This window comes from Ixodes scapularis, unplaced genomic scaffold (genome assembly GCF_016920785.2).
Source record: "Ixodes scapularis isolate PalLabHiFi unplaced genomic scaffold, ASM1692078v2 PGA_scaffold6__148_contigs__length_123643588, whole genome shotgun sequence".
Taxonomy (NCBI): domain Eukaryota; kingdom Metazoa; phylum Arthropoda; class Arachnida; order Ixodida; family Ixodidae; genus Ixodes; species Ixodes scapularis.
In genome coordinates, this window is record NW_024609881.1 from 106,576,765 (window position 1) to 106,645,878 (window position 69,114).

Here is a 69,114-nt window from a genome sequence, read left to right on the forward strand (position 1 = left end):
GCTGTGAGACTAGCTTTGCGGGCACAAATCTGAATGTTGCGTTGATACACATAGCTGATGAACATCACACCATAAAAGCGATACTTTGATGGCGAAGTGACTCCCAAACTTGGAGGAAGAAGGCAGCTTGTTTGAATCAGTTCAAAATGTGTATTGATTTTCGGATGTAATAAAACTGTTATGGCGTCTCAAATAAAGAGATGGGGTCACAACAACGTTTTTATTATATTTATTCTGGACTATAGACCAGCGACATTTATTGTCCTAGAACCGCGCCTAGAGATTGGTTGGAAACATTAAAGGTGAGTTTTCGTTTTACTGCTTTCGACACCATGACGAACGCACACACACACACACATATGTATGTATGTATGTATATAAATATATACAGTATATATATAGTTTTTCTTTATTCCACGCGCGACTTTTGAGGTTATTTTTATGTCGAAAATTTTCACATTTTTGGTCCGCACAAGGTGAAAATGCCCATCAGCACTCCAAGGACGATGGAAAAGCACTGAAATAAAAACAAAAAAAGATCCATAGATGAAACAAGCACTTATGTAGTTACAAGCGCAAAGCTATTATGAGCATAGTCATGACCTCGTTTGTATGCAATCACCGCATATCTGCTATGACGGTAAGGACACTACCCGAAAACTGAATTTTGTGCAATGTCGCATTTTTAACGTGTAGTTTTATCAGTTTTCAGATATCCTCATGGACGCTGTCGGAAAGTTTCACTTCTGCCACTAAAGTATTTTCTCCGTAATAAATTATTTCTAACATGCCGGCACCATATTAAGTGCAACTTTGTAAATTTTCAAACGCTTTTAACTCAGTTTTTTTTTTTGCATCAAACCTTGGTTTAGGGAAACTATAGTTTAATAATGAATATGAGATGCGTGGGCCCCTTTCTGACCTTTCTGTATTCAAATGTTGCAAGGAACGCGGCTGTGAGCTTGCTTTCTGCATGTTCATGGCCGTATGTTATGAAAATGTGCAGTATTTTCAACCTAAGACACGCAATAAAATACAAAGATTTTTTTTTCATTTTTATTTTATTTTAAAAATGGTATATCTTCCGTAATCAATTTTTTTTCCTGACACGGGTGTTATACTGTACGTTTTGCCAAAAGAACTGGCCGTTATCTTCACCATTTCTTAACGATAGCTTTCCTAAGAAGGCACTTCTTATCTTATGTGCTTTCACCGGACTGTTTTAAGGATAAGCTTAAAATATTGGATGTCATCCTCTCATACATATGAATATTTCCTGCAAAGTTCGTAGAAATAAAACAACTGTTAGGAAGTTCGTCTGCCCGAGTAGTGTCCTCTGATACTGATCCGAAATTTCGAGCTCGCAAAACAAAACTGGACGGATATGAGGGACGCTGCAAAACCCAAAAAACATCACTCATACAGCGATATCTCTAACGGATCGCCGTATTTCGGGAAAAGAAGTGAGCAATTGAACACGGCCGACCAGGCCCACGAGACAAGGCACGTCACGACTCTCATTCCCTCTCCTCCTCGCTTCGTCCCGTCGAGCCAACACCTCCTCGAAGAGAAGGCCTTAACGCTCTTCTCGTGACGTCGCAAAGAAAGGCCATCGGGGGCGCGCGTCGAAGCGAAGGCTACGCGCGTGGATCGACCGTCGTAACGCGCTTTTCGTCACATGCGCGTGTCTTATTAGCTAAAATGTAAGCTGCACATTGCAACGGGTCTGGAAAACACTTTATTACACGGGCAAAACATTACACCGCTAAATAATCACTACGAAATGGCAGGACATATGCGTTTAGAAGTCTTTAGAAAAATTTGATTGCTTTAGGTCGAAAACATTGAGCCACGCAATTATTGCTGTAGGAATGCATATTTCACACAGAAATACTTTGGCAAAACGGCGAGACATGCAGTGATTGGACACCGCGAAACAGATCACAGTTAAAAGTCAGGTAGACGTAGTCAACGCGGACACGGCTAGACAATTAAGTGTCACTTGCGATCATGTAAGCCATGTTATCGCGTGCAGTCACCAAACTTTTGCATTATACCCCCGCCACATGGCAAAAGTAATGTAATTTCGATCGAATGCCATTATGGGGTCGACAAATCAGCCTGCGACGCTCGTCGCAAGGTGGTGTTGGTCGAACCAGGCCGCTTCCCCTCATTCTCAAATTCTCCCGGGGGACAATGACGTAAAAGGCCTCGCTTGATCGCGCCCTCCTCTTCTAAAAATAAGGTCGCCCGTTTAAGATGCCGATGCATGAGTGATGGTTTGGAGTTTGTAGCGTCCCGTTCAACGCTTCTGCGGCCTTATTTTTGCGAAATCCAAATATCGGTTTAGTATTCCTTTAAAGGTGAAACGAAGGATAGAGATTGCTCGTCGACCGCTCTGGCCGGCTGATATCCGGCGCCGACATTGTCTAAATTTCCAGACGAATGTCGGCGATGTCGGGGAAACTAAAAGTCGCGAAAACACCTAAAAAAATAATAGTAGGATGGCTGTTAGTGTAAAGACAGAACCGGAGTCTTGTGCTCCCGGTGCAATCGTTCGATTATCATGTCTGCCACATGCCTCCGTGCCGTGGCTGCAGAGCACTTGCGCCACTCGCGTCAAAGGCCTTCATCGCCTCTATCCAGCGTGCGTGCGTCGAGCTTCACTGCTATGCACCGGAGTGCTAGGAGCAGCGGCTCATCTGGGGCGGTGGGGGGGGGGGGGGGGGGGGGGGGGGAGCGCTTTTGTTAGCTGGACAGGCACGCAAATTATGCTCACGATTGCTACAGGTCGGCATTCTATGTCTAGATTGTAAGCTGCTCTCTAATTTAAAAGAAACACTCAAGGAAGAGAGAGAGAGAGAAAAAAGAACAACAATAACACGGGTTTTTTTCAATAAATACGGTAGTCACGGTAGTTCCCGTGCAGCTGTTTATGGAAACCGCTAAAGAGCAGTGTCAATTTTAAAGAACAAATCTTTCGTAATATTTCGGGGTGGTTGTTTTTGCAGGCTATGTCATATGATATTAGAGCCTTGAGCTTGGTAGCTTAATCAAACGTGGGAGACCTCTTTTTATTAATGCGAAAGCATTAACTCTCCCATGCAGCGAAGCTGGCGGTATCTGATGTCTCTAGCAGCGAAAAACGGCACCTAAATACCAGTGTGTGGAACCGAAAAAAATACGGGTTCGGTTACGGTTCAGGTTCAGGTAAATTTATTTTGTTCCGGTTCAGTTCCGGTTCGATTAATTCGATCCGCGAACCGGTTCGCGAACCGGTTCGGGGCACTGAACCGGTTCGGAAATTATATATGACAAATTGCAACATCAAAATACCAAAATCAAAATAACATCAAAATAAAAAAAAAATAAAGAAAATATTGCAACATCACGTTCTAGAAACGTGTTATGAAATGAGCACACAGCAGCATTTAGGATTTACGAGATTGTAGAAAAATGAAATCCCGTGACGCGATTTTTTTTTTTTTTTTGCACAGCCTTCTAATTTTTTTTCTTCCGTGCAAGCCGCGACCAGCGCAATACTGGTTCCTATGTCAAGATTCATGGATGCAGGGTTTGTCAAGATTCATGGATGCAGCGTTTATATTCCTAAGACTGGGTGGAGAAGAAAAATATGTAAGCGAGGTGTGTGTCAGTTGACAGCACTTAAAAAACAAATGGCATTGATAGCACATTCATTGTCAACAGCGCGTGGCCGAACCGTTTTGACATGAGCCGGTAACCGTTATTTTTTTTCCGGCTCAGTTCCGGTTCGGGTTCATCGCGATAACAATATAACGGTTCGGGTTCGGGTTCAGTTCCGGAAAAAATACTGGTTCGGTTCCGGTTTTCGGTTCGGTTCGGTTCCGGTTCGACACCCTGCTAAATACCCATTGGCTGAGCGAAATGGCTCCTGAATTCCCATTGGCTGAGCGAAACGGCACATAACTTTCCCTTGACTGCAAAGCGAACGCGCCTCAAAAAAAAAAAAAAAAAAAAAAAAAAACAGAAAAGCATTGCAACGCGGATGCCTCGTCACGGAGGCCGGCGGGGCGCTCAAGGTCAAAGCGGACGCGCCACAGAAATAAAACACAAAGAAAAGCACAGCAACGCAGATGCACCGTCACGGAAGCCGTGGAGCCGGCTGGGGTGCCGCGCCTGCGCAGTGGGGGAACGTGGTGTCACCGCAAAAGAGCCGTGTATAAAAGGAAGACGTGGCGCCCAGCTTGTAGGAATGCGCTGCGTGTAGGGTTGCTTTCGCATTCCTACGCTTAAGCAGTCTTAAAGGGCTTCTGGGAAGGAAGAAATATTTTTTTAAACAGTCTGAGGGGGACACGTGTGTAAAAAAAAAAAGAATTTTACGCGAAAAAAATTATAGCATTATTTACGGCGCGAGACGCGAATTAGTCGGTAGTCAGCTCCTTTCCACCTGTTTTTTCTCTCGGAATTTCGGGCGCGTGGAGGAGAGGTGGATCGACTTCGCCTTCACGTTGAGGTGGAAAGAGCGAATGACCATCTCATTGACGTGGAAGGAGCGAATGACCATTCCGTGACGTCATGGACTTTGTGCGCAGAATTTCAAATAAATCTCTCGCCGCCAATATTGTTTGCAAAATTGTTTTCGCATAAAATTTTCTTCTGGGCACGCGTGTCCCAGCAGACTTTTTAAAGAAGCATTTTTTTTTCTTTTCAGGGGCCCTAAGTGTCTTTGTTTAATTTTGATAGACGGATATGCTGGTTTTTGCTGGCATTTTACAGAAATTACATTGACAGGCTAAATTACTACCAACTTTAATATGGGCAGGGAAGAGAGGCTTTATCTCAACTGAAATGTGTGCGCTATGGTTCATTTTCAACCATTTTTAATACCCATTGTAATTAACTAACCAGAGCCTTATTTCTAAAATAAGGCGTGTTCCTTTTGCACCCTATCTATTCATACCACGATAGGTAATACGTCATATGCTCCAGTATCAAAATGGAACCCTCAAGCATTATCACAGAGATGCAATTGTCCTTTGCTCATTTTCAAGTGATGGGCTAACAGACGCTGCCATCTGCTTCAAAAGCGTCAGCCTGCTACAAACGTTTAAATGCCACTTCCATCACTGATACTGACGCCATCTGCCAGGGAGCCTTGGAGCACTTCCGATCTGCGTAAATATTTTATCATTTTTACGTGTCATAATAATTCTGACAATGCTATGCATATTTATCATAGATAGTGGCGTAGATCCCATCACTCAGATACTGCAAAAAATACCTTCAGTCTAGTTATACGCAGGGTTGGAGGTTTTCCAAGGCCACTTGATGGATGGCGCCATTGTGACGCTGCGTTCTCTCGCCGTAAGCAATCACTAGGTTACACTCAAACGAAAATGTGCATTTAGTGTTCCAACGGTTTGGATTAACGACTTGGGAACAGTGACGCTTGCCTTCATTTCCGCGATTGTTTTTTCACACACACGGATGGATGGATGGATGCTAATGGCTCTACCCTTTATAACGGGCGGTAGATTGCGCCACCTAGCCTAGAAACGAAAAGTATGATTTTTATTCCCCGCCGTTTCCTCCCTGCCCATTTTCTCCTACCCCTCCTGTCTTTTTGTAACTATCACCAGACGATGTAGGACAGTGCCAGGATGACCTTTGAGGTTGCCAGCTACACACTGTTGCCAGTCATATATTGGTAATTCGCCATGTACAGAACGCTGCAACTGAATACTCAACACAAGCAAGCTGTGTTGTTTGATTCCAGAGTACCCTGAAACCTTCTAACAAGGGATTGAACGTGCAACTAAGTTATTATACACTAAGAAATTTGAAAATATATTGCGCCACGAATCGGCCGGGACACTTTGAATTTGTGCAACCTGCTTAAGTTTTTGATGAAAAAAAGGAACGTCGACTTACAGCGGTAATTATTTCCAAGAAGGCCGTGTAGCCGTAACTGAAGGCCAAGAGTCCTGAGACGAAAAATAGAAAGCAGCCTCCCCCGTAGTAGGCCATAGACTGCCAATGAAGAAAAATAAACATTACAGCTCAATTTTAAGTTATTTAGTCTTGTTTTCAACAACTCCATATATTGATTGAAATTCGCGCAAGTTGAAACACGGATGAAAGTTGTATTATATTTTTGTCGCAGTTGGTGGGAAAATTGCCACAATGTGTAAAGATTTTGTTCATTTTGATAGACCACAATCGTCGCGGGCAGTGTTGATGTTTTTGTTTCAAACCGAGCCGGAACAAGGAGGTGACGCCATCTATCAATACGTGCGCCAAACATGCTCAGCCTGTCGACTGATCGGTCGTCTGCGTCGCCGACCGCCGTTGACCCTGGCAAGTTTTTTGGCCCTATTTTTTTACAGAAAGGGAGCTACGCCTTGTAATTTTACAAGGTAAAACCCACCCGTGAAAAACTCCTTTGATGAAAGGTTTAGATTTCTACGTGCATGCGCCGATTTTTATGGCCCATTTTAGATGGAGCCTCGGCATTTTAGACACCCTAGTATATATAGTCACAGAAAGACAGGGCATGTCTTATTATGTTAACTCCTTTTTGTGATATGTTTTTCGCGTTCTTATCAGTTAATGCTGCAATCTCATTGGCTGCGGAATAATAATGAGATGCTCAAGACTAGCCACGCCCCGCGTTTCTTAAACTGTCGGTTACTATAGCAACGCAAACAGTGGCGCACCAACGGGCCGACGGGCCAGCTCTTTCTTTTTTTACTTGACGTTAGAAGTTGGTAGGGTGAGAGCGAAAAAAAAAATTTCTGCCTGCCGAGTTGGAATACCTTTCCGAAATTCAGTCTGTACACCTCACTCGCTATCATCGTCGGAATGGTGGAGAGGAGAGAAGGAAACTTCCTCCTCTCTCCAGCGTTTCGTCTGCTTCCAGCTTCTCAGCCTTCCTTTCCTTCAAAAACTTTTCTTGACCAAGTCATGTTTAGAAACAAACCGGAGCGCCCCTAGCGGACGCCACTGGCACCGCGCATGCGCGATAGAGTGTGGGCAGTGAGCTCGCCGTCGCCCATAAACAAACCATTGGAAGGCGATGTTGTCGGCGTCGGTGTGAGTCCCACTGCTCTTTTTCGCGTTCGAATCGTTGATTCTACGTCTTCCTGGGCAATGTCTGATTACTTTAGCGGCCTCAGCGAAATTACCGAGGCTCATTACACCGCAAAACTTCGTGCGAATAATGTGACATGCGGCGATCCATTCCGCGTAGACGCCGCAGAATGGGCGCTAAAGCCTGATTCGCATGACGAGATTCTGCTCGCTATTCTCAGTCGTGACGTTGCTCGTGCAGCAAAAGCGTTGACCGTAGCTGAGATGGTCGACGTCGATACTGAAAATCGCAAGCAGAATCGGACCAAGTGAATCAGGCATAACAAGTCGGTGATGGCCACTAGTAACAATGATCAAGATATCCTTGTGTCTACTGTTTACACCGAGCCTACTTACTAGAGCACTGCACGGGCCGGAATTTCTAGGCCCGGCCCGACCCGGCCCGGTAGAGACACGGCCCGGGCCCGGCCCGAGCCCGACAACATTTTTAATTTCTAGGCCCGGCCCGACCCGGCCCGGAAGAGACACGGCCCGGGCCCGGCCCGAGCCCGACAGAATTTTTTATTTCTAGGCCCCGCCCGACCCGGCCCGATGGCTGTAGCCCGAAACAACCCATTCCCGTTTGAACCGGTCCCGTTTCGACCCGTTCCCGAAACGAGCTCCCCATTTGAACCCGTCCTGTTTCGACCCATTCTTTAAACGCCCTTCCCATATGAACCCGTCCCGTTTCGACCAATTCCCTCAACGCTCTTCTCGTTTGAATTTGTCCTGCTCCGAACCATTCCATAAACGCTCTTCTTATTTGAAGCAGTTTCTGAAACACCCTTTGCGTTTGAACGCGTCACGTTTCAACCTACTTTTATAAGGCCCTGCACATCGCAACCTCTTCGCAAAAAGTCTCCATCGTTCTAAGCCTGGTCTGCGCATCTTTTCTGTTTAAGAATATGTTCTGAAGTAGCTTTACATGTCAACGCGTTCTTAAAATATACAACCCTTTCAGGCAAGCTTAAGTTTAATATATTCCTACTTAACACCTTAAAACGTTTCTTTTTCAAGATGGTTCCCAAAACGTGCAAGCGCGAAACGGACTATGTACACTGCGCGACACTGATACCGCGAACACGACGTTGGCTCTTTTTTCGAATTTTACTTCGAAATGGTGTTAGTAGGCACCAAAGTATACCGCTTAGGTCTGTGGCCCAGATGAGCACTTCTAAACACACTAATAGTTTTGAAAACAGCCGTTTGATTCTATGAGATAAATATAAAAACACGACGATCGCTTGTTCGCGCTAATATAGTGTCGCGCTCTGTGCAATAAGGGAGTCTTAGAATAACGTACTCGAGCACTTTGGGCAAGCTAAAATTAGCATCGCCATAGGTTTTACATCGCAACGCTATTTTTACGGTACCCAAAGCGCTTGCGTACGTTTTTCTAAATCTTCCTAATAGTGAACTAGATATTTTTGAGAGCGATAAATCAGACAGGTTGACAAGGATATGACTGGGACTTTATTTTGTTTACAATTTATAACACTGAACCCTCGCTCACACGGAAAAAGCTTGAAGGCTTTCTAGCTTCAAGACGTCTTTTAGTTATTATTTTTAACGACGCTGTAGTGAATTTGCACTTCGCTTTTCTTTATATTCAATGAACCTAAAAGATTAATGAGCGAAATTCTTGCTATCATCAACAATTTATGATTTACGGCACAAGATTGCCCAGGCACGGCCCGGGCCGGCCCGGGCCGGCGCGGCCCGAGAACTTTTTTGTTCAAGCCCGAGCCCGGCCCGGACCCGAGAAAATACGTGCTACCCGGCCCGAGCCCGGCCCGCGGGCCGGGCCGGGCTCGGGCTTTCGGGCTGGCCCGGACCCGTGCAGTGCTCTACTACTTACCCCAACCCACCTTCAAACTTAAGCCTTTTGAGGCCTGCACTTCTTATCGCAATGGCCGGGTCATCGTTTGGTCTACGGTCGTTGTCGTTTGAACGAGCAGACGACAAAAGCAGACACGTTTGAAAGAGCAGACGACATTTCGAACCGGCAGGCAGCCGTTCGAACTTTGACGCTTAGATAGAACAGCGCGGATGAACAGTCACACTCACATGCACACAAGAAGGAAAACAGACTCGCAGCGCTGACTTACAACTCAGTCCTATATTTCTTCTTCCTCAAATCTTCAACTTCTTCACCTTTGCCATTGCCTTTGCCTTCACCTTTGCCTTCCTCCGAGGACGTTAGATTGTACCAAAAAGCACCACTCCCGTTTTGTTCCATGCTCTGAAGGGGTGGTTTACGCCATTCCTCCCTCATGCGGAAAACAGTATGTCGGGCAGACCGGGAGGTAGGTGTCTCAATGACCGGTTACGAAAGCATCATTATAGCATACACAGAGTAATATCAGGAAATCTAGGTATCCATTGCCGGGATTGCGGGTGTTCAGCGGACCTGAGTAACTGCACTTTCATTGCCAGAAGTGGTAATCACCTGACACGGGAGATCATCGAAACTGAAAAAAATGGCCAGGTTGGACAAACAATGTGTTAGTGTATCATCTTTAGTTTAATCAAAGAAAAAATTGGATTATCTAGAGATATCATCAAAACACATGAGAAAATTTTTAATTTAATTTTTTAAATTTAATTTTTAATTTAATTTTTTAATATTTTTTCTTTAGTTGCCTTTTATATATTTAATTATTAGTTATTTATTAATGTTTATTGGCTATTTGGTTTCTGGTGTGAAAACATTTAAATTGTTCTCATTAATGGCAAAGGTGAAGGAGTTGAAGATTTGAGGAAGAAGAAATATAGGAGACTGAGTTGTAAGTCAGCGCTGCGAGTCTGTTTTCCTTCTTGTGTGCATGTGAGTGGGACTGTTCATCTGCGCTGTTCCATCCAAGCATGAATTATCAACTTGTCCAAGCATCCACATCATCAAACTTCAACGCACTGAACGTAGTCCGCAGGTGGTCCGTACAACTTGGCGGTTCTCCCGCGTTCAGGTTGGAACAAAACAAATAAATCGGACTACCAGATGTATCCATGAATTCAACCCAAAGTGCTTCCCGCACAAGCAGTCGTGGTCCGACTGAGTCTGGGTTTTATTTTTCACGTCCCCTATCCACGTTCTCGAACGAACCGAGCAGGCGGAAACCACAGGAAAAATGACCTTCGAACCTTTCCCGACCCTTTGGGTACAACCCCAGTCGCGGCGTTTTGACGAAAAGTCAGGTTTTTGCCCGGTTTCTTCCAAAAACAACACAGGATATGTACGTCCCTCATGGTGACTTCCGCCCACAGCTCCAGACCGGAAGTGCGCACGATTCGCCACCACCGCGCCGTGACGTAACAGAGCGGAGTTCGTGTATAGCGCTAGACCAAGTAGGCGGCAAAGGAAGACTGATTGCTCCGTCGGAAAGTAGACATACTTTCTTTTTTTTACAGTGTGCAGATTATGACTTACAAAGACGGACGTGGTGCTGTCGAGGCTCGTGAGGAAGCCGTTGACGCAGAGGTAGGAGCCGGTGAGGGCGTACGCGAAGCTGATGTAGCGCATGTACATGAAGACCCCGGAGAAGTTTCCCAGGAAGTTGAGCATCACGAACAGCAGCACGGATAGTCCCTGATGCGAAGCGGCCGGAAAGTGAGCGAGATAACGAGAACGATGTTGTTTATCTTTCATCAAATACATGTTACGAATGACAGACAAAAAAAGAAAAGCTGCATCATGCAGCTTGATGAGTTTTTCGCTTTCTCCTTTCAAGCGGCTTTACCGCAACCCCCCCTCCCCCCCAAATAAATAAATAAATAAATAAACATATATATCATTACGAAGAATGTGGAAATCAAGCAAAAACAAACACTCGAAATCATTGTTTCAACAATAGGAGCGCAAGTTCGTCTGCATCTTTTGCAGGGGTCCTGGTTACCCCCTATCCTTCATTCAGAGCCAATCACAGCTCGGCGTCTTCCTGACGTCATCGCAACCCCTGCAAAAAAAAAAAAAGAAAAAAAAGAAAGAAAAGAAGACGAACTTCTGCTTCGTGATGAAAGGCAGTGTATTACAAACACGTTAAGATTTTGAATTTAAGAAGTTCTAAACTACAAACTCAAGGACTCATATGTCCAGAATCATTGAACACTGAAGGAGTAACAATTGGGCTAAGATATTAGGGTTGGCGAGTTGGTTAAGCATATTAAAAATAAATAGCGCTGAGAACAGAGAATGACGAAAAGGTATAAAGCTAGTCACGCGTCTTCGTATCTGTTCTTCGGTTTATTAGTAACGTGACAGCTTATACTGCAAAAATATTATATGCGCCAAGGTGAGAGACAGAATACGCGACGAAAGTTCTGAAACACCAGATGTGGGAATGTGATAGAGTTAATGTGATTATTCCAGCCTTTCGCGTTTTGACCGATATATGTTCAGTCTGGTACTTTAATTAGTAGGGGAAAGAGAAAAGCCGCACGACGGCCAGGGAAACAAAAACAATATGCTTTTTCTGTAAGGCTCGTCAAAATAGGCGCTTGAGAGAATCAATCACCTGCGTTAAGTCCTTATTTCGAACTACTTTACTCACGTTCCGCCCATCGAAAAGCACAACGAAAGAGCCCTAGTACGCACCTGATCTCGCCACACCATCGTCCACTTCCGCGCAATAAAATTTGAAAATTTGTCTGATGTTGCCACCGAATGTCAATAGACGTGCGCACGAAAACGCAGCGTCTTAAGCCAGCTACAACCGCGCCATCTTCCGAAAGCCGTCTGCTACCAACGCGGCAGCTCTAGCTTGGGCTCCAAGCTAGGCTTCTTGACATTACAACCGGACACTCCTCGCTTCGCTCGGGGAAAACTTGATTATAATTTCTGGCCTAAGCGTCGGAACCTCCGAGGATTCGCCAAGCGACCGCTCTCCGCCCCCCTCAGCATCAACCTCCACAACGGCGCATCCGACTTTGGCTAGCGTTGCTGCGTTCACTTTAGCAGACGAAATTCGGAAGATGGCGTCTGCCGTTGCTGTCTTCAGACGCCGCGTTCGCGCGTTCCTCCATTAAGAAGACGCTTTGTTGCCATGGTGACGCTAACCAAAGCAGGGCGAGATCAGGTGCGTGGTTGAGCTATGGTGCCTGGATCGCGTCTTTCACTGGTGTGTTTAGCGTCCTATCCCGCCCATACATCAAAAGTGGTCCCGATGTGGCAACAAATGACGCGAATGTCATGCTGTTGCCTGTCGCGATCCTGGCGGTTGGCCATAGAAATGCTGGCGAAAAGCACGAGCGAACGCTAGTGTCGCTGTCGTCACGGCGTCCCTTTAGGCGTCCCAACTCCGGCTGCTCTTACTTCCGTGAACTGTCACAGTGGAAAGCGACCTGCAGCAGAACAGGCATCTGCCACATACACCACAGCTGTTGGGACGCCGCCAGGGTCGCGACCGGCGACAGCATGACACTTCTATGACGTCATCAGGCGGAAATCGAGGGACCACTTTTTTGGCCGCGGTAAACACACCAGTCGGAGACGCGTTCCAGGCACCATAGTTGAGCTTTTTTGCGTGCCTTTCAATGGGCGGATTGATTCATTTTGACGAGCCTTACACGAAAAATATGTTTTAGCTCGCAATAACAAAAAAAAAAAAAAAATAAAAAAGAAAGAAAGAAAGAAAAGGTTATTGTACTGCAGCGTACGGCTAAACTACCAAATTTCCAAATCTTCAATGAAAAAAAAAAAAAAAAAAAAAAAAAAAAATTCATGGATAAGCCAGATATTTGACCACATGCTCGAGGCAAACAATTCAAACCTCTCGGAGGACACTCCTTTCTTCTGTCGGCGTTGTAACCATCGATGACTTGTATATAATGAGCTTGGATGGCGGCACTGACGTTTAGGCGCTCCGAGATAAGAGACTGGAGCCACGGGATATTTAAATTGCTCAGATCCTCGTAAATTACTAGTATGCCGGTACTGCGACTGAACTTTCATGAGTTTTCGTGCAGGGTTCTTGCTTCCGGTGTCGGAAGATTTGCAACTATTGGCCATTCGCCTGTGGCAAGGATGGGCAGTATCTTAAATACAAGCACTTCACATACGTATTGAAAATACTTTGGATATTTTGTTTTTTCTATTTAATTAAATATTGGTTAGTGTATTCGTCAATTGTATTTAAATACTGAAAATTCACTAATTTAAATACTGAAAATTGTCTAATTCAAATACTTGCATTTCAAATATTTACAAAGAAAATTTAGGGCATTGTTTTTCAAAATGAAACGACATATATTATGCACTCTTCGCATTGAGAGTCATGTGAAAACACATGGAACTTGCTGCGCTTTGCTCATAACAGGGGAGAAAAAAAAGAAAGGAGGAGTAGAACGAGGAATAAATAAGGGTAAGTACAACTACAGGGTGTCACAAAAGAAAATTTACATGGTTTTTTTCACCGCAAAAATAAACTAGGCATCGCCGAACGCTCATTTTCCGCCCGAAGGTAGAGCTAGAGGTCACAACCAGATGCCAAAGTTTCAGCCCGATCCGTTAACATGATCAAAAGTTATGAGTGATTTTCTGAAAGTTTCAATGAAAAAATGGCGGCCGACGGAGTTTTCAAACACATGGGGCTCTATGGCACCAGAAACCGAAAACGGGCAAAATTGGGCTCTATTTTCCCATTGAACTTTTCAGAAAATCACTTATAACTTTTGATGAAGTTATCGGATCGGGCTGAAACTTTGGCATCTGGTTGTGACCTGTAGCTTTACCGTTGGGCGGAGAATGAGCGTTCGGCGATGCCTAGTTTATTTTTGCGGTAACAAATATCTTGTAAATTTTCTTTTGCGACACCCTGTATTTACCTTTTGATTCGCTGATTTTATTTTTAGATTCGCATTAACGGCATTTTATTTGAAAGAGGCTTTATTGCTTCAACTGAGCCTTTTGATTTAAACTCGTACTAAATACATTGTTTGCCGACGTTGTAGCCTCCTATTTTATCAGAAACAAATTTTAATTTTCAAAGCTGCAACTTTTAAGCGCTTGATTCTTGGTGTATATAGACGACAACCTTTATTTTGGCGCGGTCTATTTTACCCGGGGTTAAATTTAAGTCTAAGACGTGAGACTATGGTAATAATATGCATTTTGATTTTGAGTTGACGTTATTTCAGTTCGTTTCACCGTAACCTGGCAAACGGCGAAGGTTACGGCCCCTGTGAGCCAACCAGCGCGTCGGAGAGAGACACGTGACTCTGCTCTATCTCACCAATTGCGTGCAGTGCTGTCGAAGCAATGGGCAAGAGAGAGAGAGAGAGAGAGAGAGAGAGAGAGAGAGAGGAAATTTGCTTTTGTACATAATTTGGCTGCAAGGATTACCTCCGAAGGGACAAAAGCAGACTTGTGACCAATTTATTTTCGGAGTAATTTTGAAATAATTCGAATACATTTATTAGAAAGTAATCGCGAGAGTAATCCGGTTACTTTTGGAAGCCTCCGACAGAAGAATGGTTCGCATAAATTGGGAGATTAATGACTTTATAGTCTCTGGTACGGTGATTCTAATGCGAGAATAGACCGGTACAAAATACCCGTTTCCAAACCGGCTGGCAAACGTCCAATTTCGAAAATGCCAAGCAATCAGAAAAGTAACTGTTGCTTTTTTTTCAAGTAACGGTCAATTAGTTTTCTTGTCAGTGAATCGAGTAATCTAATTGAATACTTTTTAACCTAGACTAATTGTGATTGTAATCGATTATTTTTTTTTTTTCGAGTGACGTGTGCGGGACTGGACAAAAACTACGTCTGCGACACACAAAAGGGGGTCCGGGTAATGAGGGAGTTTCTCCTTCCCCTTTTTTCCAACAGCTTGGCTTAATAATAGCCTTCTATATACTATAAAAGCCTTGCAGATCGCCACGAGAAGCGGCCGCCGAAATGAAAAAGGTGGAGCGGCAGACAACAGATGAGAACAGAGCCACGTGACTGGCGCCCCGCTGCGGCGAGAAGCAGAAACACACTTCTCCCTAGCGAGCAAGTGTGTTTTGGGTCCTCGCCGCTGCAAAAGCTGTGCGCTGACGTCCAGGTTCCCCGAGAAACGGCTCTTTGATGGTCTGTGCTATTAGGTTCTCTCGCTCCAAATCTACGACCGGGAACTCTATGGCTGCCGTCGAACTGCCAGGCTTTGTGAGTATAGAGGAAGCCATGCTTAATCTCTCTTTTGTACCTTTGGTAAGGGCTGTCACGCGCTTCGCCTTCGTCGCTCTGATTGGTTCGGCTGTCTGTATAGCGTTCGCTCTTTACCAAGTTACGGTGAAACGATGTATAGAAAATTGGGGAAAAGAAATGGTATATTGCAAACATGTGTTCGAGATCCCTATTAACTTTATTCCTCTTTGAGCCACTGCAAAAAAAAATTAAGCGTACCGTGACTGTAGTGGAAGCGATGCCTCGGCGAGTGCAAAGGTAGCCACAATTGATTTCTAAACCACCCTTTAAGAAAAGAAAGAAAAATGTAAAAGAGCGTTATATATATATTCTAGCATTGGACCCGGTTCTTCAACATTTCAACAACGACGCCTAAACCATACTGCATACTGACGCTAGTGACATCGGCATGGGAGCAGTTCTCCTACAACGAGGGCCAGGTGCCATCGAACACGTTATCACCTACGCAAGTCGCTCTCTAAGCAAAGCTGAATCCAACTACACCATCGCGGAAAAATAATGCCTCCCTGTCGTGTGGGCGATGGGCAAATTTCGGCCTTATCTCTACGGCCGACATTTTAACGTCGTCAAAGATCATAATGCGTTATGCTGGCTTGCCACGGTTAAGAACTTATCCGGTCGGCTTGGTCGGTGGACCTTACGTCTTCAGGGATATGACATTTCTGTAACCTACAAATCTGGCCGCACACACAGTGATGCAGACGCTCTATCTCGCTGCCCCCTTAATAAAACTCCTCTTGGTCTCCTTAACATCGAGCCAAACGCACCCGCTGATTTCAACCTTGACGTAACCACAATACACCACGAACAGCGCGCAGAGATCCGGAAATTCGAAAACTTACTGATAAAATCGACGGAATGTCAGAGCACACCAACAGCCGTTCCAGACGCCAGCAGCGCCACTTCCGGCTTCACAACAACATATGGTACCGTCAGAATTACAGTCCCGGTGGTGATCGCTGGGTGCTCGTGATACCACGCCCATTACGTCTCGCGATACTACACTCGCTGCATGATGATCCAACCGAAGGACACCTCGGATTATTTAAAACATATTCCCGTATTCGGCAACGTTTCTTTTTGAAGTCTCTACTCTTCTATTGCCAATTACATAAAATCGTGAATCTTATGTCAACAGCACAAACATCGCACCACACGACCTTCTGGAAAATTACAACCCGTACCTTGCCCTTCACGACCCTTCGACACAGTAGGCATCAACTTATTTTGACCATTGCCTATCACCGCTCATGGAAACCGTTGGGTGGTCACCCGCCGTGGACCCCCTCACTCGTTTCGGAGAAACGGTTGTTATCCCCACCGGCAAAGCAACGAAAGTAGTCAATTTTTTCATTAAAAACCTGCTCCTTCGCCACGGGTCACCTCGTGTTCTGCTTAGCGACAAGAGCCGAACTTTTCTTTCTCATGTGCTGGAGGAAGTGCTCTCTGCATACAATGTTGTCCACAAAACCACTTCACCTTACCATCCACAGACAAACGGACTTACAGAACGTTTTCACCGTACCCTTGCAGCTAATTCAATGACTCTATCTATGTTTCTCCTGAACACACGAACTGGGATGTTATACTACCATTTGTTACATACGCGTACAATACCTCTACGCAGAGTACGACTGGCTATTCCCCTTTTCGCCTTACATATGGGGGAGAACCTACGTCTACTCTGCATATTATATTCCCTCCTCCACCCATAGCACATCACAGCAATGCCTTGAATGACCAGTTACGACGTACAGAAGACACATGTCAACGTGCACAACTTCAAACCAATGAACATCAACGGCACCGTAAACAATCTTACGATTCCAGGCACAAAACTACCGTCTTTCAGCCAGGAGACCTCGTCATGGCCTCGTTGCCTACACGCCAACCAGGCCGTTGCGAAAAATTTCTCCCACACTACATTGGCCCCTACAGAGTGCTCGCCTAGACATCCCCGGTAAACTATCTCGTCCAGCCAAGACAGCTTCACTCGGATCGCAGACGTCGCGCCCACGAAGTCCTTTATGTTGGACGGTTCAAGCCATTCACTTCCCGCTGACGCACCCTACCTCTAAAAACGAATGGCCAGGAGGCCATACCTCAGCCAGAAGGGTAAAGGTGGGTGAGGAAGAGTGGCTAATCCCGCGCGCCGACATTCTGGGTCCCGAGTGAAAAATCGCGAAAGAGAGCGACAGAACACGAGAGAAAGAAAGCAACGTTGCCAGCTGAAGGACGACAGTCGCAATGGTAATCGCGAAGACTGAAAACTCTCAGCAATATAAACAGTGATAATTTAAATTCTGAGCTATTCTAGGGTTTATAAAAAGCAGCATACTCATTACGCTGCATTAACTTCCCTTCTGTCGAAATCTCGGAAATCTGGTAGTTGCGCGGTTTCGTATTTCCGGCCGCGGCCACTCGTGCCCGGAAATACGGAACTGAACCAGACAACCGAAGCCGGTTATCAGGTTTAGTTTAGAGTTGACGGGAGGCCGTACATCTGCGTGCTATGAAAAAAGAAAGCTTCGAAAGGAACGCGAATATCTTTCCACCGGTAAGTTCGTGGATTGTTGAAGTTCATGACACTGCTCTGATGATATATTTGTGAAATCGAAGGCAGTTGGTAACCATGTGGGACCCCGAGAATCTGCCTGCATACTCCGCCGCTTGCGGCAGCCAGAATGCATGGGAAAATGGCGGACCTTTTCCTCTAGAGTTAGTATGTATGATCTCAATGACCTCAACCGCCAGGGGGAAACGCTTTGAGGGAGCTCAAGGACAACACCCACTTCATCTTTATTATGATCATGATCACTGCCGTTTTCAATTATTCTATATCCGCTTTCTCTTTCTCTGATCGCCTCGAGCACGGGCGTCCGTGCTTGGATTTTTCCGAGAGCAGTCGCTCAATAAATCTGTCCCCGGAACTGCTCTCTTGTCCTCACAATATATATATTTATATATACCTATTATACCCCCTCGCGGCAAATGCAACAGCTGCAACACCTCAAAATCCACACATTTCGCCCCCCCCCCCCCCCTTTGTACAATTACTGGCTACTGATGTCAACGAGTCAACGATCCTCTGTACACTTCATACCAAATGCCTACGCACCTATAGGGGGTATTCACTGGACGCCATATTCGAGGTCGATGTATAGAGCGCATGCTCAGAAGGACCTCACATTAATAGCCTGCTAAGCCTGGCAATCTTTATGACGCGGAATGCACGTTGCAAAAGAACTGCGGAAGCTCCCCGTCAGCACGTGCTCAGCAACCGTGCAGAGAGATATAGGGTCGCCAGTGAATACTCCCTGTTAGCCGCGAGATGTTTTGGTGGCGCCCTCCTATGGTGTCCTCTCGTGACGTCACACCTCGCGAACAACAAGTTCGATGGTTTTTGTAATTAGCATGGTGGAAGCTCTAGATCATTCCGCTCTCAAAGCAACACTGCCAACACCGTCAAGCCCCTAAAGTTCTTCCATTCCTCTTATTTCCGTTGATGGGAAATCCTTTGCTGACGTCATAGTCAGCATTCGGCCAATCGTGGCAGGACGACTAGAGCGACGCTTTTGATCGCGCATGTCGCCAATACCTATACCCGCTCAATTTTCACTGCGTAGGAATTTCAAGTAATGCCGTTTTTTTTTTGTGCATTGTTTTGGGCGTTATCCACTGTTCTGTTTGACGTGTCCCACTTTAGCTTTGTGGGGAAGTAGGCACACAGGCATATCCTAGTCGCATGCTTGATTGACATGAATTGAGCGGTTCTATACTGGCGATTTCGAAATTGCGGCGCCAATCTTGCGGCGGAAAAAAAAAAGTGCGGTTTAATTTCCGGTGCTTGACGTCGCAGCTGCGATATTGTGAGTAAAACCGCACCAGGTGAATCGGGCTGATTAAGACGCCGTTGCAGCGGAGACTGCGCGGGAATGCGTAAAAGAAATTTACCTTTTGTTACAAGTTGCAAAGGCCACAGCGCTTTAATGTGCCCTAAAGTTTCACCCTGGCTTATGCGAACGCATGTACAATAAGGTGAATATTTTGGAAACTTGCCTTTCCCATTTGAACAACGTGGGTGTCTCCGCCTTCTCTTGGTTCTGCCTCTTCGTCTTCTTTCTGGTGTGTGCGAACGGAGTGAAGACTGCAAGCGCGAGGCTGTCGTTTTGAGCAGCGCTTGCATTGTATTTGCGTGCACGTGCGCAAAGTGCACGTCGCCTTGCAAAGCGAGCGAAGCATACGCCATACCATCGATTGACATAGATGCCACTAAATTCGCTACGCTCTAGGATAACAGAAGCCTGTTTCGCGTTACGATGAAGGCACATATATTTAAAATGTGGTGCTTGCCTTTGAGATGCGCTAGCTGTTCAGCTTTTCTTAAAGGGGTACGGAAACCAAATTCTGGAGCTCATTTCTTTGTTTCAACACGACGCAGGTAGCAGCACAACCACAGAAACATAAATATTGCGCTAGAAAACGCAAGAAAACATATTTTAAAGTGAATTAAACGATAATCAAAAACCACCTGGTAGTTGGTTATGAAGCTTCAATGGAATGTCGTGACGACAACATGCTTCTGAAAGCAGCGCCGCAGCGGTATGTCCGCTCATTGGTATAGATTGCCTAGGCCTGAACGCAATACCGAGGCGTCTTGGTGGAAAGAGCCAAAACGAAGTGAGCCACCTTGGTTTCAGCTCTCGCGCGACGTGCAAACGCGTGCTTCGGTTGTTCTCAGGTTTGGTGCGCGTGCTGGCCCCGCGATATCTACAGCCCTTGGGTACTTCGACAAAGCGAGATTGTAACGCGTTGACGCCTCCAAGTGGCAAAACTCGTCACTACGGTACGCTTGGTCGTCCGAGGCATGATGACGTCAAGACGTCTGCCGGATCTCCCGAGATGCATCGCGCTCCTCCATGGCTGATTTTGAAGCGCTCGCCAAAATCGCGGCATTTAGAGCATAAAATATAGCCATCTGCTCAAAATACGACCGTGCGATTATTCATTACAGGCTTAGCTGATCATATTGAACTCATTTCTTGATGTTTTCTCTATATTTCAAGTTTCGATTCCGTATCCCTTTAACATTGGGACCCCTGCCTCAGTCAGTAAACTCGGGCACTAACTATTCATTTGAAAAAAGAAAAGAAAGAAAACATTACTGGATTTTTAATGCCATTCCAACTTTATGTCAGCGTTTGTTTTTTCTTTCCATCTTGTCGAAGAAGTACGGACCTACGCCAGCGTCGGCGAGAGCTCCTCCCTCTCTCAAATATCGGCGCTGTTGCTGACCTACTTCTGTTTTGGGAAATTACATTCTCGAAGTGGGTACATAACGCTGTGTACAAATTTATGATATACTCCATCTCACAAACATCTGACAAAGGTACGGGCACAAGCGCTTGGCTTTGAAAAGTGCCTTCTATGCACGAGTCCTCGCACAAACAAAAGCATTCTGCTAAGACCGCCCCCGTCGCCCGTGCCTTTGAATTTACTGCACACATTTGTGAGATGGAGTGTACAGCACCCAGGCGATTACATCGCTAAGCCTTTCCAAACTCGCCGATTTCACCTGCAGCTTGGACATTCAGAATTAACAAACACTAACACATGATCTAACCATTCGGATATTTGGTCAATCTACTCTTTTGAATAAGTGTGAAAAACGACTTTCGGAAACCATTTCATCTGATGTGATATCCATTGACGCTTTGATCGACATGAGGAAATAACGTCCATGCAGAGGGCAAGTTTGTCTGCTTCTTTTGCAGGGGTTATGGTGGCGTCCGAACGTCGAGCTCTGATTGGCTCCGATCGAAGGATAGTGGGTAGACCTCAGAGCAAGCTGCCTTAAGGTCTACAACAAAAGCAAAAGAAGCAGACCAATCTGCCCTCCGTATAAGGGCCCTTTGGCCTGTCGCCGAAGAGCGAATCACGGATCAAGTGTTGTCGATATAATAATAAGTCGCGCCCTACGTGTCACAGTTTAAGCTGTAGCGACCGCAATATGATAAACGTTTGAAGGAGATCGAGTTGCAGATTTGCAGATGCTCGATAGAATATAATATGTACCGCCCCCCCCCCCCCCCCCCCCACACACACACACAAAAAAAAGAAGTTAGCAGGATTTTCAAAATTTAATAGCCACAGAACAACATATGCTGTCCTGCATAGCTTTCCTCACTGGCAGGAAATGCGGAGCAGAGCTACGCGAGGTGTGCCACAGGGTCGTTGATTTCATCGGCATTTCCGGTGTTTTGTCTATCCAATCATCTGCAGGCCGCGGTGGCCCGTGTAATAGTTGCCGCGTTAGCGAACGATTCTAACTCGAGGGGTCGCGCTGGCGGCCGGCTGGTTGAAGACGGCGACGAAGACCATGAAGCCGTGCAGAAAGTGGACCACCCCACAAGCTAAAGCGATTGCCTGAAAAAAAAAAAAAAGGCAGATGTGGAGTACATTACTCTCCGTTTCAATTTAGGTGCCACCGCAGCCGATAGCACTCTCCGATGAAGCTAATCGAGTAGCCTCAAAAGTGTATTATTACGGGGCCCCTCGTCGACTTTAAGGGTTTGCTATCACTGCGCTAAACCAATCGCACACACGCAAATAAAACTCTGGATCGCGGCGCATTGACTGTGCGTGATTTGTTGACGATGGCAAACGCACAAAGGTGGCGACGCCGTGACAATGCACTTTTGATGCTACTTGATTGGCTCCATCGGATTGCATGGACCAACTGAACTCACTGACGTCACGCCAGTGTGGTGGCGCTGCTGTCGGTACTGCGCATGCGTAGACGCTTCACTTCTCCCGAATTTGGCTTCTGCGCAAGCGCAGTGCCCACACCAGGTGTGGGCATAGCAGGCTTGTTTGGAAACACTGTGTTGGTGTATACCGTCAGCTGCGTTTGAACGCGTAACAAAGTATTATGCGGGACCAATTAGTCTAAATAAAGCTAGAATGGGGTTGATTGGAGTAGGAGCAAAACTTGACTTTGGTGTGATCCGGTGAGGCTAAAGTCACTAGATGCTGGGAAGACAGCACCATTGCCTTCCCTGTCTGCTAGTTAGGTATAATATACTGACATACAAATGACCAAAACCTCGCAAGGCGCTCGGCTGATCGACCGGCGTTGCCATGGAAACCGCCATTTCAGTCCCTGCAAATCTTCCAAATTTGGAGAGGTCGTTCTGAACCGGTCATGCCAAGATCGCTATGAAGCGTCATCGTATACCCAAAAGCGTCCGCCGCCAATATAAACGTCTTTGGCTCTGCGTATCCAACCAACTCATCAATCATGCCAATCACCAGAGATTTCTTGCAATCATATTGTTCTACTTGCATATTTCAGAAAGGGGAATTATTTTTCAGTGTCGTGAAGCACCGACACCGCATCCTGGTGATGGCTCATTTAGAATGGAAAAAGGTCAATGAGAAACTGCGGATTATATGAACCAAAATGGCTACCATTCCTGCGACCAACGCAGGGCGTGGCAAGTCCCGAGCATCTCATTGTCATCTCATTATTGCTCCACAGCCAATGATATTGCAAGGTTCGCCGATAAGAACGCCGAAGGACGAAGCAGGAGGCAAGGAGCATGAACATAAAAGGCATGCCCTGCATTTGTTAAGCTTGACTATAACATTTATCTAAGATAAATGTTCAATCTTCGTTTATGTCCGGGGATGCCAAGTTAACTACAAAATGACAAATAGTCCGAACTTTCTGTGTCTTATGACTCTCGTCCTGTCCCAATAGCTGGCGACACGAGCAAAGTGGCAGAGGTGTCCTGACGCCAGGTGGAGTAAATAAGGCGCCACAGATCACGTGACGTTACGGGGCAATAAAGGAATGGTGTCGCCTACTATCGGCGCACAGAGCTGGCGGGTCAGGATGAAGCTATCCTTTGGCATATATCTGACACATTAACGTGTCGCGTGATGACTGCTCCCCGTGAAATCGGGTTCGATTACACGCTTCGCGCCGGAAGTGACGCCCAGAACATGGTGACCGCCAACGTTGCTTGATGCCAAGGGTCTGTTCACTTCGTATAGAAGGACGTGGTTGCCAGATGCGATGAACAGTTCTCGGAAACTCACCCCAGCGACTCCAGCGAACACTTCGCCCCTGATGTCTGTCAGGAGCCAGCCGCCACTGAGGACGAAGAATCCGCTGCCCACTATGTGGTACAAGAGGAACTGCGACGTCCAGAGAAACAGATGCACCGAAGTAAAAATTAGGGCGGATCATATTTGCATGAACGCTATCAGTTGCCCAAGTTATACTGCTGACAACCCACAAAAACTACCGCCCCTGAAATTGTACAATTCCATGACGAAGTTCTCGTATTGATACCCAATCAATTGTGGTACCATGTTTGGGTAGAGTGGCTGCTACCGCGGAAGTAGAGTACTTTTTGTGCGCGCGTATTTTAGTAAGATGCCTTTTTCCGGATGTTTATTTTGTTTTGAGTGGTGAACAACAGCAACTACGCAAAGCGATTGTTATCTTGGCGCAATTTCAGTGTCACCTCACTGGAGAAAACTAGCATTTCTGGTATCACCGAAGTCTGGTCTCGAGTTCAGTGAATCAATGTAGAGTCAACACGGAAAAATCAACGGGTGAGAAGGTCGATTTTCTAGGGGCTGTTTCTAAGCTTTATTCGGAATCCATTGGGGATAACCTCAATTAATGGCAAATTTAAAGGAATACATTTTTGAATTCCTAAGGTCTTAGCCAAACTAGAAAAACAAACAAACAGTAGTGTGCAACGTAACAAAATGAGCCTTTCAAAACCCGTGTGATGTCCGGGACTTATCCATAGACATCTGTTTTTGCAATCTGTGGGTTATGCTTCAACACGACCTAGATGGGTTTAGGAGGTTTCCAAGGTGTATTACTTGTCTGTTTAACTAGTTCAGACTCTTATACATCGACGGACAACAGAAGTCGCAGACATCCGCGCGCGTAAACTTACTTTTGAGGCCACCCTACAAGTCGGCTTTGCCAGCTTGGAGAGCAACGAACGCAAGTGTCGACTGCAATCTCGCTTGTTTTAATCTTGAGGAGAACTCGCGCGTGCGCATGGCTCTTGGGAAATGTTCGTTTTGTTTTTAAATGCTGGCTCACACAGCACCGTCTTCTTACGTATTCTCACGTTACGTATATAAATCACCGAAACATTCGTGTCTGGAATGTCGCGTGCTAGATCCATCTCTTTGAACTGGTGGAAACGCTCAATGCGAAGCGCGGATGTCCCGGTGGCTTGTGGCGTGAGCACGTGACTGGGTCACGTGACGTGACGCCACGGTGTGGCGTGACTGGCATCACACGACGTCAGATCACGTGACATCAATTTATCCGCGAAATTTAGCGAGAAAATTGTGGCGTCCCGTTGTACCGTGGCGTCACATGATTCCATGACGATCATGACCCGACATCATCGGTTGTCAGATAACGTAACTCCGTGACTGTGCCGTGTGAGCTCAGGTCATGTAACGCTCATTTCCTAAACACAACCCATCAAGTGCTATCGCACCTCCGTTGCATAGTTGAGGGAATGCATCTAAGCCAGGCGACTTTTACGCTGTGGAGGCAACGCTGTTCATTGTTCTGCGTTACAGAACTCACGTAGAGCGAGAGTCGTAGGTGAGTCTGCGTGAAGGGAGACACGATTCCTCCGGCCAGCATCACGGTCGACACGTAGGCGTACGCGAACGACACGACCATGAGCAGGCGGGACGGCGTGGCGACGTTGCTTGACAGCAGAACGCAAGCCAGCACGACAAGAGGCGCTGCCTGAACAAGCAGAGAGTAAAGTCAACCTTTTTGATTACAGAAGAATTGGCAGCAACCTGTAACTCCAAAGTCTCATATAAGTCATGAAATGAAGCATTTAGGGAACAATCGTTTAAGTTTCTTTGGAAGACATCGAACAGTCATTTCGAGAGTGAGGAGGAACCTAAATCTTGTTATCGATTTCCCCGCTAAATATAGCGGGGAAGCGGAATGTTTCTAGGTCACGTCACATAAATTTAATACATTTTTCTGCTAATTTTAGCGGGAACACTGACGGTGTATAGGTCACGTGAAATTAATTTTTCCGCCCAATTTAGCGGGGAAACTGAATTAGCGTTTAGATTACGTGACGTCAATTTTCCCGCTCTGTTTATAGCGTGGAAACTGAATTTACGTATACGTCACGATTTTTACTTTAGCGGGAAATGCGCGGAAGGACGGACGGACAAAATTTTAAATTTGGGATATGTTCCGTAAAAAAAACAAAAAAACTCATGTTTAAAAAAAGAAAAAAAAAAAAAAAGACGCCGAATTTTGCAGTTAGAAAGTAGTCACTAAATAACGTACGCTTAGAGTGTGGACAATTCATTCCCCGATTGCCTTGTAGGCGCCGCCATTTTGTTGCCTATGGTCACTGACAGCTTAAAAGACAAAGAGTGTACCGCGTCCCGAATATTTAATTATCACTCCGCACCCAATCAGATCGCGACATTCGCCGATAAGGACTCTCAATAACCAATCACGAGGCAAGAAGCGTGCGCATCATGAGCCATTGTCGTGCGCTTTCTAAGCGACAGCAAATTCGACGACACCTAGCGGCTAGAGCAGAAAACTGTGGTGGCAGGTGCGCGCGCCAGCCTTCACGAGCGCATCAGATATCCGCAGCGCCTGGTAATCTAAATACGAAGCCGTGAAAGCAGGTTAGAAAACACGCGATGAAAATCGCCAACAGTCCACAGAGAGCTCAATTGGCGATGTTATTGACTTGCGCGACCAAGAGCATCACGGTGGTCTAAGTCCGCGATTGGCCAAAGCAATTGCTTTTTGTAATATTATCACGCATGCCCAATCGCCGGCTCACAGCGAGGCAAATCCTGCCAATCACGTCTAGGCGGATGCAAATCTTGCCCCCTTGACGTCGGGAAAGGGAAGCTTATAAGAGGGTGCCACCGAAATATCTTGGTGCTAATAGCAGAGGAGGAGGACTCTGGCGGTTGTTACGATTTTCCAAAGTGCGACTTCCCGAGCTTTTATTAAACGGTGTATCAGGGAGCTGCAGATCGCTTTTTTCTGTCCCGGCCAGTTCAGAGATCTCTGGATGACGGAAAAACTTTTCCCGGGATTTCAGATAAAGGCTTCCGATAACCAGCAACAATTATTTTAAGCAACAAGATGGCCGACGCGTTTTACTACGAAGCATAACTTGTTTATTAATGGAGGGTATTGATCGTTGTTTTGGCCCTCAGTTGATCGCACAAAAATCCTCACCGAGTTGACTCTAACAATACGTTTACTTTGTGTCGTCAGACGAACGAAATTGAAAACACGCCAAGTGAAATAGGAGTAATGGCCCGTTCACACGCTTGTGTTGGCTTACGGCCGAGTCCTTGTTATCCCTTACAGAGAATTTCCAACTGATCGATGGAGGTGACGAGGTTTACGGGCCGCATTTGCAATACGAGCTGCAAGCAGGTGTCGAAAGCGTTATCGTCTGCGAATGTCTCCGCCTTTTCTCTTGCCTTCCTCCTCGCCAAGCGAAAACGCAGCGCATGCGTACTTGCGACGGATCGCCGCAGGAGGTGCCCGCCATTAAATTGCAAATGCTCCCCCTGGTATGAGATAGACCCTCTCTTCAATCTAGGCTCTCTAGAGAAGACACCGGCACGCTGGAGCCGTACATGAGGAGACCGTGGAACTGCGTTTTGCTAGAGGGAAGGTTTGGCAGTGTTTGCAAGGTCAAATGTACGTACTTTTTATGAGAAACGATCGTTTATAACGTCTCTAGAAGTTTGTAAAAAAAAAAAAATAATGCACAAAAAAAAAAAAAGGAAATATGTTGAAACGCAGAGTGTTCCACGGCTACCCGATAGGTGGCGCCAGTGTGTTCACTCGTCGTATGAGGTTTTAAGAAGTTTTAAGGCACACGGTCGTAAGAAGCAGCAGCAAGTGTGCGAAGCGTGCCTTTAGAGACTTTGCGTGGAATTTGTGCACGCAGAGTGATAAATGAGGATAGGTATCTCACCACTTCGACGATGTTCAGAATTCCGTGCTTTGTGAGATTGTGCGCGGTCTTGGTTGGCGCTTTCGACATCGTCTTCTTTGGGTTCTTCTTTGTGTTCTTGGTTGATTTTATCATCGCTGGAATATCTAGGGAAACAAAATAAAAAGAAAAGGTTGTTTTTGTGTTTAAAAGCTTTATTTTACTTTCTAAATTAGATTTTGGTGGTACGCTACGGTTTTGTCATTTGCTAAATAATGATTATATTTCGACGACTGCAATACTGGGCTCGTTTTCACCTCAAGAAAAAAAAAAGGAGTTTTGCGCATTGTTCTATACACCGAGCGAAGTAGTTCTTACACGATTCGGTCGTTAGAGGAAGAAGCGGTGCTTTTTGCGTCTAAAACGTGTACGTCTTGATAAGATAACAGATCTAGTCTAAAATGCACCTATATATACCTTAATTCTTCACATAAAGTGGGAAATAAGTAATGCTACGCGAAGGCCAGACTTTTTACGAAGGGTATTGAAGTGAAAACGACTATTGGCGAAAATATGTTTTGGTGGAGTCCTCTTATGCTTTCTATTCCTGACGTCACGACCGATATTAGTAGTAGCGAGCGACAAGTTCGATAGCCATCACGCTCCTCAATGAACACCGTCAGGGGCCAACGGTTTTCAATCAATAGGGCGCCCTAGTGTTTTAAAGACCGGTCACTTCGCTGCGTTTCCACAGGAGTTAAGGCATTTTATTTTTTTGCTTTTTCCTCAGGTAAGTTCGCTCTTTGCAAATTTTATAGAAAAGAAAAATGCACCACCTGTGGGCAACGCTGCACAAAATCGCAGCGCGATAGGTTAAGAAACCGAATTTCGCGGTCGATTTAAAGAGCCTGCCCGCTGTTTGGGACACCCATTACATTGCTGTTATTTACGTCGAAAAGAGCAGAAATGATCCTACTCAAGACGGAATGGTGAGCGTTTGGCCTATCTTGGGTGGCCGATCACAGCGACACTTTTGGTCGCGCCTGTCGCCCATAGCGAACAGATGGTCACCGTACACAAGGCTCGCACTTTTGTCACATCAGCGGCCATTGCGAAGGACCTCACTGCTGCACATGAATCTTCCGCAGCATATATTTCACACCACTCAATTTACCTTTCTCGGCAAGAACAAATAGGCATAACGAGCATGACCATTGGTACAAAGCGATGTCTTCACGTCCAAGCCACGTACTTGTGCCTATCAGTATTTAATTATTTATATACGTATATATTCTTTTTTTGCTTCACATGTCCTACTTTTTAACTTTGCACATGCCGTTCAGCTGGAAAACTTTCAGATTTGGGGGGGGGGGGGGGGGTGTAGAAGCTGGGAAAGAACAACAAAGCAACAAGAACAACTGCGACATATGTATGTCCGGAGCCTGCCAAAATCCGGTTTTATTTATCGTTCCAAGACTCACGCGAGGAAGGTGAAGGATAAAAGATCTGTCGGTTTATTCATATGTGAGGCTAAAAGTTTTCATAGGTAGTTTTCACCGGTGGCTATAGCTGAGTCCTATGCTGAGCGCGAGCTTACAATCAGCTTCCACAACGCTTCCGCAACGAACACTTCACACCAGCAAGATTGTAGCTCTTCTAAAAAAAGATAATTAGGGGGTCTCAAAATTTCAAAGAAGAAACTTACCTAAGTAAAAAGTAAAAACAAACAAACAAACACGATATCTGTTTTTTTTTTTTTTTTTGGCTACGGGGACCGTCTGCTAACCGCTCATCGGACCGAAGCCCGACCGCAGTCCACGCTACGACCCAACGGTGCCAGTCAAGTAAGTCCAGAAGTCAATCGCGACGGCACTCGTCTTTCTTGAGCGTTTGCTATCCACAGGCTGAACCAATCACAACCAATCAATCAATCAGTCCATGTCCCATGGTCCCGCGCTTTTTCGGTGCCTGATAAGTTTAGATGGTCATAGCATAGGCGCACAAACGACGAGTGCCATGACCACGACCAACTGGCCATGACGATGCACCTTTGGAGCTATTTGATTCGTTCCATCTGATCGTATGGTGTCGGCTGGATCGATGTCGGTCCTAATTTGAAACCTAGTATCGTAACTATTCGAAATAACGTAAACCCATTCAGGAGTCAGTTAAGGTACTCACCCAGTCAACGCGTCAGCGAAGTATGCAGAACTGGAGAAAACGCGATTCGTTGGAAAGCTTCTTTGTTTTCTGCGCTTTCGTCTCGAGTCACGTTCCTTCCGTATGTGGTGTTTAGGACGAAAATATAATAACACAGCATTTGAACCGGGAACAAGTGAGGAAATATAGGTGAGGCAAAACAAAGATGTGTGTCAGTCACCCATTTTTGGTGAAAACTTTTCAGCGGCGCGGAGAGATCAAAATGCTGTTTTAACGCATACCAGAAGACACGACATTCAATGTGGAATAGGTCTATAGATCTCGCGCTAACGAGAGCTGGATTATTTCAGCATTAAATGAACTAGATATTTTGATTTCCGAATTCAAAATTATGTCGGAATTGAAAAAAAAAAAAAGAAAACTAAAACAAGCCATGTATATAATACATGGCTAAAAATCATCGCTTGCTTCAGTTTCTGAGTTCTACGCTGCATATCACGTTCTGCGCTTTTCTGAGTTCCAGACTAGTGTAAGCTCGCTCTTGTAGGCACGTGAAACTATTGGCGAAGACAAAAGCGATAGAAAAACAACAACAACAACAACAAAAAACGCCAGGAGGCCGTTCGATTGCTGAAAATACTTTTCGTTTTGGTAAGTTTCTTTCGAAATACTCTTAGATATATGTCTGTGCTGCAGCGCAAGTACCTTTAACAGAGGTCCACCCTGCTTTTAGGTTGCGGGGGAGGCCGTAAATTTTCCCGTTTCAACAAAAAAAGAAACAAACAGCAAGACGATAAACATTTGTTGATGTTAAAAATACAAAATTGTATAAAACCGAAGAACACCGATAAACTCGTCCGTTGGTATCAAAAATACAAAATCGGTTAACGCCGTAAAACACTGATTTCTCTAAGTGTTTTTCGCATCTAGGTAAGTGTCATGCTTAGTGCCACAGCGCCGGCTGTTTTTTTAGGTCCAGGTTTAGGTATCGGATTCAGTTTAGGTTTAGGTTAAGGTCTAGGTTTAAGTTTAGGTCAGCCTCGCTATCCGCCGAGCTCCTTCCCTAAATTGCCATGATTGTTCCTCCCAAATACTTCGCGGCAAAATAGGCGCTCCAGATTTCTATAGGGGGTATTCACTGGACGTCATATTTCAGGAAAGTGCTCACAGCGCATGCTCGGGAGCAATGTTTATTTAAGGTCTCCTAAAGAAGACAATCTTGACGGCGTGCAATGTGCGTGTTGAAAGCGTTGTGGAAGCCTGCTGTCAGCACCTGCTCAGCAGCACCGAGCTCAGTTATAGCCGCCAGTGAATACCACCTATTAGCGACGAGATGTTTCGGTGGCGCCCTCGTTTGGTTACCTTTCGTGACGTCATTACCTTGTGTTCAACAAGTTCAATGGTGTTTGTAATGGGCATGGTGGAAGCCTTAAATCATAGCGCTCTCAAAGCAACACTGCCAACACCGTAAACATTGAAGTTCTTACATTCCTCTTATTTCTGTCGATGAGACATCCTTTGCTGACGTCATAGTCAGCATTCGGCCAATTGTGGTGGGCCGACCACAGCGACGCTTTCGATCGCTCACGTCGCCAATAGACCTTCTGCGTTTACCTTCGTCTCCAGTCACACTGGGGGGGGGGGGGGGGGGGGGGGGGAGGGGAGTGCGAAGAAACGCAAGACATTAGGACGTGGAACAAGTACAAAAATATAGAACCGACAAAACAAGAAAGATTGACAGTAGTCATGAAAACGTGAGCACGTTCTAGTTGCCTGGTGAGGGCAAAACAACCTTTTTCCCACATAACGGAAGTTCTGCTATAGGATGGTAATGTCCGCCCCCCCCCCCCCCCCCCCCCCCCCCCCCCACACACACACACACACAAATTTATGAATTTTGAACGGATTTTCTTCGGACATTATATCCTTACAGATGTTATTCTGACCTTCATTTGTTCTTTCCCCAAAGCAGGTCAAATAATCGGAATCTATGGCGGGTCTTTACTTTCGAGAATACACCATGACAACGCACGGGTGGCTCAACGTTCTCGAAGTGGTGAGTTTCTACAGAATAGACCGGACCGAGCAAAGCAAGAGGTTGCATTTGGAAAGAAGTATAACGCACTCCCACTGATGTCCTTACGCTCATATTGTAGTGCTGAGACTAAATATGGTTATGAAACGTTTATTTCAACAATATTGAATTGTAACATATACAAAATATTATTAAGCAGTAGGTTTCACTTTCTTGTGAAACGTCCGCAAAGAAAGGCAGTCCCTGCGCAGCTGAGGCGTCAGTGACACAACGCGCATATAAAGAATTTTTATTCGTTCTAAACCAGAGAAACATACGACACATATGCCATCTTTAACAACCCAGAATATTTAAAAAATATTGCCTCAACGTGACTCTGCTAGTATGGACAATATAGTATACATACAGGGCAAGCGCATGGGTGCACCTACACATGGCGAAAGCTGTCATATGGCGTCGGCAACGTTCATGCAGAGGACGAAAAGATTAAAAATACGAGAAACAGCAAGTTACAATATTTAGTAATTATTGAAGATAAACGCTATTGCATGCCATTTTTTTTCTTCTGAGCATCCACATGTATACAGTTGATAATCTTACTTTCTGGCGCTTGATAGAAACATGTAATAGAAACAACAAGATAACACGCTCGCATTATGTCATGCTCAACAAACATTATACAAACTAATGGATGTGTTTGTGGTGGTAAAAATATTTTATGACTAGATTACTAAAAATGTGTAGCACGTGGGAGATATAGTACTTTTCACCAATCGTGAAAAGTCTAAAGCGAAATTCTACTCAATTTTGTCGCGAACTGTTCGATGACTGACTGCATCGCGGCGTCTTTTTATGGTTGTTTTTTTCGTTGCGCGCACTAGAGGGAGGGAACTTTGGCGTCGGTGTTTTATGCCGTCGAAAAAGAAACCATGGGCCTGCGCTGCCCAGAGGGTGCTGAGAATGGGACTTGTTAGGACTTGTTTTGGGTAGTACAAATTTTAGCGTCTCAAACTGGCACCCATGCAGAAGCGTGCCTGCTCTGGTGCGGAGCGCGAGATCACGATGAAAATACAAAGACAGAACAAAAATTCGAACGCCGTCAAAGCTAAGACGCCGAGAGCGTGAGCCAAGAGATGCCGTTACACGCGTTCCAAAATAGACATCAAAAAGAAAGAAAAAAATTAAAGCGTCGCGACACAGGTGTTGTGACGTCACCACCCAGAGATAAGAGACGCGTGCCCTAGCGGTGGTGTCATGAATTTGGCACTTTCGATTCTCTTGCAACGGTGAGTTTGGCCGATTTCTGGCGTTTAAAGGTGTTTTTGCGTTCTTTAGCACCACATAGAATCGAAAAAACTCGACCAACGTGCTATAAGTAGGGCTATGCTCAATCAGGTGAGCTTGTACTACCCAAAATGAGGGCGCTACAGTTTGTTCAAAGCTTCAGCGCAGGAGGCCTATGCCGCCGGCGCCGTCGAGCCTCGAGTCGGGCCAACTTTGCGCCCCCCCACCCCCCTTAGATGATTAGAGGGGGCGGCTGCCCCCCCCCCCCCCTGCCCCCCGCCCCCCCCCCTGTGCGCACGCCTATGATTTCAAAGCATTGCGGTCTGTACGTCTTATGCTAATTTAACTCCTATTTATAATAATGTAGACAACTTTTCTTCCTTCATAGTCGAGCAGTTAAAAAAAAAAAAAAAACGCAGGGCTTGCGTTTACGCTTCTCGCTTTGTGATTGGTCATTGGCGTTCGAATACTGCAATCTGATTGGCAGTCTGACCATAATGCAATGCTCGGAACTGGCCACGCCCCCGCGTTCTTTATGCTTGCAGTGAGTACATATGCTTTGAATGAAGAGATGTCGAGTAAGAAACGTACCCACAGTGGTCCAAAACAAAAACCAAGAAGGTCGGAAAACTGACCGAATGAATGACACTTTACTTTTTTTTTTGTAGAATTACCTTTTATTTGTTTTTGCGTTGAATTTATATGTGTGAGAGGGCTAAGACCTACGAAGGACTTGCGTGCATTCTCCGATCAAATATTTCCAGGCAATAAACAATAAAAAAAAAACAAAAAAACATCCCAGATAAAAAGAAAAAAAAAAAAGCCGCAATCTTTTGGCGTTTGAATGCCCAACGCGAGACCCTGCTCGAGGGGCAGACGACGCTTCGCTCTGATTGGAGGGAGACGGTGGATAGAGACGAAGGCAGCTATGCTTTCCGTCTACCCACTGATCGAGCCACCTCGGTGGCTCCGAGGCGAGAGCGCCGGCGTACGGATCCCCAGGTGGCGGGTTCGAATCCCGACTGAGGTGCCCGCAATATATAATATAATAATAATAATAACTGTTTATTTCCATTACACCTAATGGTGGAGCCAAGAAAAAAAGCCGCGCTACGCGGCTTGACGAGTTCTTGGCCCCAGTACATTCTGCAGAAGCGTCGGAAATATCAATATACAAAAAAATCGTGCATAATCACAATGAATACGAAAAAAAAACAAAGAAAACAACATGAAACTAGAAAACGCCACTGAGCACCATATAAGTTGACATTCGAAAATCAACACAAAACACACTTTTAAACTAAGAAAAAAGAAATCGCATCAATCTATATATGCAAAATCATGCATGACAGATCGCAATCCACCCAGGCTTAATCTATCTATAAAGACACCTTTAGAATGCAATACATTTAGAAGCTTTGGGATTCGGTATGCTAACATTTCCTTACCAGTGTTTAACCGACACGTTGGTACGTGCCAGTAATCTGGATTACGAATTTGGTATGGTACGATATGTTGTTGCAAAGCAGACAATTCTACCAGGGATGAAGTGTTGTAAAGAAATTCTGTTCTAAGTTTTGTGGATAGCCTATAGTTATAAAGATTGTGAATACTGAGTATATGATAACTTTTAAACAGGTTTTCCGTGTGCGAAAGATAAGGTACGTTTGCAATTACTCGCAACATTCTTTTTTGAAGCAGGTGCACCTTCTCAAGATTAGTTGCAGTGGTAGTACCCCAAACTAACGAACAATAATTTAAATGGGAATAAAATCATGATTTGTATAATAATATTTTAACAGATGTAGGAAGTAAATACCGATGCCGACATATAATACCCACAGTTCTTGACAATTTTTTATTTAAATGTTCAATATGGCTATCCCAGGACATATTCTGGGAAAACACTACTCCAAGTGTTTTAAAATTATCAGTTAATTCAATATTTACCGAGTTTAAAGTAATGGTGTTTATTGGAGGAAGAATTTTATGCTTAGGTCGAAATAGTACGGCTTTAGTTTTACTTGTATTTATTTTTAAAGCGTTCTTTTTTGTCCATACCGATATCTGACCTAACAATAGGTTTACTTTTGACACGAGCTCCTCAGGATCGTCCGCAGCATACAGAAGTGTTGTATCGTCAGCATATATTATCAATTTAGTTGTTTGGTCAATATTCACAATGTCATTTACATATACGTTAAAGAGAAAAGGGCCTAATATACTTCCTTGTGGTACTCCAGAGACTATGGGTTTTATACTGGATGAAAAATTACTACAGCACACATATTGTTTACGATTTTTGAGATATGATTGCAATAAAAGCAGGGCTTGCCCGCGTACTCCATAGCATTCAAGTTTCTGTAATAAAAGCGTGTGGTTCAAATAGTCAAAAGCTTTCGTAAAGTCAATGTAAACTCCCAAGACTAGTTTTCTATCTTCTAGGTTACGTAAAATAAATTCCTTTTCTTCAAGTAACGCAAGCTCAGTGGAACGGTGCTTTCGAAATCCAAACTGGGACTTTGTAATTAGCTGATGCTTATCAAAAAATTTTGAGAGCCGTGTATGAATAAGTTTTTCTAGCCCTTTTGAAAAAACAGGCAGTATGGAAACTGGTCTATAATTATTTATATCATTTTTATCGCCTTTCTTATGCAGCACGGAAACCTTTGCTATTTGCATACGCTCAGGGAATACACCTTCAGATATACACAAGTTAAATATATAAGTCAAATAAGGCATAATTAACTCTAAAACGTATTTTCTGTATCATCTATATCTCTGCTACGAGTGTTATTTGTATATCATCTATATCTCTGCTACGAGTGTTATTTAAATTCATAAATGCTTTAAAAACCTCGGAATCGTCAACCGGATCCAAAAAGATTGAATTTGCACTTCTCTTTTCAATATACCTACAAGCATCATCATCGTAATTTATATTCACTAAATTTACAAAATGGTCATTAAACATATCAGCTAAAGCAGTGTTCTTTATTTCTTCGCCGTTTATATACAACTTCTCTAGGTGTTCATTTCTTTGACTACCCCGTAAAATTGTATTCACTTTTTTCCAAGCGACCTCAACATTTCTAATTGTCGAGGTAAAACTGTTATGGTAATAACGTTCCCTAGCCTTTCGTAATTCTTTTGACAGCTGGTTTCTATAACATTTGAACTTTTTTAAATCATCTTGGTTTCTAGTTTTGTTAAAGTTATGAAATAGCTGATTTTTTATAACAATTTTTGATAAAAGGTTCGGGGTAATCCACGGCTTTCGAATTTTACGCGACGATTTACATATCTTATAGGGGAAATCCTTCGCATAGATCGTCTGAAACCTATTCAAAAAAGTGTTGTATGCTATATTGGGATCAGTCTCTGTTAGAACATCATTCCAACTCGCGCTTACAATATCGTTGCGATACATATCAAGATTGTCAGGCGTTATGTTTTGAAATTTTCTTAATGACCGAATGTCTCGTTTTGGGTGAAGGGCTTTGTTAATGCAAATAAATATCGGGAGATGATCGCTGATCTGGGTGCTAAATATTCCTCCTTTTAGACGTGTATTATCAATATTTGTAATGAAAAGGTCTATTAAGGTTTCTGTGTGAACAGTGATTCGTGTTGGTCTGGTTATCGTATTAAGATATCCGTACGTGGCAAGCAATACTTCAAACTCATTTTTAGGCGTGCTATTAACTAGCATATTGATATTGAAATCCCCCCCCCAATTATCACACTAAAATTATTGTCACTACCGAATCCCAAGAGCCTCTCGAAAAACGTAAAAAAATTCACAATATTGCCATCCGGTGGGCGATAAACAACAGAAATAAGCATATTATCTGCTATGAGAGATAGCACTTCATAGTCTCCAGTGGTAACACAAAAATTTGATAATAATTGAGAGTTAATGTTTTCTTGGACCAATGCGCAAACACCACCCCCGCGACCTGTAGTCCGGTTTAAACAGTAGCTTTTAAAGGACGGCATATGAAATGCATCAGTTTCGTCGGAATACCATGTTTCCGTGAACATAATCACGTTCAACCTAACTGAAAGTTGGCTAAAAAGACATTCGAGTTCCATCGATTTATTTTTAGCCGACCGAACATTTAAGTGAAAAAGTTTGAGTGAAGCCTCAAAACCACCCTCAAGAATTTTTGCAAAGTCAGTCGGAAGCAAGTATGAAGGATCCATCGTAAATTTATTGAAAACCCAATGTGTAAATAAGATCCATGCCAAAAACTACAAACCAATCACTTCCAGGTCGTCTTCACTCCTTATCACAACCGCATCGTCACCATCCTTGCGCCTAGCAAAGATTTTTCCGTTTCTGTGCCAAGTGTATTTGAAACCGTTCGCTTTCGCCCATTCTTTTGTTTTCGCTAGGAATTCCCTGTTTTGTTTAGTCATGTTCTCGTAGATGTACACCCTCATTCCGGTTGCCCTTAGCTTATTCTTCCGGTAGAGCCATGCATCCCTAGTTGTTTGGGATGCAAACCTGACAATGACGCCTGGAATTTTGTCTGGTTTTGATGGCAGTCGGTGAATCGCGGTGATATCGCATCCAGCTAGCTCGGGCACTTCTAGAGTTCGCGCCACTTCATTTACCTTGCTTATAAGGTCTTCGTCATTACTTTTTGCGATGCCGTGGAACTCCAAATTAAGCTTACGGCTTCGCCATTCCATGTCGTGAAGTTCTGCCTTGAGCTTTTTCACTTCCTCCTCCTGATCCTTTTTCTCGATTTCTGCAAGTCTACTTTTCACCTCTTTCATCTCTTTCTTTTGTTCATTCACAGATTTCAGAATTTCATCATACTGAGCAGACATCATGCTGATAGATGCCTCAATGCTCCCAACAGTTTCTTTAAGGTTCAACAGCTCATCTAGCTTTTCGTTCATGCCAGCCAACAGAATTGAAATTGAAATGTCGTCATCCGGTTTTTGTTTACTGACAGCCCCGCCTTTCAACCTTGAGACTCGACAAGTGGGGCATTTCCATGTCTTACGATATGCCTCGCCTTTTGTTTTTAACGTGACTTCGGACACCCCCGCGCAAACACCACAGTGGTAGGAATACTCGCATCCACTACACGAAATAGATTGTTCGGCATTAAGAATTTTCTCTTTGCATTTCAAACACAGTGCGTCAGCCATTACCAGATAAAAACATTCACCAAACAGTAAACACCGCAGGCAGCAGCAGCGACAGAGCTAGAAATGTTTAACGCGAAATAAGTAACGTAAACCAACCTGCAATGATGTAACAGGACAGATTAGCTTGTGCACTGTCGTCTGTCGCCGCTGCTGCCAGAATGCCGAGGTCCGGCGCCTGTGATGATTCTTATGGCACGATGTACCGCTGGCGTCGCCCGTGTCTGGTGTCGTGGGCGTGGCCACACGCTTCAGCTCGTTGCAATCTGGCCACGATAGTCGCTTTTGTTGTGGAGCAAGGCGTCCGACACAGCAGGCAGCACGCTGCAGTTTCACTTGCTTCTAGGATCGGGCACACCGTTGATAAACTGCAATGATGTAACAGGACAGATTAGCTTGTGCACTGTCGTCTGTCGCCGCTGCTGCCAGAATGCCGAGGTCCGGCGCCTGTGATGATTCTTATGGCACGATGTACCGCTGGCGTCGCCCGTGTCTGGTGTCGTGGGCGTGGCCACACGCTTCAGCTCGTTGCAATCTGGCCACGATAGTCGCTTTTGTTGTGGAGCAAGGCGTCCGACACAGCAGGCAGCACGCTGCAGTTTCACTTGCTTCTAGGATCGGGCACACCGTTGATAAACTGCAATGATGTAACAGGACAGATTAGCTTGTGCACTGTCGTCTGTCGCCGCTGCTGCCAGAATGCCGAGGTCCGGCGCCTGTGATGATTCTTATGGCACGATGTACCGCTGGCGTCGCCCGTGTCTGGTGTCGTGGGCGTGGCCACACGCTTCAGCTCGTTGCAATCTGGCCACGATAGTCGCTTTTGTTGTGGAGCAAGGCGTCCGACACAGCAGGCAGCACGCTGCAGTTTCACTTGCTTCTAGGATCGGGCACACCGTTGATAAACTGCAATGATGTAACAGGACAGATTAGCTTGTGCACTGTCGTCTGTCGCCGCTGCTGCCAGAATGACGGAGACTTATTGCGGAGAAGGGGCCATGGTAACCGAACTTTCGGTTGCACGTCAAAAGATCCCCAGGTGGTCGAAATTAATCCTCAGTCCTCCGCTGGGGCGTGCCAGATGCCCGTCGTAGGTTTTGCACGTAAAACCCCCAAATTTGACTTTTTTTGTTACCCACTGATCCTTCCAATCAGAGCTGGGAGCTCTGACGTCATCGCTCGCTCTCAATGCCCTCGTTATCTGCTGAAACATGTGAATGCACTTTCCGCTCTCTGCGTGGATTTCCTTTGCTAAAATTGCGCAGGCACATCTCCCAGATTGCTTAGTATGTTTTCAAATTGGTCAGGTTACCGTTTCTGATAGTGGGGATGGAGCCGACTCCATAAAACGTAACATGAACTGAGTGCTGCAGGAGTAGGCGATCGCATAGATTTTCCTCGTTTTTCTCTATTGTCTAAGAAGAAAATGCATCCTCTCACCGAGATCCCATTTAGAATGTATATTTTAGTGTCAGTCATTAATGCTCTCTGCGATTAAGTTTCGACTAAACCAAAGTGCGATTCATAGAGTGACAGTCGATGTATGGATGTTCTTTGTTTCCTGTCGTTGTCAGTCACGTGGGTTCCGTATGCGGGACGAAAAAATATTCAAACATTTCAACCTGGAATAGGCGAGAAAATATAGGTGAGGCAAAACAAGGACGTGTGACAAGTCACGGATCTTTGGTTAACACCTTCCGGTCGCGTGAAGAGATCAAAACGACGTTTTACCGCATGCCAGAAGTGACGGCATTCAAGATGGCTGCGCCTTTGTGGAAAAGGTGTATACCGACGTGCAATAAAGTTAGGTTTGACGGGTACTCCGCGGCCGCAATCATATACATGGCTTGCACATCACATCATCGCACCATGCTCGTGGTCATTCCTACTTGTTCTTGCCGCGATAGACAAATGCGATGGTGCGAAATATATATTGCAAAATGTACGCGCTCCCAGCAAGGCCACCCAGTGGCCGCTGGTGGGACTTCAGTGCAAGCCATGTATTGGACACGATCTCGAGCTCCAACATCCGAGTGCCACATAGTGCCCTGCCCACCTCTGACCCGGCGCTCGTGTGCAATCGTTCAGTGACATGGCCTGGCCAAAATTGCCCCTTTTGGCCAACAGTTGCCCTGGATAGCTCCCGACCAAAACGCCTCATGCTCATTGCCCTGGGCCGGTTTGCTGGTGAATGCGGGTATCTCTCTCACCAGTTAAAATGGCCGCGAGGGATTTTTATCTAACGTGACCTTGCTCTGTGGGGAGCAAATACCTATGTGGAGCTCAAGTACGTCTGCCTCTTCCGCTGGAATTGCGGTGAAGTTAGAACGCCGCGCTCTGATTGGCTCTGATTGGAAGGGTAGTGGGTAAACCTCAAGGCAGCTCGCATTGAGGTCTGCCCACTATCCTTCCAATCAGAGCCAATCAGAGGTCGCCGTTCTGACATCACTGCAACCCCTCCGCAAGAAGCAGACGTACTTGAGCTCCAGATAGCGTTCTATATGGACGATTCCGCTCAGCGGACGTACGGCTTGCTCGCCGCTTTGTTTAATCCTTGCTTCAAAAGACCGTCCCCTGAAGTAACTTTCCATGTGGTTCGTAGAAAATATACGAATGTGATTAAGTTCACTTACCATTTCGAGCCTGTTCACTCGCTTTCTGCACGCAAAAACGAGCTTGTGTATTCGAAGCGAAGACAGGCTTGCGCCAGCCATTTGCCTAGAAAGCTAGGTCACGTGACCAGTCACATAACCTGAAAATGACCCGCATTCACCAGCAACCGGCCCAGGGCCGGCTTACTGGGGAATGCTACCCTTCGTGATATGTTCGGAACTGTGGACGGTATACGGTCTAAAGAGGGACGCGAACACTTCGACGCGAGGCTCGAGTGGGTTTCTAACGCGGGAAGAGCTTCGTGCGGTGCCGCAGTTGATCGGCGCCTGGCTGTGGTTCCTGTACGGCACCATCGGCACCAACACCGGCACGCAGCAAATGCTGTATGGCTGCGCCTTGGCGTTCACGCTCAATGGATGCGTCTTCTTGGTCTCCTCCCTGCTCAGCCTCCGCTCAGCCGTCATGCTGCCCAAGCTCTTCTACGTATGCAGATCTGTATCTTGTTTATCGCTGTTTACAAACATGAACCGCTGCTTCCGTCCGAAGCAACTTCCTGTCGGTCCGTCTTTGCGAGCCTGCCGAGCTTGCTTATGTCATCAGTGCTACAAAGCATACACGCTACAAGGACTACAAAGTTGGAAATTTAGCGAGGGCCGTCGGCTTAACGATTTAACGTCTTGGAAGAGACAATTTCGTTCACAAGAATACGGTAAAAATTTTGAGCTGATCTATCGGTTTTTGGTTCCTTTGGCGCTGATCTGAAGAATTGGGGGTTCCATGTTTCGTCGACATTTTAAGCAGCTGTGTTAAAGAGGGCTGTGTTAATTATTTTTATGAACCGGAACTTCGCTGGGATGTTAAATACTGGAGAACCACCCTTGGCGTTTGCAAAGAAAGGGGTCCAGTATTCACTGGGCGCCATATTTGTGGGTGCTGTCTAGAGCGCATGGCCAGAACGAGCTCACATTAATAGGCTGCTAAGACCGGCAATCTTGAGGGTGCGGAATGCACGTTAGAAAAGAACTGTGGAAGCTCGCCATCAGCACGCGCTCAGCAGTCGCGCACACAGCTATGGCCGCCAGTGAATACTTCCTATAGGGAGTATTCACTGGCGGCCATATCAGTGTGCGCTGCTGGTGAGCGCTTGCTGACAGCGAGCTTCCGCAGTCCTTTTGGAGCGTGCATTTATCACCATCAAGGTTGCCGGTCTTAGCAGGCTATTAATGTGAGCTCGTTCTGAGCATGCGCTCTAAACATCGCCCTCAAATATGGCGTCTAGTGAATACCTGTGTTCACTGGCGGACGGCTGTGTCCGCCGCTGCTGAGCGCATGCTGCAGATGGCGAGTTTCCCTTTCCAACGAACATTCCACACCATCAAAACTGACGGTTTTATCCGCCTATAGATGTGAGCTCATTCTGGGCATGCGCAGTGAACCAGCGATCTTAGGTTTATCAGTTGACACGCTCCACGAGAGTATGGTGGCTGTTCTCGACGTGCGCGATCGAAAGCGTCGCTGGGATCAGCCTTCCACGATTGGCTGAATGCAGACTATGACGTCAGCAAAGGAATTCTCTTCGACGGAAATAAGTGGAATGGAAGAACTTCAGTTTTGACGGTGTTAGCAACGTTGGTTTCAGAGCGCAATGATTTGAAGCTTCCACTATGCTCATTACAAACACCGTCAAACTTGTTCGCAAGGTAATGACGTAGGGAATCATAGTGGGGCATAGAGCCACTAAATGAGCCGCGCTTAGAGTATCAGTACTCCGTTCCTCGACATTGTTGTGGGCGCCTCCATTTTGGTTCGTATGCAGAGCAGACGCAACTGCCGATCGTGATAATTCGAAAGTGCGACTTCCTCAGCATTAGATTCGGTTTTAGGAAGGTTATGTAATTTTGGTTTGCTCTGTCGCGAACTGTTTAAATATTTAAGGAAGGCAACGAAATTGTCTCCAACTGGAGATCATGGTGGAAGTGGTCAGGCGTGCAACCTTTATTTAGATATGATATTTAGACAGGGTAAAGAAAGGAGCATATGCAGAATACTCTAAGGACTCTAATAAAGTTGAGTTTTTGTGTTTTTTTCAGTACACCCTGTTTCATCTTTTGGCTGCAACCTGTTATATGTTTGGCGGAATTCGCGCCGTGGGTCGCACAGCAGGCGTCGACGGGGTGAGATGTTTACACTTTCATTGCATGATAAAAAATAAAAATACAAAAAAGCAAACAGAGGTCTGTTCTATATTTCGGGTAACAAAGTGTGGGCCAAAGATATGGACATACGGATAGAGCGCAGCGATTGATGTGACGTAGCAAACTACGATTGCCGCTGGGGCGTCAAGGTTGTTGTGAAACCTAGTCATCCTTGATGACAAATTTCCACGTTACTCTTGACGACGTGACACTGCGATTGACTTCTGGAAAACGGGACGCATGGGTATTTTAGAGTCTCATGAACAGCTCGGTCTCGACATAATTAAAACATTATCCTTCTTTTTTTTTTTTTTGCTAAACTCTAAATGGTACAAATCTACTGTGAAAGAAGTTTTGACTGAGTACAAACTGAGTGTACAGCTGCCAGCTGCATTTTTACTTGGTCATTGTACACTTCTTTGAGTACAGGCTGAGAAGAGATCCTTAGCTCAGTCTGAAAATACTGTAACACGACTTTTGATTGGGCTAGTTGGTTTGTATTAGACATGATTAAAATAGCACGAACTTGACAAAAAAAAAAAAAAAAAGGTTACGACAAGACTGCGTGGCGCCGTCCTGTCGTACGTGTGCCTTTTTTGTCCTTGCCAAGTTCGCGCTATTTTAGTCATGCCTGAAAATAGTGATTGGTTGAGGTTTGTCAGGCTGGAGTGGGCACGGACGGCCTTCGAGGAGGCCGTTAAAAATGATGAAATTTCGATTGTCACAATTGTCACAGAACGAATCGCCGTGAACCATATGTTTCATTTCTCTTTATCGCAGGTTACAGCGATCGTGTGCGGAGGATTCCATTTTGTCCACTTTATATACAGCATTATCAAGACTTGACGGAAACACGGGCCTGTCTTGATGGTTACTGACGACGTGCTCAACACCACTCAACGCCTGCAAATCTACTTTTTCTACAGACTATAGGGTGTGGGCCAAACACTATGCCCAATAGACCATTTGCTAAATCCCCCAAGCGCCCCAGCCCGCACTCGAGGAACCATGGGAATGGTGTTCCTTCAGTTCCCCAGTGGTCGGTAATTTCGACCAGTTCTTTGCTTACATACTTTTGAATGTAATTCCGGAGTCATCCCAAATAAGCGTCGTGTAGACTCCAAAGAAATGTCATATCACTTTTAAGATTTTTCGTCAATGTCAGCGTTTTTGATAGTGTGCATTTCATCCACTCTTCGACCTAGCTGAGCTGCGTATGTCTCTTACCATTTTATAATACTCGTACAGCTTCAAAGACGCTTATATCAACTTAAAAACACACACAAAAAATGCTATAAACTGCCTTGCTAACTCCTGGTTTTGGTTATAGTGAATTCTCGGCTTTTTATGCAATTCCTGCCAAAACGAGAAGCACGAGAATAATAATTTTGGAAGACATTTCTGCAGCTCAGTCAGGTTAAAAGGTGAATTGCAGGCACAGTATTAAAAACAAAACAAAAAAACGCTGACCTTGACGGTAAATTTTAAAAAAGTGATATGACAGGTGTTTGGAATCTACACGACGCTTATTCAGGATGACTCCCAATTACACTCAAAAGTGAATAAGCGTTCAATTGGTCGAAATTTCTGATCGCTAGGGGACTGAAGGAACACCGTTCCCATGATTCCACGAGTGCAAGCCCGGGTGCTTGGGGATTTAGCAAGTAGTCGATTGTAATTTTGGCCTTGCCATTGTCTGGACGCGCTTCCGTAGTTCGCAATGATTGGCTTATTCTTCGCTCCGTGTTCAAAATTAGGCGCAGATTTGTTTTAGAGTTTATAAATACAAATATAAATGTATAAAATAAACTATATTGAACACAACAGTGATATTCTTAAATCCCGTCTCTGGCCAATTTTTCCATCGCAACGAAAACGCTAATCAGCATTAGTCATACCATGCACTTGGAAAGACTTTTAGAATGCAGTGCAGAACGAGGGTTAATATATGCATCGTCAGCGTCCAGTCTACTGTTTAAATTACCTAAATAAACTATTTTCTTTGAAATTAGGAATGCCCGGAACGTTCAAATGAAATTCCCTCGCCTTGGATGGATCGCAGAATGTGTTCAGTTTTGGTGTCGGTTTTGCTTCGCTGCCTTCCCATGTATGCGTACCATTCAACACTGTCCACAAAACCTTCACGTTAAATTTAGCAGAGGACAAAGGTCAGTGGTCAAGTGTAGAGCGTAATGCGAAGTCCCGGCTATAAACGAACTCTGATTGAAAGCTGGGATTTATATTTATAATGAAACAATTAAGGTTTTAAAGTGTATTGTTTAATGCCTGGATCAGGCATCTTCGTTCGTTGTGTGAACAGAGACTCAAACGACCGTATATGCACATAGCCACAGGGAAAGGTTACCAACTTGACAGCCCACAATTAACACACACACAGCTCACACAAAACACACCATTCAAACCGCGCTGAACTCACGACTCTATTTTGTATTTCGTATTTTTTTAATTCTACGTGTACAGAAGTTTTTTTGTTCCTTGTCGTTTTCAGCCACGTGAATTCCGTATCTGGTGTGCGACACGAAAAAATAATAAAGCAATTCAACCTGAAATATGTGAGAAAATATAGGCTAGGCAAAACAAGAATGCGTGACAGTCAAGCATTTTTTTTAAACACCTTCCAACTGCGTGAAGAAATCGAAACAACGGTATATATTGTGCATTTTTACTTTTCTTTTCAAGAATTCTGACGCCAAGACTCCCTCCCTCTTGCGTTGCAACGCGTCTTTGTTATTGAATTAACTAATCAGCTTCAAATAAGGGTCGTGGCACCCTCTAGGGTAAAGAAACAAAAAAGAAAACAAACAAGTAACCATTGCGAGCAACACTTCTCATCAAAGAACACGCCGCCCGAGAACGGCTCCCTTCTTATTTGTTTTTTGTTCACTTTGTGACTTTACTTTGTTGTTGGGTCCGACTGTTCTCTTCTTTGTAACGATGCCGACCGTGGCAACCGTTCTGGTCATACGATTGGCGTTTGTTTTGTCACGCGATGACATGGCCGGACCGATTAACCAATGAGTTTGTTAGAATGGTGTCACGAGGTATAAAATGGCGGATCAAATAAAAATAATAAATGCAAACAAGCGCGCAGTTCTGCTCGTTTAGCCCCCTCGGCGCTTTATTCGTTCAGAGGCGAGCGTCGCAGTGCCATGGCGTTTAACTTGTGCCGTCTTCATGACGCCATGAAAGACCCTCTTGAAGCAGTTAATTTGCTTCAGGGCATGGGCCTGCTTCTGGGTTCGTGTCCGTGCCCAGAGTGCGAAGCTCCGATGACGCTGCAAGTCCGCACTAGATCTGCGGATGGTTATTCGTGAAGGTTCGGTGTGTGGATGACTCGTGAGGTGCCCAAGAGGAAGCCGGTCAAGGTTCAGAGCCGGGAGAGGTCTCGGTACGGAGCGGTTCCTTTTTCGAGGCATCGCACCTGACGCTTCCCCAAACTCATGAAGATCACCTACCTCTGGTGCCAGAACCTACCGTGCGCCGTCATTCAGCGGGAGACTGATGTCGCAAGTAAGACAATAACTGATTGGACGAGCCTTTGTCGGGAGGTTGTGGTAATTGCCGTCTTTACGCGTTCAGAGATGATTGGCGGCGAAGGCGTGACTGTAGAACTAGACGAGAGAATGTTCGGGCGGCGAAAGTACCATCGCGGGCATTTAAGGCCTGGCCAGTGGGTTTTCGGCGGTGTGGAGCGTGGCAGCGGGTGCTGCTTTCTTGTTCCCGTGGAGACCCGTGACGCTAAAACCCTGCTAGGGCTAATAGCCAAGTGGGTCCACCCTGGAACAAGAATAATCACTGATTGTTGGGCGAGCTATCGCAAGCTTGCAGATGACGCTCGCTTCACGCACCTCACCGTTAACCACAAGCTGCACTTTGTTGACCCGAACACTGGTGTGCGCACACACACGGCGAACCAAGAAGGACGACGACAATATCCACGTCACTCTCGAAGGGCACGACATCAAGCCAAGCAAGTCCCTCAGGATCTTGGGCTTGCTAATTCAAGCGGACGGCAAGAACGACGCAATGGTGCAACAGCTCAGTAAAACCTCTGAGCAAGTCATGCATATGATACGCAGAGCCACGAACCGACACAGAGGCATGAGAGAGAGCGATACGGTCAGGTTAGTTCAAGCCTTCGTCCTCTCGCGCATAACTTACGCTGCTCCCTACGTCACCCTGAGTAAAGCGGAACAAGACAAGCTCGACGTGCTCATACGCAAGACGCTGAAACAGGCAATCGGATTACCCGTGAACGCATCTACGGACAAGCTACTTCGTATGGGACTACATAACACCGGGGGGGAACTCATTGAGGGCCACTTGTCAAGTCAAAAGACACGACTCGCTCACACTCAAACCGGCCGCAACTTGCTGATTAAACTCAAGCAGGTTCCACGGGACCAGACCCTGCCGCTGGCACTCTCGGAATCGTGGCGCCAACACATCTTTGTTTACCCAATCCCTCGAAACATGCACCCAAACCACCATCAGGGCCGCAGAGCAGCAAGAGCAAGAGCACTAAATAAGACATACTCCAGAATACCCACGACGACGTATACCGACGCAGCCAACTACAACGGCAAACGAGCCATGGTGGCCGTGGTGACAGACGGGCACAAGTACCTGACCAGCGCCTCCGTCCCACGGGGAACAGCTAAAGAAACAGAAGAGCTTGCCATCGCCCTCGCCCTCACACAAACCGAAACCTCCACAATAATCACGGATTCGCAAGAGGTATGCCGTAGCTTCCAGTCGGGCTGGGTGGCACCTGTCACGCTACGTATCCTAGAAAACAAGGCACCGGACAGGCAGGTCGACATTGTGTGGACCCCAGCCCACTCCTCCATGAGAGGCAACGAACACGCCCATCTCACGGCCCGAGACCTCGCCCACCAGGCCACGGAGGAGATACTGGAACCCACACCCCTCACGACCTATCAAGAAATTACACAACATTACAGGCTCAACAGAAGAACCTTACCCGCACCACACCCTTCCCTCACGAGAAGTCAGGAAACCACACTCAGATTACTACAGACTAACACATTTCCCCATCCAATTAGGATGCACCTGCTATTCCCCACACAATTCGACGCCCAATGTCAATTCTGTAACCAACCCGGCACCCTGAGACACATCATATGGGAGTGCGACAACAACCCAGACATGTCACCCCCTTTTCCTTCCCCTACACTCTTAGAAAAAAGGGTCAGTATAGTCCTCCCTAAAGGGAGGAACGCTCTTGACACATATGTTCCTTCAGAAAGGGAGAAACTTTCGTCCTTTAAGCAGGGGAGCAAAAGTTCCTCTGTCGACTGCATCTCATTATGGCGGCCACGAATCGAGCAAATCGAGCTCGATAAGGCTTAACGAGAACACTAAGTCTATTGTACGAAGCGAGAGGAGCAGCAAATAAAAACGTAACACGAGCTTTCCGCGAACTGTATTTATTTCTGAAGTTTCTCTACTCTGCACGTAAAGAAACTCGCGTTTCGAAAGCATGCAGTCACTCAGTCTTCTCATCGTCAGCAGTGCGATGTTCAACGGAGACAACCGGCACCCAGTTCGCGCACTTTATGTCTTACCTTTGCTATTCCTCGAGCCACAATTCCTTCGTCAACCGTTGCGTCAACCGCACATCACGGAGGAGTGAAAATCATTCGCCCGCAAAACCAAAAGCCGCTCTCAAAAAAAAAGCAAATCCGAAGCAACATCTTGGCTTATCTCAGCACGGTAACACGAAATTATGGCGTAGCCGCGTAGCGTAAAAGGATGTTAAATCGCGTGCCACCAGATGGCAGGGTCAAGCCGAGTAATCGCTAGTAGCTAGGCTAGGTGGCGCTAGGTACCGCCTAATTCATGTTTTACAAAAAATTTTTTATTTTCTTACGCCACAATTGCCTTTTTCTTTTCTTCGGGAATCTCTAACACATGTAGACATGTTACGCACACTACAAGCATCAGGTGAACATATATATATTGAGCGCATACACAGGCATCGCACATACTAACATCAATAGCATCAATACAACAGCACACTACCTTATCACTACTTCCGAGCCCAGCGTTTCCGTCTTTTATACTGGTCGTTTTGAACGTACCGAATTTTTCGGTGACTCCCGAAGCAATAAAAAATATTCCGAACATGTTCCTTTTTTTCCAGCAATGTCATACATCTGAGACTATTTTTAATGGCTCAGGGGATGAATCTCTTATTTAAAAAAAACGCTCGATCATGCCGTAATTATTTGAAAGCCAATAAATCGAGCCGCTCCAATGTGGTTCCAAGCGATGAGTTTGTTTTCCCGCACGGCCCTTCGTAGCCAGTATTTATATTGAAGTGTTTGTTTTTCTATTTGTGCTGTTCGCGCACGGCTGCAATTGCCGTCTTGAATTAATCTTTGTAGAGCGGATATTCACTCAGCTGGAAGTGATGCTTCACGGGCAGAGAAATCGCTTTTCGATCAACTTGAATGCAGTCAAAGCTGGTCAAAGCAGGGGGTAAAGGTGGGTGAGGAGAAGTGGCAAATCCCGTGCGCCGACATCCTGGGTCCCGAGTGAACGAACGCAAAAGAGAGCGACAGAACACGAGAGAAAGAAAGCAACGTTGCCATAGTAACGCGAAGAGTGAAAACTCTCAGCAATATAAACAGTAATAATTTAACGTTGTAAACTAAATTATGAGCTATTCTAACGCTTATAAAAAGCAATAAACTCATTACGCTGCATTAACTTCCCTTCTGTCGAAATCTCGGAAATCTGGTGGTTGCGCAGTTTCGTATTCCTCAACCGCGCCCAGCCGCGCCCCACCGGCGAAGCCGGGTATATGGTTTAGTTTAGCGTTAACGCGAGGCCGTACATCTGCGCGCTTTTCAAAAAGAAAGCTTCGAAAGGAACGCGAATATCTTTCTACCGGTAAGTTCGTGGATTGTTGAAGTTCACGAAACTGCTCTGATGATGTAACCGTGTTTGGGACCCCGAGGGTCTGCCTGCATGATCCGCCGCTTGCGGCAGCCAGAATGTATGGGAAAATGGCGGACCTTTTCCTCTAGAGTTAGTATGTATAATCTCTATGGGTCAAAGCCGCGACTTGCGGCAACTGTTAAGTGTACGGAGCTACGCCGTTGCGAGCTCGAAAACTTCTAGCGCTCACCCCAGCGCGCCACTTGGAGGGCAGTTTCTACAGGAACCGTAATATATTTAAACAGTAAAATAAAGGATAGCGTTTTTTTTCTCGATTTTACCTGTTTTATTTTTTTTTTATGCTAAACTTTCATTGTAAATATACGTACTTTCCGTCATACTTTCGTACTGTTCAGTTGGTTCAATCTTTTCCCCAGAGCGAAATCGCTCTCGGGGACCGACAGTCACATTGGCCACTGTACGATAGGAGCTTACCGTTCAGACCAGCGTTCCAACATGACTATCCTCACGTCGATCGACTGCACCTAATCCCTCAAGTGGTTTTAAACTCTTTAATGTAAAGCGGAATGTCATCCTGCGACACCCCGCCCCCTCCGATCACGGCCCGACCAGCGGCATCAATGCCCGACAGTTTACGTCATCTCATCTTGTTGTTACACCGCTGATACGCCAACACACGGTCACATCGGCGATAATTCCAGTCTTCTGTTCACAACCCACAACACTGCCATCACGATGTCGCTGACACGCAGAAATACAGAATCACGTTGAACGCCGGTTGGCACTCGGCACGGGACAACAGAACCGAACTCAGCACGGACGGAAGGCACCCAGGCAGCCGGCAGGAAAACCTGCCTGCCGTGGACGCAGTTCCCGCGATTTCCATAACGTCGAAAACGTCGACACAGTTCCTCGTGGTTTCGCTGCTGTAGTTCCGCGTGTGTCCTGTGTGTCCCGCAAATCGGAGACGGCCGTCTTACCCAGTGTATGTAGCGCATGCTGGCACTGCTCCGGAACTTCGCTGTTTCTGGCGGCTTCGTTTGCTCGTTTGATAAAATTAGTGGTAAAAACGTCAATGCAACCGAAATGTTCTCCACGTTTGGACTAGAAGACGGAATTACAGGCGGCCTTCGCTGCCGCCGAAGCTCAATCAACTCAACATTAATTTATTAAACAACGTGCGCGATGTGCTCGAAAAACGGAACCGAAAGAAGATGAGTCGGGAGGGCGAAAGCTTTCTCCGGTCTGCCTGGAGATGAAGGAAAACGTCTCGGTGAATAATAAGGTCTTTAATTTTCCTTTCATCGGTCTGGGTTTGTTTATGTGTGTTTTGGTAAAAAAAAAAAAAGAATAAAAAAAAAAACTTTACGAAAAAAAAAAAAAAAAACTTGCTTTTTTGGGAATCGAACCTTTGACCACTTCGTCAGGAGCGCGATGTTTTACCCCTGCGCCAACTGAACAAGGAGGAACTCGCCCTCCTCCTTTGATCTGAACTGCCGTTACTCCCTTCTCTGGGCAACTTGTCCGCAGCAAGGAGGAACAGTCGCTGTTGCTACCTTTCTCCTCCTTTTTTTCTTAGAGTGTACCCCGGAGCAGTGGGAGACACTGCTGTCCAGCTCCCTCCCTCAAGATCAGCTCTTGCTGGTGGAGAGGGCCGATCGAGCCACGACGGCACATGGGTACCTGAATTGAGGATCCACCCCACAGCGTAAAACGCTTAATAAATATGTTTTGTCCTCCTCCTCCTCCAATACGGTGGAGGGCACCTAGGCCCACGTCAAAAATTCTCTTCCATCTGGACGGCGCGAGAGCCACTATTTCACTGGTCACCTTGCAAAGTTCATGTTTTGGAGGAGAGAGAAGGCGCGCAGAAACACTGATAGATTCCAGTCGTTCGTCGCCGCGGCCGCCAAAATCTACAGCCCCGACGCAGACAGGGACCTTCCCTATTGTGCGAAGGACGAGGATTCTGACGGCCCCGGTGACTTCGAGTGATTCGCTGCGCTGAGCCCGTCGCCCGCCTGCGTGCATAAAGACGACTTATGCGCCAACCGCTCGTCAAGTGCTCGTTACGTCAGTTATAGGTTCTGGTAGCAGTCTAAACGGCCCTTTTCAGGGCCCCCGTATTTTGCAAACGGAGCTCTGTTTTGAATGCGGCACCCCGTGTCTCTGTAAAAAGTTCACAGGAAAGACCCAGCATAGGTATGTGGTCCCCAACTTGGATATCGCGTGTTATGATTCAAATAAAAATTGTTCTTGCTTATTTCGCGCCTTTGATCCCAATAACTGCCGCAGTTTTAGTCGTCCCGCGGTGCTGTTGCTCGCCCATTCGCCGTCGGCGTGGCTCAGCTTTGTCGTCTTTGCTAGCGGCGCACCGGCGAAGCCGGCCTTTGATCCGAATAAATGCCTCCGTTGCAGTCGTCCCGCGGTGTTGTTGCTTACTCGATCGCCGTCGGCGTGTCTCAGCTTCGTCGTCTTTGCCAACGGCGCACCGGCGGAGGCGATTGATCTGACACACCGCGTTTGGCTTTGGCTAGCAGACGGCGTTCGTAAAATGGCGTCAGCTGTTGCTGGCTTCACGCAGCGGTACCGTGCGTGCTTCTATTCATTCGGCGTTCGTTGCCATGGTGACGGCGAGGTGGTGCCGTGGTGGTGGTGGTGAATACGTTTATTTAAGGAAAAAAGATATATCTCCGGAGACTCGAAGTTTTCATGACACGGTGGCCTTAAGGCTTGGCATCGTCTCCTCGGTTAAAGGTGTTAGATGGAGTTTCCCAGGTCTCCCTCAGAAATATACTCTAAGAGAGATCTGAGGATCCTGGTCTTGCGTGAGGTGTCGCCCGCTGGGTGCGTCCAGTCCTGCAGTTTTGAAGGTCTTTCGTCATTCGCCATCTTACTGAAGATGAGCGTTCTCAGGGTGGAGAGGGCCACACATTCCCAGAGTATGTGTTTAAGTCTGGGAATGGATTCCTCGGCTTGACACCGCTGGCATCGGGGGACAGCGTTGGGTTGTTGTTTCTTAAGTCTTGCCAGGTCCATTTGGTATCTGAACCTGGGTGTGACAGCCCCTCCTGTGCGTATGCGGCGGAGGATCACCGATTCTTTTCTCTTGAATTCTTCCCTAGGGAGAGGATGTTGTTCTGGGGTCCATGATCTTGCCAGAAGATGTTTTCGTGTCTTCTGGGCTAACCTGAGTTCCTCCCTTGGATCGTATGGGGGAAGCTCAGTGTCTTGTTGCTGTGGTGTTGAGCCTGCCGTAGAGGACTGAGACAACAGGGACGGTTGTGTGAGATTCCTCATCGCCTGCTGTGCAGCCTCATGGGCTAGCTCGTTGCCCGAAATGCCTTCGTGCCCGGGAGTCCACTTGACATTAATTTGAATTTTCTTGGATCTGTATAGTGAGATCGCGAAGGCGAAGATAGCGTCAATGATTTGGCTAGAAGAGGACCTGCATTTCTTGAGTTCTCTGATGGTGTCTTGCGAGTCGGTATAGACGATTAGCTGTTGTTTGTCTTGTAGATGGGGTACTGCCCCTCGGATGGCTTGCAACACCGCCTCCCGTTCGGCGAAACCCGGCGTGGGGTGGCCTCGAGGGTTACCTTGAGTCTCTGTCCAGGTCGCATTCCCTTGGATGTATGTGGCTGCTGTTGCCCAACCCATAGAGGAGATGCTGGCGTCCACATAGGCGATCATGTTTTTTTCGTCCTCAACAAGCTTAGCCAGCTCCTTCTTGTGCATGGCTAACGGACGTGTTTTTTCTAGCTTCGCCGACATATATTTATAACTCCGAGTTTAAAAGGCACTCGCGCCCCTGAAAAGGGCCCCATGGATCAAGGGCAACCCCCCGCCACCCTCCGACCGTCGATTTTGGATCCGGGAGGGACCAGTTTGGTGAATATGGAACCTGAGACTATGGACACCTCGCTAAACCTAACGTCTGGAATGCGAGGCACGGAAACTCAGGCTGCTGCTACAGGAACAACCACGACCACGGCGGGCCCATCGACGGAAGGCCTCCAAATTGTACTGGACCTGAACACCCTCGACAAATTGAACGAATTTGGAGTTGCGAAGGAAGATATCGGAAGGCTCCGTAAGCTTTTTGACCTACCTCGCTACCACACAGCAAGGAAAAGACGCGCAACCAACCGCAGCAGAAAAGGTGTGCTCATGCCTTGGACAAGAATATCCCACGATTGCTCAAGCAGCACAATTGACAAAGACCCCGCTAAAGAGCCAAAATGCTAAACCTAACTGGACAGAAGCCATTCTTTTGGCGGAAAATATCGAGGACAACTCCTGGACACTAGTCCAGAACAGGCGCCGCCGTAAACGCTCGCTGCCGTCAATCGAAGAACCCGAGAAGAAAGCCGCTGCTGTGTCCATCGATGAGAGGCCAGAGAGTAAAACTACCAGGGCCATTGTCCTTAAGTCGGTATGTAAGGAGGCAGTAAATGGCTTCAGAGCCAGGGACATCAGGCAGGCTGCGGAAACGGCAGGAATCGAAAGCCAAGAGGATTTCAAAATCCAGTATCAGACAAAGACCAACACTATTACGCTCACTACGCAAGAAGAATGCACGGCAGAAAAGCTGCTACGGCTTAAGGCAATAGAGAAAAACGGCAAGCAGTATACAGTTTGCCCCTACAGAGCAATGGAGAAGAACCAGATCCGCGGTGTCATATACCCCCCGGGAGACAACAGCGAAGAGACACCAGAGCCGCTGCTCGCAGACATGAAATGCGACAAGGCAAGGATTATTGCTGCCCGACTTATGGGTAAAGGCACAAGTGCGGTGTTAGTTACCTTCGAAGGTAACACACTGCCCAAGAAGGTCGTCTTGTGCCAAGCAATCTTGAGCGTGAAAGAATACCGCCCGCGCCCGATCGTGTGCTTTAGCTGCCACGAGCTCGGGCATAAGGCGGATGTCTGCCCTCGCAAAGAACGAAGGTGCGGTCAGTGCGGGAACGTGCACGACGAAGGAATGGACGAGTGCGACCGAGAACCAAAATGTCGTAACTGCGACGGCCCACATCCGGCCACCAGTAACGACTGTCCAAAAAGAAGAATTCCCGACAAAAAGAAGATGACACCCAAACCTCCGGCGCAAAATAATGAGAGTTAAGGGCCGCCCACACTAGCGAGAAAACGCGCCCGGCGCGCCGATAAATCGGTTAAGCGGGAAGATAAAGGGCGTGTCTCTGCACGCGCTCGTGGCGCCGACTGTGCTTCGGCGACATTTTGTTACTTGCCGCGATCGGCGTGCCACGCGCGTTTTCTCGCTAGTGTGGGCGGCCCTTTACGCTGCAGCTGCCAAGTCCATCACGGAGCGACCCAAGGCATCGGGGAAAAACAATCAAGACGAGCTTCCCACATGGATACCGGAATGGGCGAAATCTACCCAACGACAACAGCCAAGCCAGCAGGCATCAGACTTCGACGCCGAGAAAGAGATGAATAAACTCAAGAACGACGTACACATCGGCTTCAAGATGATCTTCGAGGCCATCGGAGAGATCAAGAAGGAGCTGGCGTTGCTGCGACATGGGAAGTAACTCCCATAGCAGTACAGGACAGGCCACCACGGAACAGACCCGCACTCTTCAATGGAATTGCTGCACATTTTCGACCAAAAGTGCAGAGCTGAGGTTGAGATTCGAGAGACAGTCGCCGCCGGATGTACTCCTTCTTCAAGAAACACGAACCCCGACCCTAACGTTCCCCTGTTATAGTTTCTACACGAACCCGACCATAGTAACTACGCCAAGGCCGAGCGAAAGGAACCCAGAGACGAAGAAAGGCTGGGCAGCAGTAGCAGTCCTGCGGCACATACCACATGCTCAGCTCGATGCGGCGTCACTTTGCACTGGCAACAGAGAAGTGGTAGCCGTAAGACTCAGTCACAAACGGAAGAGGATGACTTTAGCCTCCGTCTATATAAGACCAGGAACGGCAACGGAAGATGACAAGGAAGCAACGGCATGGATAGGCGAACTTGTCGGTCTAGCCGAAGGGGATCCGATTGTAATAGCCGGGGACTTCAACGCTCGACACAAAGATTGGGGGTACTCCAACAGCACTAGAAAAGGCCGTCAAATTAAACGCGCAATGAAAAATGCGGGCCTTACACTTTGCAACGAGCCGGGAACTAAGACAAGGATTGGAATGCACAGTAGGCAAAAAGACTCCACCCCGCACCTCTCCTGGGCCACTTCAAGCCTAGTGCTCGACTGGTCAACGTGGAGAGACAACCTTGGCAGTGACCACTTTCCGGTAGAAATGAAAATCCATCACGAACAACGCAACAGAGGCAAAGAACAAAAACCAGTAGTCAAATGGGATCGTTTTAGGGAACTGCTTGAGACAGAGGACAGCCGAGACATCGAGGAGTGCATTCGGACGGCTCTGAGCGAAGCGAAGACGGAAGTTCTAGTAAAGCCTGGAGACCCAACACCGGACAATCACCTACTAAACCTCTGGGCCAGCCGTCTACAAGCACTGCAGCGGTACCGAAAGAACAGGACACTGCATCTAAAAATCAAGCTCAAACGAGCAGCAGCGAAAGCGAGGCAGTACTCTAAACAGCTCGGTCGCGAGAGGTGGAGGTCCCATTGCGGGTCCTTCAACGCACGAAACGGGCTGGGAAGAGCTTGGAGAACTTACAAGGGACTGAACGGAGCAAAGCGCAAGACAAGAAACGCTGCGCAGAACCTGGCCCTCAAGCTCAATATCAGCGAGTCAGAGATGGCGATCAGGGCTGGAGAATTGTTCTTTCCCCAAGAAGATGATAGCGCAAACCAGAGACCGGTTGCAATGGACATTCGCACGCCAGAAGAGGAAGGAATGGAAGACCCACTAAATATGGGAGAACTAATCGAGGCAATCTACACGGCGAGGACCGGTAGTGCTCCTGGCCCGGACGGGGTGACGTACCAAGCTCTCAGGAACCTACCGGAAGAATCGATGCAGAAACTTCTCGACAAGTACAACACAGTATGGGAAGAGGGTATTCTACCGAGAGCCTGGAAACTCTCGTGGGTCACTCCAATACCCAAGCCCGGCAAACTGCTTGATCGCATTGAAAATATGAGACCTGTATCTCTAACATCTAATATCTGCAAGACGATGGAGAAAATCGTGCTCAGAAGGATACAATGGTATTTGGAAAAACACGAACGCCTGCATCCCCGGCAAACGGGCTTTCGCGAAGCAATGGGGACACAAGATAGCCTCAGGTTGCTCTATGAAGAGGTGTTGGTTGAAAAAGACAAACAAGACCCACGGCTCGTGGTCGCCCTGGACATACGCAAGGCGTTTGATTCAGTGCCGCACTGGGCAGTCGTCCGGGAGGCAAAAGCATGCGGCATCCGTGGAAGAACTCTGAACTTTATACGAGACTTCCTGCGCGACAGGAGGTTCCAGGTGAAGATCGGAGGGACCATGGGCCCAGAAACGCCGATTAAAAGAGGAGTGCCACAGGGGGCAGTTCTATCGCCGGTCAGTTTTCAATATGGTAATGGCGGGTCTCCCAGCTCGGCTTCGAGTCATCGAAGGGCTGGGATTCACCATCTATGCGGATGATGTGACGCTCTGGACCCGAGGGGGATCCCTGGGGGAACAAGAGAGCACGATGCAGCGGGGCATAGATGAAGTAGCCACCTACCTCGCAGAGGTGGGGATGGAAGCGTCATCAGAGAAAACGCAATATATGATGGTCGCTCGCCCTAGGGACCACAGGAAAGGAATAGCAGGCTCAGTACGGCTAGAACTCAATGGACAAGAAATCGGAAAAAAGCCACATATCAGAATCCTAGGAGTCACCTTCGAGCAGACTGCAAGAAGCACGAGATGGATCCCGGAGATGGAAACGACGTGGGCTCAGGGTCTCAAGCTCATAAAGAAAACAACAAGTAAGTCCTGGGGAGCAGATGAAAAGGCTCTGCGTATCCTCACAGAGGCCGTTCTCACGTCACGAGCACTGTACAGTTGCAACTGGCTGAATCTCAACCAGACGCAATGGAAAAAAACTCGAGAGACTTAACAACCAATCGAGGCGAGTAGTCACGGGCCTTCCCAAATACACGCCACTCGAAATGCTAGAAAAGGAAGCACAAATGAACAACATAAAAGACAGGGCCGAAACCCAAGCAATCGCTCAGTTTCAAAGGCTAGAGCGCACTAAACATGGACGTAGATTCCTGCAAGACCTAGGATACGAGACAAGCAACAAGACGCCATTGGAAGAGGCGCTACCTCCGTGGCAGGACGAGGTGATAACGGATCATCGGCCTCTGCCTCAAGTTTTGAACCAAGGGAAGAGGGCTAGAGCCGCTAAGATGCACGCGGCATGGTGCGAAACACATGCGCCAAATGAAGAAGTGCGGTACACCGACGCCGCAAAGAACAATGACAAAGTGACATCTGCCTGGCACGACGCAAGGAGAGGCAGGACACAAACCGAATTACTGTTGTCAGGCACGACGGTGAGGGAGGCCGAATTGAGGGCGATATTGGCGGCGGCCCAGGATATCGCAGGAAAGAGCGCGACGGCACCTCACGCCAGAATTTTTACAGACTCGCAAGCAGCGATTAACGCAACACGCAGCAGCAGACCAAAGGGCCGAACAATAAAAAAGATTAAGAAAGTGGCGACGGAGCTTCGCATGCGTGGCACCGACCGCACATCACATGGCTTCCCGGGCACAGCGAAATCCCCGGGAATGAGAGGGCACACAGGGCCGCAGCGGAAGAAATAGTTCACGGCTCCGCGACTGGCCCGACCTCTCATTCTGAAACGAATAACACGGTAGACCCGGAGGAACAGGCTGAACTTGCCAGGCAGGCGGGGAAGGCCTACCTACCTCAGAGGGTTGCTGCCGTCACAAGAAGACAACATGCCAACGAGCTATACCAGATGGGAAGCTGTCCGAGTCCGACGGATCAGGACCGGAACAGCATTGACACCGGCCAAACAAGCGAGCTTCGGGCTCGTCGACATCGAGGGCTCCAGATGCAAGGCCTGCGCTGGGAACAACACAGCCACACTACGCCACCTCCTCTGGGACTGTGCAGGCCTGGAACGGCTGAGGAAGAAAGCGATCCAATCTCTTCGGGAAGAGGACAGACCGGCGACGCTCGAGGAGTGGTCCCGACCCCAGGGAACACCGCAGCACAGAAAAGCAGTCCTTGATTTCCTGATGAGCTACATCAGGGAGACGGGGACCCATCATCACATTTAATTTTTTTTCTTTTTTTTTCACATCATTCATTTCCTTTTCCCCCTAAAACCCCATGCCCCTCCTTCCTGTCTCAGGCCACCCCACCAAGACAGCCGAACCACTCATCTCATCAATAAACATAATTCAACAACAACAACAACTTGTGCATGCGAGCGTAGTGTTCTCGTCTTTTCTTGTGCCGCGCAGCGTCCATGTTTCTTGGGAGAGGTTTGCACCCGTGAGTTACGTCAATGAGTTCCCACGGTGCTTTGCTCGGTGATATGGAAAGCAGACGAACTTTTTGATGCGGAAGAACGCTGCGGCGCAGCGATACCAGCTGCGTTCTAAGGCCCTTCCCGCATGCTTTTCAATGGGCGGAAGGCGAGCAAAAAGAGTTCGAAATAAGGACTTAACGCAGAGGGCTGCATTTCTCCAGCGCCTCATAATTTGACGAGCCTTAAACGAAAAACACGTTTTTTTGGCCATCCCGCGTCCTGTTTTTTTTTTATCCGTAACATGGGTCTAAAGTATCAATCTGCCCCTTCACCTACAGCGAACGCGAGATACGTGTGATAAATTATCTGAAGCCTAGTGGCCTGGTTCAGACAGTTGCGTTTGACTGCGTTGCGGCAGCAGGACATCCCTGCTGCTTATATCGCGTGCCAATACGATTCCTTGAATTGGATATTATGCTTCATACGAAGCACAGATGTGCCGGTGAGTCGCTTTCGGTTCTCGACGCAACGCTGTCAAACGCATTCAAACGCAAGTGTCTGAACCGGCCTCAAGCATGAAAGAACGCCGAGAACATAGTTCTCTGCGCTGCACCTGCTGGCTTCTCCAGCAGTACTTTTTATTTAAAAAAATCTAAATTAAATAGCACGTGTATGTTTGCCAACGCCTTATTTTTGGAAATTTACTTGGAATCCTTTATATAGGTAAAAGGAACGCGTGCCGAAAGGCCTGAAATCATAGTCCCCTTCAAAGTACTCCACCTTGGATGACACACACTTGTTTGAAGCATTTTTTTATCGAGTATGCTCGATGAAATGTGCCAAATGAGCCAGTGAAGGCGAATCATATATCCCAAGACAGGGAAATACCGAAATACACGGGCATGATCCCAGATATCTGTGTACGTTCGTCCTGTCCGGCCTCAGTCGTTGTGTTCAATGCTTCATACTTCACTGCACTTGAAAGCAAAAAAATTGGGTATGGCAGGCGTGCCAGAGCCTTTTATACTGGGAGAGTTCGGCGGGTGGGAGGGGCTTACGGCCCGCTAGGTCTAGCGGACTAAACGGGCGCCGCTTCCGCCATGATGTGCCTCCCGGCGAGTGGGTCCCCATTGACATGCGATGTATACGCGTGTAGGTTTTGCCGTTTGCGCTTTTGTTGGCGTAAGGAGAAAGTCGAAAAATCAAGCATTTTGTTACGTTAATCATACGTTAACCATAAACTTACCTCGCACAATCGAGAGCTCGGCTTCCAGTCAGCCCTTCTTGGTTTCCCAGATCTTGTGCCTTGCGCGGTTTTCTTTTCCTTGCGGCAGCCGGTACATCCTGAACCCGTTTTTCGCGTTGTTCGAGCACCCAACGGCACTGCAGCTCCCCATTTCTTTTTCATCTAACGTCTGGCAGAGCGCAGCGCAGAACGATCATTTTCATCGTCGTCTCTCGCTCCATGGACTCTAGCGAGCCGACTGCCGGCTCGAGTCAGTCGGGCTAACGGGTTTTATCAGCCGCCACCAGCCTTACACCAAACAAGGGTGAAGCTTGCAACTTAAGGTTATAATTATAATACAATTAAATGCAAAGGTGCAATCAAGCTAGACGGCAAGGCACATCATGGCGGATGCGCACAGTTGCCAGACTGTTTGATCAGTGCTGCGAGGCTGGCGGCTGGATAAAAGAACCGCCGAACTCTCCCAGTATAAAAGGCTCTGAGGCGTGCAAGTTCGGTGGAGCCGAGGAGGCCATTTGCAACTGATCTGCACGCAGAACTGACCGATCACAGCTTTAATGAGAGCACGCTCTTTACTGAACAGCACAATAAAAGACGACAAGAGTATCTCGTCCGGCGAACATTCCAGTCAACTCACGCCTGTGCGTAGCTTCCTGTGCTTTTCTAGAGATTTGGTTAATTTCCTCGAGCACGCGCCAGCTGCCAGCTGTTTACTAGCAGTACATGGTAAAACCCGCGACGGAACCAAAAAGGACAACCGCGATACTTTTTATCGGCCTCGGGTTTTAGTAGGTGCCTATTAAGGTTGCCTCTACTCTTTGGCAATGTTTGTTTTCTGCCAGTTTAGGTGAACTGAGCCACACGCCTGTTTCGACCGGTTCAAATTTGAATAAATGGTAACCAACGGCACAAAGAAAACAAGTTTCAAGTACTTTTTGAGATTTTTGAAGTGACTTTTACTATTGAACGACTGCATACACTTGAATGTCCAATTCACGAGTTTATAAAACGTGACTACCCCATGCTTGTCACTTGCCAACAGGGTGGTAACGCTCAATGGCTCGAGCCCAGTGAGTAGTTAAGTAAGCCTGTGGGGTAGTTACAGCCGTCAAAACGCATGATGACTAGGGGGGGTACTCACTTTTTCTTAGAGTCTAGGCCTCCATTGATCAGAGGATTCGTAACTGCTTTTGAAAACAGCATGCGCCGGCACATTATAATTCAGAAAAGAAAAACATGCCGCCGGCACTGTGCCTCAAACCCACAACTGTTGGGGTCTAAGCCGGGCACCGTATCCGCTTCACTAGGAGCACACAGGGGCAAGCATTTGCGAAAGAGTTACTGGGTACAGGCAAGAGCTGCGTTGATGCACGTGCCAGTGACTCAACGCCGTTGTTGCCATAGCAATGAGAGTCACATCTGGTCGCACTCGCGCATAGCCACATCTGAGGAGAGCTCTGCGAACCAGACTTTAGCACTATCTATCGTTGTCGGTATGCGAAAGCAGGTCTCACCAGAGGAACATACACGCAAGTGTGCTGAGGCACAGCGACAGCAAAGTGCCTAGGGCACTTCGGAACAACATGAAACATGTTAGTTGAAAGCTAGAGAGGAAAGTAGCAACAAGAGGACCGTCGAAGCGGATGAAAAGATTCAAAAGAGGAAACTTTGGCTGCAACGCAAGCAGGACGCCAAACAAACGAGGACGTCTTGCGATAGTGGAGAAGAGATGCACCTTCGAGTACAACGAGATTGAGACTTAGAGCAGGTGAGGACGCCTCGTAAGACTGAACAGGGTCAAATTCAGATATAATGCGGTCAAGAAACAAGCAGGAGAGTATCTCTTAAAATCGAAGACGGACAACTTCGGCTACAGCACAATCGAGACCAGGAGTGGCCAAGCTGCGGCTCTTTGTGTGTTAAAGTGCGGCTTGTCGTCCACTTTCATAGAGCCTATCTACCCACCGGATCTGTTTAACAGAATAGCAAGCAATTTTAAAAAAAAGTGAAAGCCGCTTACAACTCCCTGTAACGCCGAATTGGAGCGCAGCTCTTGAGGAGGAGGAGGGAAGGGCGCTGGGGGGGGGGGTTAGACTAACCAGGGGGGGTCACGTGACCTTGGGGGTCACGTGACCCCCAATGCCGATGATGTCATCACTGACGTCATCGGTACCCGCATCGTCATCGTCACTGATGACATCATCAGTGACGATGACGATGCGGGTACCGATGACGTCATTAGTGACGTCACTGATGACTTCACCAGTGATGATGACGATGACGATGCGAATGTCGGTGACGTCATCAGTGATGATGACGATGACGATGCGGATGCCGGTGACGACATCAGTGACGTCACTGATGACGTCATCAGTGATGATGGCGATGACGATGCGGATGTCGGTAACGTCACCGGCATCCACATCGTCATCGTCATCATCCCTGATGACGTCACCGGCATCCACATCGTCATCGTCATCATCACTGATGACGTCACCGGCATCCACATCGTCATCGTCATCATCACTGATGACGTCACCGGCATCCGCATCGTCATCGTCATCATCACTGATGACGTCATCATCACTGATGACGTCACCGGCATCCACATCGTCATCATCACTGATGACGTCACCGGCATCCACATCGTCATCGTCACTGATGACGTCATCATCACTGATGACGTCACCGGCATCCACATCGTCATCGTCGTCATCACTGATGACGTCACCGGCATCCACATCGTCATCGTCATCATCACTGATGACGTCACCGGCATCCGCATCGTCATCGTCATCATCACTGATGTCGACGTCATCAGTGATGATGACGATGACGATGTGGATGCCGGTTACGTCATTAGTGTCGATGACGTCATCGGGGGGTCACGCGACATCGCCGGGGGTCACGTGACCTCGGGGGGTCACGTGACCTCGAGGAGGGGGTCACGTGACCTCAGGGGAGTCACGTGACTTCGGGGGGTCACGTGACCTCGGGGGGTCACGTGCCCCCCCACAAAGTCACGTGACCCCGGTGGGGGGCTCGCGCGGTGCATTATGGGACATTTCCCATGATGCACCGCGCGGTTACGCCGACGCCGACGGCGACGGCGACGGCGACGGCGACGGCGACGGCGACGCCGACGCCGCTCAAGCCGGAAACGGGCCCCTAAGAGCTGCGCTCTAAAAAGTCTATACAAATAGTCCTGACCAGCCATAATGAATGGACACAATTACTCATGAGGCGAACAAAATGCAAGATATTCCTTAGCCCAACCCTGCAATTTTACCCACAATTACTGCCCACTAGTAACAGAAGTGAAGTATGGTGCCGATTTGAAAAAGGTACACAAAAGACGAACTTAAGACCGCTGGTTCTGAACAGAGTCTAAGAATGAGGTAAGAAAAACAGTTTAAAGGCGCACATATACCTCGAACCTTGAGTCCAATATCATTGGGATGGCCACGTGCTTCTTTTTCAAAGCAGCAACCAGCTCACCTCGTGTCTCTGTAAGACAAAACATGCACATTGAGCTACATCTCAAAGTCGTGTCTGTCCCCCCCCCCCCCCCCCTTTTGTATCGAAGTTTATAAATATGACCGTTCACCAGCTAGCCTGCGCTATAACCCTTGTTCCAACAAGTCTTTTCTTTAATATTTTTACAAATTAAATGCACCACCTAGTCGAACTTATGTGGTAAAGTTGTCATAGCTTACAAAGCCGATTTGTTGTGATTTATTTTAAATGTCGTGGCTGCCACCTGGAGCGCCCTGTAGTTCAACTATGTAAAACCCTTTGCTTTTGCCGGCCAGTTCTTCACAAATCCGGCGCAAGGACATATTCGTGCCCACCACATTTCGCGAATTCTAGAGCCGGAACGGGGGACGCCGGAACAGGGGCTCACCAAATTTCCGCTTTCCACGTGTCCTTAAATTTCGCTAATTTTTGGACGTGTAGAATTTGCCAAAAATTAGGGGCTCGCGAACATTAGGTAACGAAGAAGTTACTACTGCGCCTGCACGCCGATAGCCTTGACTGTAGAGTTCCAGGTATATAGCGAGTTGCGGAGGGCCGTTGCGGGACGGCGAAAACGATCTACAAAAACTCCCTAATAACGGTATGCAGTAAACGTTTGCTTCGAGCCCCCTGATGCGTAGAAAACAACTTACCATTCCCCGGCGCACGCTCCAACAGCCTCGCAGTCAGAGGTCGGCATTTTAGCTCGCCCTCACTCACCCTCACCCTCACAGCCACACTCACCTAAGCCCCTCACTCACCCTCACCCTCACAGCTACACTCAAATTGAGCCCCTCACTCACCCTCACCCTCACAGTCACACTCACCTTCAGCCCTTCACTCACCCTCACTGAACCTCACGGCCCTCACGCACTCACCGCCCTCACGGCCCTCACGGCCCTCACGGCCCTCACCGCCCTCACAGCCCTCACGCCCCTCACTCACTCATGGCCCTCGCGAAACTCACCGCCCTCACGCCACTCACCGCCCTCACGGCCCTCACCGCCCTCACGGCCCTCACGCACTCATAGCCCTCACGCCACTCACCGCCCTCACGGCCCTCACCGCCCTCACGGCCCTCACCGCCCTCACAGCCCTCACGCCACTCACCGCCCTCACGGGCCTCACCGCCCTCACGGCCCTCATGCCACTCACCGCCCTCACGGCCCTCACCGCCCTCACGGCCCTCATGCCACTCACCGCCCTCACGGCCCTCACCGCCCTCACGGCCCTCATGCCACTCACCGCCCTCACGGCCCTCACCGCCCTCACGGCCCTCACCGCCCTCACGGCCCTCCGCCACTCTTTGCCCTCACGCCACTCACCGCCCATTAACAATACTAATGCACCTTTCTGAAACAGTTTAGTTCCAAAAAAAACGATCGATTTCAAACCAGAACCAAGTCTTTCGGTGTCATCATCATCGGCACGAGGTATCACGTGAAAATTTTGCGTCCCTGATTGGATGCAGCCGCTTCAAACGTATTTGAATTGCTCCGAATAGCTTGCTTATTTCGAGCCGGACCCGATCTCAGCAATTCGTGTCGATCTAGGGAAAGCTAGAGAACAACCCGTCATTAACACCAAAATTGCTGAGAAAGATGCTCGATCTGAAGGGGGCCTCACACACTCACCGCCCTCACGCACTCATGGCCCCCACACCACCTCATGCACTCGCCGCCCTCACGGCCCTCACGGCCCTCACGGCCCTCACGCCTCTCATGCCACTCACTGCTCTCACGCACTCATGGCCCTCACACCCCTCACGCACTCACCACCCTCACACCACTCACGCGCTCATGGCCCTCACGCCACTCACCGCCCTCACGCCCCTCACGCACTCATGGCCCTCATACCCCTCACCGCCCTCATGGCCCTCACGGCCCTCACGGCCCTCACCGCCCTCACGGCCCTCACGACCCTCACCGCCCTCATGGCCCTCACGGCCCTCACCGCCCTCACGGCCCTCACGGCCCTCACCGCCCTCACCGCCCTCACCGCCCTCACAGCTCTCACGGCCCTCACCGCCCTCACAGCCCTCACGGCCCTCACTCACCCTCACACTCATGAATTTTCCTGGTTCAGAAACTCACTCACCCTCACCTCACCTGTGAGGATGAGGGTGAGTGAGGGTGAGTGAGGGCCCTCATGAGTGAGGTTTGCCGAGGTATGCTCACAGTAGACGCTTTTCGGCACGTCGGGGTCGAAGTCGCCAACGCTCGCCGGTTTGAACTTCTTGATACGGTTCACGCTGACTATTGCCTTCGCGCCATCAACATAAATCACGTACGCTTAGCAAATATCGACACCGATACACACCGATCGAGATAGCCCTAACGTCAATGCGGCTTTGGTTCAGAGCACTGGCAGCACTGGCTGCTGGCCAGCTGGCCAGGGCTGCGTATTTTCGGCACCGATTTGAAGCACAGGGGGCGTGGCCACTGACGTGACGGACGTCAAAATATGCTATTTTGACGTCCGTGACGTCATAGTAATTTATAATTGCTCATTTAAAAAAAAAAAAAAATGGCGTGCAATGTCGGTCGGGCGCTCGGCGACTCGGCGGTGTCCGCACTGCTGGTGTGTGTTGTCGACGTGCAGCCTGTGCTCTGGGTACGCGTCTTTCATTTCCGAATTTCGCCCGGTGCCGAGAAAATAATTATGTAGCTCAGAGTTGGTTTGGAGGGGATCTGTGTCGTGTTGCCCTCCTTGTCCCTACTCTCCCGGGTTAAAATGTCTGTATTCAACCAGCTCGCCTGCACCCTTGCTTTAACTTCATTACTTCTACCTAACGGAGACATTGTCCCAGTATCTACTTCTGTTCTTCCCCTATTGAATCCGAGAGACCTCGAGTTGCATGGGCTGTTTGTTCTACGTCAGCTTGGTCATCGTGCTGCGGACGGAGTCGGACGCAAGCTACTTCAGCCTTGCACTACAGAAACGATGTGGTGGAGGTCCTGACTTCAGATATCTGACTTCTGCAAACCTTCAGTGGCGTTTTAAGAGAAGAATCCTCAAGTGTGATCAACTTAAGTTCGTTCATGAAATGTCAACTAAGCTGTGGGTTGCTGTCCACGGAGAGAACTTCACCTCCTCGCTGGACTTCAAGGATTGGTATCGACTGAAACAAGACTCCTATCATCGCCTTTGGTTGTCGAAAAGAACTCAACTGTTAAAAGTTTCGCGGAGCTTAAGTACGCAACTTTCAGACCTTCGTTCTACATCTTCAGCGAACAGCCTCATTGGAACCTTTCGTACCGCACCGGATCTCGAAAGGAGTCAGATTTGTAATCCTTGTGATGTACCCTTGTCTGCCTCGGGTTCCCGTGTATTTGAAAAAAGCCCCAAGTTTTGTTTGAACGTAAAACCCTCAAGAATAGACATGCGAGCAAATATTCATAAGGTAGCACACAAAATCTCCTCTGACGATGAAAGGTCAGCCTTTATGGACCAATTTTAAAAAGGTTAAGTACCATTGTTGATAGTTCGTTTAGGACTAATTATCGTGATTTTAGAGCTGTGCGTGATGTGATAAAGGAATTATGTAGCTCGGAGTTGGTTTGGAGATCGATGTTGTGTTGTCCTCCTTGTCCCCACTCTCAAGGGTTAAAAAGTCTATATTCAACCAGCTCGCCTGCACCCTTGCTTTAACGTCACTCCTGCTGCAAATGAAGATTACGTGTACCGAAAGGGACAGAGCCCAGCCGCAGTAATTTTTTGTACGCATTTTTCTGAAGCTGTACTTGTGTGCAATATGACGGATTATCACCCCTGCATAGAATAGCTGCGAAGGCCGTGCAAGCGGTGAGCGAGTAGCCTTCATTGCCATGTCTGGAGCGCCCTCTGCAGGAGCGCTCGTACCACGTGATCCTAAGCAAATGCACTCACGCGGTTCAGTGAATTCAGCCACCGACTTCCCTTTCAGAAAATTGGGTTGTGTGGTATGTTTATACAGCCTAGAACTTGGTCTGCCTCACAGGGGCGACGAGTCTCCCAGCTGTAGATGAACAATTTAGCCAGTGCAGTACAACCGCTAGCCTGGGGTCTTTAACGTGCACCACGCAGTAGTGATACACGACCGCACGCCGGTACGATGCTCATACAGATCGAAACGGGCAGGGGTGGGGATTGAGCCCAGGATCCCTGGGTTCTGCAGCGCGAGCTTTCGCTCCACGTGCTCCGAGCTGGTGTGCGCTAGCCCACTCGGCCACCGAACCCCCCGACTTCCCTTTCATTGCTCAAGTGTCGTGCGTTGCCTTGTGTCTTTGCGTCTCGTAGTGCTCTCGTTGACCTCGTGGCTTCTTTGTTATCTGAGCTCACTGCAGAGAGCAACTTCAGATGCGAGGCGGTCCAAAGAAAACCTTGGTACGGGAGAACTTAGGCAGGCACCTGTCGTCGGTCCACTGCCACGAGTGTGAGCAGCCTGACCATCTTCAAAAGCGGTGATTGGCAGAACCTACAAACAAGCAAAGGTGGAACGCCGGGGCGACGAATGGCCAAAGAAACCAGCAGAGACGCTGAAGCCAAACAGCCAGTGACCTATGGCCGTTACCGTCCCTGGGAGCAGTGAGGCAGTGACACTGATCCCATCGGTAGGCCGTCATGTTTTTGGGTGGTGGGCCCATTATATCTCTTACAGGACACTTTGCTTTAAACTCCCGAAAGTGAATAAGGTAAGCCTCAATATCTGTACACGCTTGCAATTACCTTCTGGCACAGCATCCTCACCTGGAGGAGCCCAGATGCCGCAAATGCAGCTTAACAGGAACAGAATCAACACTGTGAAATCGTGGTGCCCGTGATCTTGGGCCGAGATTTGATTGCAGGCAAAAGCACGACACTTGACTTTTCTGGCTGTGGCTGCCGGTTGGGGCAACAACCACGGCTGACCCTGTTCACTAAACAAAAAGACCGCACCTAAAAAAAAAAAAAAAAAAAAAAATTGGTTTGCTTTTTATGTTTGTACAGTCTTGATGGCGATGCGCCTCGACGGGTAATCGGTCTCTTAGCTGTAGATGCGAAATTCAGCCAGTGCGGTACAACCGCTAACCTGGTGTTTTTAACGTGCATCACGCAGTAGTGATCACACGAACGCGTGCCGGTACGAAACTCATCCAGATCGAAACGGGCGGGGGCAGCGGGGATCGAACCCAGGAGGTTCCCAGCGCAAGCTTTCGCTCCACGCTCCGAGCTGAGACGCGTTAGCCCACTCGGCCACTTCCTC

The 69,114-nt window shown here is 47.4% G+C and overlaps 3 protein-coding genes across 3 annotated transcripts; 1 reads left to right on the top strand and 2 right to left on the bottom strand.

Annotated features, from left to right (window-relative positions):
* Positions 1-21,579: 21,579 nt before the first annotated feature.
* On the bottom strand, positions 21,580-25,090 carry LOC8038229. The gene is made up of 3 exons (XM_040220866.3): positions 24,930-25,090; positions 23,399-23,497; positions 21,580-21,721 (listed from the first exon to the last, which is right to left on the bottom strand). Exons 1-3 carry the CDS (start codon positions 25,026-25,028, stop codon positions 21,608-21,610), a joined length of 312 nt encoding a protein of 103 aa, XP_040076800.3. The 5' UTR covers positions 25,029-25,090; the 3' UTR covers positions 21,580-21,607.
* A 6,357-nt stretch (positions 25,091-31,447) lies between these two features.
* Positions 31,448-43,593, top strand: LOC115326468. The gene is made up of 4 exons (XM_029987342.2): positions 31,448-31,513; positions 40,868-41,035; positions 42,643-42,726; positions 43,528-43,593. Exons 1-4 carry the CDS (start codon positions 31,448-31,450, stop codon positions 43,591-43,593), a joined length of 384 nt encoding a protein of 127 aa, XP_029843202.1.
* Positions 43,594-52,409: 8,816 nt separating this feature from the next.
* LOC120848827 lies at positions 52,410-59,127 on the bottom strand. Its single transcript, XM_040220865.1, has 2 exons — positions 59,085-59,127; positions 52,410-53,435 (listed from the first exon to the last, which is right to left on the bottom strand). Exons 1-2 carry the CDS (start codon positions 59,125-59,127, stop codon positions 52,456-52,458), a joined length of 1,023 nt encoding a protein of 340 aa, XP_040076799.1. The 3' UTR covers positions 52,410-52,455.
* Positions 59,128-69,114: the final 9,987 nt, after the last annotated feature.

Excerpts from the sequence above, each read along its gene's own strand:
- LOC8038229 (XM_040220866.3), bottom strand. The coding sequence starts at position 25,028 with ATGGTCGTGTCGTTCGCGTACGCCTACGTGTCGACCGTGATGCTGGCC. Across the intron at positions 23,498-24,929 it reads ACCTACGACTCTCGCTCTAC|TTCCTCTTGTACCACATAGT; the intron begins GTGAGTTCTGTA and ends TGGACGTCGCAG. Across the intron at positions 21,722-23,398 it reads TGTTCGCTGGAGTCGCTGGG|GCAATCGCTTTAGCTTGTGG; the intron begins GTGAGTTTCCGA and ends TTTTTTTTTCAG.
- LOC115326468 (XM_029987342.2), top strand. The coding sequence starts at position 31,448 with ATGGCGGGTCTTTACTTTCGAGAATACACCATGACAACGCACGGGTGG. Across the intron at positions 31,514-40,867 it reads GGCTCAACGTTCTCGAAGTG|TTGATCGGCGCCTGGCTGTG; the intron begins GTGAGTTTCTAC and ends GCGGTGCCGCAG. Across the intron at positions 41,036-42,642 it reads TGCTGCCCAAGCTCTTCTAC|TACACCCTGTTTCATCTTTT; the intron begins GTATGCAGATCT and ends TGTTTTTTTCAG.
- LOC120848827 (XM_040220865.1), bottom strand. The coding sequence starts at position 59,127 with ATGGACGCTGCGCGGCACAAGAAAAGACGAGAACACTACGCTC. Across the intron at positions 53,436-59,084 it reads AAGACGAGAACACTACGCTC|CCATGCACAAGAAGGAGCTG; the intron begins GCATGCACAAGT and ends CACGTCCGTTAG.